This window comes from Pinus tabuliformis, chromosome 3_2, assembly GCF_031772625.1.
Source record: "Pinus tabuliformis cultivar Carrire ecotype Pingquan chromosome 3_2, CPIR1, whole genome shotgun sequence".
NCBI classification, from domain to species: Eukaryota; Viridiplantae; Streptophyta; class Pinopsida; order Pinales; family Pinaceae; genus Pinus; species Pinus tabuliformis.
The window spans coordinates 1,077,877,701-1,077,942,864 of NC_142302.1; the positions used below are offsets into that span (position 1 = coordinate 1,077,877,701).

Sequence of the window (65,164 nt, forward strand, 5' to 3'; positions counted from 1 at the left end):
ATCTCGGAAATTATGCTTAAGATTTTAGTACAATGGATGACGCCTATATGCTGCCCCATATAGGGCACAAATACCCTATGTAATTTTCAATATTCTGCATTTTCCAATGTAATCTCAAATAATTATTTTTAAAAATATAATAATAATTAAAAGAACAAAAGTACGATTCTTGCAAATGGATTTCAAACACTGAAATTCTAGAAGCAAAAAGGCAATTATGCACCGAGTCAGGAAGTGATAATAGGTATATGGAAATTAAATCGAAACCTTCACTTTTCGAGGTTCTTGATGTTTTTTCACTATTGAGCAATTCTGCGCCGAGTGAGGAAGTGATAGTATGTGAACCTTCACTTCAGCATGTATTTTTCTGTGGGATAAAAAAGTCGAAACCTTCAATTTTCGAGTTTCTCGATGTTTTTTCATTATTGATCACTGACCACTGCATTATTCATAGTGGTTGTATGGTAAAAAAAATTATTTGAATTGAAAAAAAATAAAAATAAAAATTAGAATGTTGTAATGTTTGAATCATTTTTTTATAGTGGAAATGGATTCAACATTGTGAAGAATTTTTAGGTGCCTAAGTTTGACAGCTATAACCTAATTTTTAAAATTTTCTGCCAAATTTATCTTAATCTTGTCAAAATTTCTATTATTTTCCCAACTACTTTGTGGATTTCTTTTAAACTACCCTTTATTCATAGATTCCTAAATTTGTAATCAATTCTCTCCCCCATAGATTCCTAAATTTGTAATCAATTCTTCCACTTTATTCATATATTCCTAAATTTGTAGTCAATTCTTTCAGCTTGGAGTTGTAAACTATGTACTTAGCTTTCCTAAGAAGTAACACAGACTCTGTCATTGTATCAGTCCATCCCAATTTCTCTGCACAAAATAAATTTGTCTAATATGTAACTATGTACCACATGGTATAATATGCAAGAATATCAACTCCCAACTTTGGGCCATATTAGTCTGGACTGTAATCATCTATTATCTACATCAAAAACATGCTATGTACAGGAAAAGAAAAACAAAAAGTGTCAGATGTGTGCTCTTCCAGAGCTTGGATATTATCTGGGAAGTGGAAGTACCCCGACCTCTACCATAGTATAGCCCATCTTAATTTCTATGTGCATCCCATCCAATTCATCCTGTAGCCCCCTCTTAGACAGACGGTCTGCGTTTTGATTGAATTTCCACCCAATATGCCTCATCATAGAGTTCCTGAATGTGGCCCAAAGATTCTCAATTTTCCTGAGCCATCCATGTAGCAATGGCTGATATAATTTTTTGCATCCCATTATATGTTCGATGATGATCTGAGAGTCTCCAAAATGTGAATGGAATGGATGTTTAGATAAATCGAGAACTAGAGAAGGCCCCATAGTGCCACCGCTTCATCCTTCATATTCCTGCCCCTGCTAGCACCCCAATGTACCCAAAATTTCTGCTCCTCTCATATAGCAATTCAAAATCCACATCCACAGTTATTCCTTTGAGCCGCACCATCAAAAAATATGGTTGGATACTCAGTCTCAGGGCCTGTCTTTTTGTTGTTATTCTTCTTAGTCCCTGTGTTATGTTGTTTACCAATTGTATACCACCGTATAAAACGGTCCTTTACCCGCACATCATTATCCTTGCAGTTATCATAAATTATTTTATTGCGCCATCTCCATATTTCTCAGAAAAAGCAAGTGGGATGTACCGCCATGAGGGATTTTGATTTCTCCACCATCTTAAGCATTCATAATTGTTGTCATATTGGTTGTATGTGAAACCAATGGAACTAGAAATGTAACTCCAAATCTGAACGGTTATAGGACACTTTAGAAAGAGGCAGCCATTATCCTCCTTCGCATTCCTGCACATAATACAAATCCCCGGCCCCTACAAATTCCTATTATGAAGGTTCTCCCATGTTAGATTTATATTTTTCCAGACCAACCAAAGAAAGAGTATGATCTTAATGGGAATTTTAGTTTTCCAGAATGTATAGAACCAACATACCTCATTGTTGTGTGCCTCTTCATAGCAGAGGGCATTGTACACATCAGCGACCATAACGACACCTTCCTTCATTTTCCTAATCCATGCAATCTGGTCCCCACCTGCCTCACGGCATACCCCAACTAATTTCATTTATGTTCGAATCTGATCCCACTCACGAGCCAATTGCCCATCCAGTCCCATTTCCCATGCCCGTTTCCAAATCGGAACATGACCCTGCCATTCGGATATGGCCTGGCTCCAAAAGAAAATCCCACGTCTGTTAATGTAATGGACAAGGCCTTCTGAGATATTATTGTCTATTTCTATGCCAAGTATATGATCAATCCCGATTATTATCCGATGTCCAGTCCCCAGTCTCCAACATAGTTCTGGAAGATCCATTTATTGATTTTTTGGAAACTAAGCCAAATGGTTGATCCCGATGCAATCCCAATACTTCCTTTGTGCATCCAAGTAGTAAACTCATGGTCCTTTTGATACTTGTGTCTCATGATCTTGCCCCATATTCCATCCCCAAATATACCCCTCCATAATGACTTCTGCAATAACACCCTTCTAAAACGCCGCAGATTCAATATCCCCCAGCCACCCAAGCATTTAGGAAGGGATATATGCTCCAATTTATCCAGGTGGAATTCGGTATGGTGTATCGCACCAAACCAGATGTATTTTGCCATAATATGATACAGAGACTGGGTAATGGTGTGGGGGAGATAATATAAATGTGCCCAGTATACTCCCAGTTGTGTGATCACCGATTGGGTCAGTGTGATATGACCACCCAAGGATAAACATCTTAATTCCCATCCAGTGATATTTTTATAGAAATGGTCCACAAGCCACATCCAATCATTTATCTTGTAACTACAGGGCTTAATATGATAACCAAGATATTTCATGCCCCCCATCAATGTGTCAGTTGCCACCCCAAAAATTCTATGGATGTATGCAATAACCTCCGCATCACACGTACTATGTAGGATGATAGACTTTTGAAGGTTCATGTATAGTCTGGTTGCACTCCCAAATTTTGAAAAAATATGAAATAAAGTGATCCATGCAAACCTATTGATCATCCCCATGATGAGCACATCGTCAACCAAAAAACTATGTGATATCCTGATATCTTTGCCCAAGGCCAGTGCCTCAAAGTGCCCTTCTGACATAGCTTTTTTGATGTGTAAGTTGAACTCGTCCATTGCTAATATGAATAATAATGGCAACAGTGAGCAACCTTGTCTAAGTCCCCGCCCTGCCCTGAAAAAGTCAATGGGATAACCATTAATAATAACAACATATCGAACATTTTTGACGCAAGCCATGATCCACTCAACGCACTTGACCTAGACTCCAATTTTGAGGAGAAACATCCTCAAGTATCCCCAGTCTAGGCAGTCATATCTCTTCTGGAGATCGACCTTCATGATAGCAGCATTTAATTTTTTTGTATGAATCGAATGTAAGCTATCCTGGGAAATAGCCATTGCATCATGAATTTGTCTGTTCTACAAGAACCAAAACTACTCAGGAGAAATATGCTTTGACAGTGTGTGCTTAATCCTGGTAACATTAGTTTTAGAGATGATCTTATAAATAAGATTACAGAGAGAAATGGGCCTAAAATCTGAAAAGGTAGTCGAGGATGTCCTTTTCGGAATGAGAGCAATATAGGTAGAATTTATATACGGATGAATGTAGCCCCTCGTTCTCGATTCCTCCGTCATATTGAGCAGATCATGTTGAAATATGTCAAAAAAGTGAGTAAACATTTCAACCGTCCACCCATCTGGACCGAGGCTCTTGTCTCCCTTTAAGGATTTGAGCACCCACGGGAGTTCCTCCAAGAATACTGCTTTGAAAAGGTCCGAGTTTTCCTCCTCGTCGAACATGGATGGATATAAATCCACCCCCCATATTTGGTACTCAGCATTGACATAATCTCTGCGACGATATGCCCTCTCAAAATGATGTACTGCAGCACTATTAATATCCTGCTACATCTGAAATTGAATCCCATCTGCATCAGTGATCTCCCATATAGAGTTGATCTTCCTTCTGTGATTAGCAAATCTGTGGAAGAATTTAGTGTTTCTATCACCTTCTCGGATCCATATAGCTCTACTCTTTAGGCGCCAGGTTGTCTCATTTATTTGTAGAATTTGTTTCCTTTTAAGTTCCAATGATTGAATATGATTCCTGAGTGCATCTGGGGGATCATGCATTAACATCTGAGGCCACATAGCATCCAACTCCGCCGAAATATCATTTAGCTCTTTTTTCAATTGACCTCGTTTCCTCCTCTCCCATGCTTTGACCTCCACCTTAAGGGCCCGAAGTTTCACCAAAATATGTGTCATGGGAGAGTTATTCCGAACCTTGTCCTGATTCCACACTTCTCGCACAAGATTGTTAAAATCTGGGTCTTCTAGCCACACACAGTTAAACTTAAAAGGCATCCCACTTCTAAGATCCCCTCGTCTCCAGAGAAGGATACTGGGATGATGGTTTGAGATATAACTATTCACAATATCCGATTGTACAGACCTGATCCGCTCAACTAACTTTTCAGGTAATAGGAAAAGATCAAGCCTTTTCGCCACATATCCGTCCCTCGACCTGCCATTGTCCCAAGTAGTAACAATCGAAGGAGGGCATATATCAACAAGGTTAAAGTCAATAATGATGTCTTTAATATATGCAACCAAAGCATCCACTTTTCTGGAACTCCCTCATACCTCGTCCATACCAATTGTACAGTTCAGGTCCCTAGCAATAATAAGGGAAGCCAATCCCAAAATCTCTAATGTAACAATTTTATTCCAAAAGGAGGTTTCGTTTATGTATGATGCATATACATTTAATATATATATGCGACCTGGTAAACCTCTGTTGTAACTAGCAAGGAGAATGCCCGCAAAACATGAGTATGCCTTCACCCTAACCCAACGTGGATCCCAAAGAGCCACTGACCCCCCGAGAGGCCTGTAGTGTCAGTGGATGCCATGTACCAATCAAGGAGCATCTTCCTGAAATATTCAATCACATGAAGTGAAAAATGCATGGTTTCTTGTAGAAGAATGATATAGGGACGAGATGAAAGAAAAAATTCCTTGAGAGCTAAATATTTTGGAGCAGCCCCCAAACCCCGAATGTTCATTGACAGGATGAAGTTCATGTTAGCTCAAGAACGGGCATCTGTGCTCTAAGGGCCTGAGGGGAGGTAGTAGATGCAATAGGAACGTCAATCAAGGCATGAGAATCGGATGAACCAAATGGAGGAGGCCGTGCGCGTCCTCGGAAGTGTCTACTTTCCCGATTTTGTTTCCGATAGACGGTGATATTGCCCGCCGAGGATGGACTGATGTGGGGGGTCGGTGTGCCCGGAGGCTTGTGTATGGTGAGGGTACCTAGGTCCAAGGTCTTCTTCTGGAGAAGGAAATCTATGTCACTATCCACTGAGTTGGTGGGAGAATATAAGGGCGAAATAGGCGATGTAGATCGAGTCCTATTCTCCGGGGTAGGTTGAGAGGTTCATGTAGGGGAGGTCGCAAGAATATACATAATATGTGATGTGGAGTGTAAGTCATATGACATCGGAGCGGGTGGTACAATATTCGGAAGAGCTGAGTCAACATGAGAGGGAAGGGGAATCCGGTCCAACAGGGGTGGTGAGGTGTCATCAGCCATAGGAATACCAGAACCTTTCGGGGTCCAGGGGGAGGAACGAACGAGTAAGGGGGCAGATTCTTCATGTTTCACAGAATGAAAATCAATGGAAGGGAAAGGGTGGGAACAGGGCGGAGTACTTGATAATCGTCGAGCATCGCTCGGGTAATAAGCCCCCCCTTGACTGTTCATAGGAATAGTATAATGAGCATCTGCCTTCTCCCTCGAAACAGAACCATGTCTCTTGTGTCGCATACGCCTGCCACCCAATCTACGTGGACACTGTGCCATAAGATGCCCAGTATGATGACAGATAAGACACCGGAATGGAACACCCCAAAAATCGAGCTGCTGCACCAGGTGGGTGTTCTCCCATTGTAGCTCAATGTGATCCATAAATCCACCTCTGTATTCCTTTTCGATCAGGATCCATGCAATTCTCTTATCATGTGCACCCAAACAGCGTGGGTCAACATATACAAACTTACCAATTGCATTGCTGATATCCATGAATACTTGGCGAGTCCAAAATTCAATGGGAAACCCTGGCTATTTGACCCAAATTAAATTTTTTGTGGTGTCTCCTTCAAAGGGTTAAACCCAACATACCAAGAATGCAGTGCCAGAAATCTCCTCCCCCTTATCCAAGGAATGACCTTGATCTTTAGTAAATCATCCTAGCTGAGGAAATGGAAGTTGTACCAGTCGTTCAACAACCGCACCAGCGTAGGCATGTAACCCAGTAGTGATTTCCATTTAGTTTCCACCCATCTCCTCATTTCGACTTCACTTAATTCAGCGAAATACCATTTGCCAACAAGTGCCCACTTCTGTAGACTATTAACCCGATCAATCAAAACATCATGGCCAAAACAGAGCATAGGCGTCAGGGTGGTAATTTTAATAGATCGTGTTTGTTTCCTGGTTCGACATCCTTTTACGTCGTGGAAAACTGCATGAGATCCAGACCTAGCATGTCCACCACCTGGTATGTACATCGAGGCACCCAACAAGCGTCATGTGTCCAGGTCATTGGGACCCCCCCCCTTCGACCCAGAAAATTGGCGATAGTTTGATTCAGCTTCTAGCGTGGCACAGATATAGGCCTCGTGCACTGATGTGTCTGACGCCAGCAGATCCATAGTGTCACAAGCATCCAAGATGTGATGGGAGCGAATATTGAGAGAAGAGAATTAAAAACAACCTTTAAACCCCCTCAGAGCGATAGGTCAGAAATAGGTGTATCCTGCAGAAAATCCCCGCCAGGAATGTCTTGGGATCCACAAACCTCCAGACCCGAAATCAGAACCCGTGGAACATAAACCCACATCCCGCCAAAAGAGATATGTCGTCGTCGAAACTCATCCTAAAAGGGAATGATACGAATGAATTGAAATATAAAATGGAATGCTCGATCCGGATTAACGCCAAGAAATCTCCAATATCCAGGATGTCAGTAGATGTGTGATAGAGAATAATGTGTGATGCAGACCCAAGTCATCTCAAAAGAGAGTGATCCGAACAACCATCGACAGAAAATTCAAAAACCGCCGAGAAAGTAAGATCCGACACCATATAAACCAATACCCCCCAGTGCACCAACGCCTGTAGCCGAGCCACCAAGAGATACAGAAACCAACCAGAGACAATGACCAAGTGACCAGATCTATACTCTTTCACAGCAATAGTAGCAACAACACCCCAAACAAGTCCACCACCTGTTACAAACCCAAAAACCAAATGCCTTGCAAGGCCTGGAAATGATGAAAGAATTAACCGAACGTTGCCAAAGTGGATAGAAAATTTTTGGACGTAGACAAGATCCCTCTTCTTGGTTATGTTGAGAACAGACAAGTGTGAGAATCTCAATCCAAATAGACATTAGGACATTGGAAGGGAGATGTCATGTGAGTCTGAAAAATATAGATAAAAATGTATATAACAATACAGATAATCATCAGAATGTGAAAGATTTCCAATATAAAAAGGAAGAGAATGTCATCCAGGAGTATGGGCATTCTAAAGGGAGAGTATGAATGGAAGCCAACAAAGAGAAACCCAAGTTTAAACCCCACGTCCAAGGACAGATATCAGAGGAGAGTGAGCCATCCAATCCAAAGGCAAATACCTTAAGTGATTTACCTGGGCTGTAGTAATATCGGTAGATTTGCCAGAATGCCTAACAATACATCCACCCTAGAAATGAAAGAATACCAGGAACTCAGGCAAATATACAATGACCTAAAGTTATGATAAATCAAAACCAAAATCACATAGTGAGGCCCTGTGAGAGCAAACTAGAGAGACCAAATGATTTCTACCTTAGAAATACTGCTATGAGGAGGGTCGATGCTTTGAGGCTGAGAGAGAGCCACCCTACCCCCATGTCATCTATAGTCCATTGAATCTACAAATCAACGCGGCCTCTGAGAAAACCTTTTCCTTGCTCAAAGCTGCCACCTCTTTACATGCATATTGTGTTCAGCTCAGCATTTCACATTCATTGCTTCTGCCACATTTTCGCCATTGGGAAATGTCGTTTCAAACCATACAAATCTAGTAAGAAATGGAGTCGTAAAGTCTCCTTCCTTTGTGTTGAAATCTACATAAGCCTTGAGATCATACTCACATTACACATAATTCAGTTCAAACTCATCAACCCTTTTCCCATAATTTGGGAAACGACATACAAATAGTTTTTCTATTAATTTTATCCAATAAAAAAATAAGAATTATTAATTTTATAACTTTCGAAATATATTTTTAATTTAAAAAAAATGTAAAATTAATAAAAAAACATTCGCATTTGAAATAGATTAATTACAATATTACCTAAATGCGAGTATAATAAGTTATAGAGTAATTACAATATTACCTGAATGCAAGTATGATAATTTATATTTCATATTTATACTTGTTTTTCTGAATGCAGTAAATTTGTTACTCAGGTCAAACCAGGGTTAGTACTTTGTAGACCCCAAAATGATTAAAGGTTTCTGCATTAAATGTTTTTACTAAGATCACATTAAAGCTTTCGGGATGGCTGTGGTGTAAAAAATAATGAGTTGAGATGTGCACAATTGTTGAATCGCTTTTGAGCTCGTTCCCTATTTTTTCGCAGGATCGCTTAGTGTTGGCGTTGTCCACAGATTTCACAGAAGTGTTTTGTTGTTTGAATTGGGTAAAAAAAATTAAAATATTAAATGGTTAGAGTGTGAATTATTTTTTATAATGGAAATAGTTTAATAATAATAAAAAATCTCTGGGTACAAAAAAAACTTAAAATTTAACTACTGTAAACTAAAATTTCTATTTTTTTTTTTTTTTTTTTATTTTTTTTTTTTTTTTTCTTTCACCTAGGTGGAAAAACCTATCAACTCAGGTGTCAAAACCAACAGTGAGGACAGCCATCTCTGGCTGCTATCCGCGAATGTCGGTTTGACTCATCACAGTTAGATAGGAAAACCACGCCACCTGAAATAACCCGCTGGTGGTCCGTAAGGGAGCAGGCTCATCACTCCTGCCAGATGCCTCTGGGTCTTGGGCCGTTAACCTGTTTCCTTACGTCCGAGGAAGACGAGCTCTTAGCCAAGCAGAAGCAGTTTTACGGCATACTCCAGGCCGAACTAAAATTTCTATTATTTTCCAAACTAATTTATAAGTTTTTTTAAACTAAATTTTTAGAAATAAATTAAAAAAAAAAAAAAAATTCAATGCCCAGTCAGAAACGCTCTAGAAAACTATTCGCGAGATTTTAACACGATGGATAAGGTCTATTCTGCACTGTTCAATAAAATTTCAAATAAATATTTATAAAAAATAAAATAAAATATATTATATGTAACTTTTTTTAGAAATCGGCGCAGAGAGCCTGTGATCTCGGAAATTATGCTTAGGATTTTAGCACAATGGATGACCCCTATATGCCGCCCCATATAGGGCACAAATACCCAATGTAATTTTCAATATTCAGCATTTTCCAGTGTAATTTCAAATAATTATTTACAAAAATATAATAATAATTAAAAGAACAAAAGTACGATTCTTGCAAATGGATTTCAACCACCGAAATTCCAGAAGCAAAAAAGCAATTCTTGACCAAGTGAGGAAGTGATAATAGGTATATGGAAATTAAATCGGAACATTCACTTTTCGAGGTTCTTGATGTTTTTTCACTATTGACAAATTCTGCGCCGAGTGAGGAAGTGATAGTATGTGAACCTTCACTTCACCATGTATTTTTCTGTGGGATAAAAATGTCGGAACCTTCACTTTTCGAGGTTCTCCATGTTTTTCACTTTTTAAGGTTCTCCATGTTTTTTCATTATTGATCCCTGGCCACAGCATTATTCATACCGGTTGTATGGTAAAAAGAATATTGTTGGAATTGAAAAAAAATAAAAGTAGAAAACAGAATGTTGTAATGTTTGAATTATTTTATTTTATATGCAGTGGTCTATAACACGACTGTTTGAAAGCTTTTCAGGCGGGTTTTTCGGTCGAAATCTGGCAGGAATTTATTGGAATCGCAAGTTTGATAGCTAGTTTCTGCACAATGAAAGCGGGGTTTTTCAGGGTGCTGAATCCAAATATGCAGTTAAAAAAACCATTTTAACTGCAACAAATCAAGATTTAACCTCAATTTCTTCTGTCGGATTCCGTCACCGAAATCTCCAAAAAGCTCCATTTTATATTAGAAATGGATTCCGTTTTTAGGTATTCAAAATTTTGAAGTTTAATAGGTATAACTTAAATTTTAAAATTTTTTATCAAATTTATTATAATCTTGTCAAAATTTCTATTATTTTCCCAACTGCTTTGTAAATTTCTTTTAAACATAGATTCCTAAATTTGTAATCAATTCTTTCCGCCGCTTTATTCCTAAATTTGTAGTCAATTCTTTCAGGTTGGAGCTGTAAACGGGCACGCTTGCCTTACAACTGTGTACTTAGCTTTCCTAGGAAGCAACACAGATTCTGTCATTGTACCCGGTCTCTCTTCCTTTATTACAACTTGTCTTCGAATCACGAATTGCCAGGTTCCTGCTCTGTTAAAAAATAAAGTAACTTATTCCAGTCGAACCTCAATTTCTCATCATCCATTAAAGCTCCCATTGCTTCAATTAGGAATTCCTCAGCCATTTCCCGATCAATGGCTGAGAGCGAAATGTCATCCGGGAGCAATTCTGGAACTTCGGATGAACATCGTTTCCCCAGGTTTGGATTTCGATCATCTTTATCAGAAATCGAGAGATGGCTGGACAATCAGCTAACGATTTCTACAACCCATCTCATTTCTTACCTCAGTTCGCCTGAGGGGCTTGATATACTGAGACAGATAGCAGACAACCGTTCTCTGTCGTCTCAGATTGTCATCAAATTGGCCAAACTTGTAACCCAGGATGGCATAAGATGTAGCGTGGAAAGGTTTGATACCAATAAAATATACGAAGCATTTCTGGGGTCTGTTTTTCTCACGCAGATTCAAGCCCATGTCGGAGCCATGATGGAGCCGAAGCCCAAGGATTTATGGCCCTTTCTTCATCTTTTCGAAGAGATGCAGAATCGAACAGAGGATGGATGGAGGTTCTTTCCAGCTGAGACTTTTGGAGAAGCAATTGATGAGATTCCCGAGGGCGCTGAAAAGATTGAAGTGTATCAACAATTTTGCAAGCTCATCGAATATCGAAATGAAATGAAAAGGCTTCAGCAACTTTCAAAGTCTGAAGAGCAATACCAGGTAAGGGTTATTCTAGCCATCAACGAATACTGTGTTCACTTCGTGGAATCAAAATACAGTACACTATCATGGATCTATCATCCTTCACCTCTATATTTAGTATCATATGAAAATCTATTCTTAAATCAATTTAAGCTTTAATGATATCTAAATACACTCCCACGGTTTTATGTTTCTTATTTTTAAGCGTATAGGATAGACTTGGCGTATTTTTGAACAGGCTTGTAGAATTAGAATTTTTGAAAAAATGCATAGATAATTTAGATTTACCAAGTTAAAAATATTCTTTGTCCAAAGCTTTTTATTCATATGATCTGTTTCAAAACTGCTTTTCATTCATATGATCTGTTTCAAAACTTTTTGTCTAGAGAAAGGCAACAAAAAAAAAAAAAAACTATTTTTAATTAATGATAAATATTAATACATTTAAAAAATAGATTATTTTTCATTGATTTTTTAGTTTCTCAATATTCAGAATGTAATAAAAATTTGGTGGAAAAAAAAATTGTTGGCAGTGATGTTTTTATGTTGTTGTGAGTTGTTATTGTAAGTTCCCAAGTGTTAATTTAGAAATTGTTGATTCCTATATTGTGAATGGGAGTCATAATCTAAATGTGTCAACTCTCTGCGTGTTATGTCTTTTATATTTGTATCCCTTGTGATCAATAAAACAGTGAAGTGTGATTGGTTATGTGTTTTAATTGCTCTATGCTCTATCTCAATTTTTTTAACATAGTATCAGAGTTGGTACTCTCTTGGTTCCCTCAAAGGAGAGCCAAGAAAATGTGAGAGATCATAAGTGTTATTGTTTCTATACAAATATTGCTATAAGTGTGTGAGAGTTGTTTTTTTTGTTTTTTGTGAATTTTGTTTTTGCAAGTGTGAGATTTCTATGTGTAAATTTGGAGGTTGTGATGTGTGGAGTGATTCTTATCGGCCAAACTTCAAAAAATAAATTCCTCTAACCACAAGTTTTGAGTGAAAATGGCCACTATGAGGGAGAAAATGTAGAAGAGATTGGAGGATTATTTCGGATCTCACATTGTGAAAAAAGGGATCGAGTGTCTTCATAGGAGACCTGTTAGACCAAACAATGCGCAGCAGAAATAAAAATAAACAAACATACACAGCACATTAAAAATCACAAAACCATAACACACAGATTTAACGTGGTTCACCCAACCAATCTGGGCTACATCCACCAGAACAGAGGCATCAGCAATCTTATTATTCAACAGGAGATTACAACAATTTTAATTCTTCACACATACTCTCAACTCACCCTATTTTCTCTACACTCTCTACACACACTCTCAATCCTCTACGAGATTACATTTCTTATAGCTGGAGTATAAAACTGAATCATAAATTCCCTCACAACAAATATAGGATGCATTAACTCCTCCTCAAAAAATACTGGAGCTAATATAGCAACTAATCCTATTGTTGTCACATACATGAGATTTTTTCCAAAAATTAATTAACAGAAAAATCTCAACAATCTCCACCTTGACAACAATTAGCCTGATACCCTGTTCATTTATTATTTTTATCTTTTCTGCAAGCCAAGAGAAGCCAGACACCAACGTAACTTCTCTAACAAAACTGGTTTCGTGAACATGTCTGCATAGTTTTCTTTTGTATGCACCTTTTCAAGAGAAACACCCCTTTCAGTGATAACCTGTCTTACAAAATGGTACTTGATAGGTATATGCTTTGATTTACTATGATAGGCCGGATTCTTAGCCAAATGAATTGCACTTTGACTATCACAAAATAACTTGATGTTGTCCTTTAACCTACCAAACTCACCAATCAAACCTTTCAACCAAACCGCTTCTTTGCAAGCATGCGAAGCAGCGATGTATTCTGCTTCAGTAGTGGATAAAGCAACAATATTTTGTAGCTTTGACATCCAGCTAATAGCTCCACCTGCAAGAGTAAAGACATACCCTGAAGTTGACCTTATCTTATCCAAATCACCTGCAAAATCAGAATCAACATATCCACAAACAAATTCACTACTTCTGTTATAAGTGATACAATAATCACTTGTGCCTCTCAAATACCGAAGCACCCATTTCACGACTGACCAGTGTTCTTTTCCTGGATTTGCCATATACCTACTGACAACCCCAACTGCATGTGAAATATCTGGTCGAGTACAAACCATCGCATACATTAAACAACCTACTACATTGGCATATGGAATTCGAGACATATATTCCTTTTCTTCATTTGTATTAGGACATAAACTTGAATAAAGCTTAAAATGGGAAGCTAAAGGGACTGAAACAGGCTTCACATTGTTCATACCAAACCTCAAGAGTATTTTCTCAATATACTTCTGTTGTGATAGCCACAGCTTACCATTACTCCTGTCTCTGAAAATCTCCATGCCCAAAATTTGTCTTGTTGCTCCTAGATCTTTCATATCAAATGTTCTAGCCATCTGAGCCTTTAACCTGTTGATCTCTGTTATGCTTTTGCTTGCAAAAAGCATATCGTCAAAATACAACAATAAGATAATGAACATGCCATTACTTAATTTCTTAAAGTAAACACAATGATCATATTCACTTCTTATATAATTTTGACTCAACATGAAAGAATCAAACTTCTTGTACCATTGTCGAGGCAACTGCTTCAGACCATGCAATGATTTTTTGAGCCTGCAGACAAATTTCTTGTTGCGATCTTGAACAAACCCTTCCGGTTGTTCCATGTAAATCTCCTCATCTAAATCTCCATGTAAAAATGCAGTTTTAACATCTAGTTGCTGTAATTCTAAATCAAGTAAGGCAACTAATGCTAATACAATTCGAATTGAAACAATTTTTACAACTGGTGAAAATATCTCATGAAAATCAATGCCTGCTTTCTGAGAAAAACCTTTCGCGACCAACCTTGCTTTGTACCTGTCCTTTGAACCATCAACACCCCTTTTCAATTTTTACACCCATTTACATCCAACAGTTTTTCTGTCTTTAGGAAGTTCTACCAGATCCCATGTGTCATTCTTGTCTAATGCCGTCATCTCGTCCTTCATAGCTTCTTTCCACTTTTCACTTTTAGAACCTTCTACAACGTCCTAATAGCACAAAGGTTCATCATCGTTAGCGGTTAAAGCAACTGAAGTAACATAATCATCATACCTTCTAGGAGGACGTTTAATTCTTGTGGACCTCCTTAAAGATGTTTCTGGTACTTCCACAATTTGCTGATTATTGCCTGTAGGAACTTCTTCATGATCTACTTTTGAAACTTGTTCATGACCTGCATCTGAAACTTGTTCATGACTTACATCTGAACCATGTTCATCTTGATCATCATCAATATTTGGACTGGTTTCAAACTGAATGTGTTGAAGCTTAGATACATTATCTTGTTTCAATTTATCATCTACATCTGAATTTTCAAATGAGGATTCATTAAATTTAACATCTCTGTTAATGATGATCTTGTGAGTAGTAGGATCCCACAATCTGTATCCCTTAGTCCCATCATCATATCCAACAAAGATATATCTTTTTGACTTAGGATCTAATTTAGAACGTTGATGTTTTGGAACTAGAGCATATGCATCACAACCAATAACTTTCAGTTTAGAATAATCACAAGGATGACCTTTCCATACCTCTTGAGGAATTTTGCATCCTATTGCAGTTGATGGTGATCGATTTATCAAATAGCAAGCTCTAGCAACCGCTTCTGTCCACAATTCCTTCTGCAAATTGGCGTTACTCAGCATACTTTTTGCTCTCTCTAAAAGAGTCGTGTTCATGCGTTTAGCAACTCCATTTTGTCGAGGAGTATATACAGTGGTTTTGTGTCTTTCGATCCCAGCTTCCTTGCAATAATTATCAAATTCCTTTGAAGTAAACTCACTACCATTGTTAGCTCTTAAACATTTAATAGTTCTTCCAGTGATGTTTTCAACTAATGCTCTAAACTGTTTGAAAACTGTAAACACATCAGACTTCTTCTTTAACATGTAGACCCATACTTTTCTAGAGAAATCATCAATAAAAGATACAAAATACGACGAACCTCCATATGAGGTTGTAGGAGACAGACCCCAAACATCAGAATGGATATAATCAAGGATTCCCTTACTAGTATGTTTTCCAGTTTTAAACTTCTGCTTGCTTTGTTTCCCCAACAGACAATGTTTGCAGAAATCTAACTTATCAGACTTTAAATTAGGAAGTAACTTACGATCAGATAAAATATTTAATCCTCTTTCGCTCATATGGCCCAACCTTTGATGCCATAAACGAATAGAATTACTGTCATTTTCAGACACTATAGAAACATGATCTGACTTTGTTCTTCCTTCTAACTGAAAAAGATTTCCAACCTTCTTTGCTTTCATTACTAGTAAAATTCCTTTATAAATTTTCATTACTCCACCTTGAATAAAGGTTTTATATCCATTTGTGTCCAGTACTCCTAATGAAATGAGGTTTTTCCTTAGTTCAGGTACATGTCTTACATCAGTTAAAATTTTATTTGTCCCATCAAACATTTTAAGCTGAATGCTTCCAATTCCCACAATGTTACATGTGACATCATTTCCCATGTAAACTACTCCATCATTGATTGGTTTATAAGTTTTAAACCATTCCCTATGAATACACATGTGATTTGATGCACCAGAATCTAACAGCCAATGTTGATCATGACTAGACAAATCAACTGATAACACTTCATCACTCATACTTGTCTTGGATGCCAAACCTGTATTTGTCATGTTTGCTTCTTTCTTCTCTATTGAAGAGTCTTCTTTGGATGCATGCTGTCTCTTCCAACAGTCCTTCTTCAAATGTCTCGATTTGCCACAAAACCAGCACTTTACCTTACTCTTCTTCCCTTTCAATTTTGAATGCGAGTCGTTGTGCTTACTGGAGCGTCTTTCTCTAGAACGACCTCTAGCCATCATTGCTTCTGATGTAGAGGTTTTTGAATTTGACCTCTTCCTTGTCTCTTCGGACAACAAAGCTCCAACAACATCATCAAATTCAAGGGTTTTTGATATACTAAGACTTATAGAAGTAACAAAATGATCCCATGACTCGGGCAACGAGCACAATAAAGTTACAGCTTTATCTTCTGATTCAAATTTTACTTCTATACTTTCCAATTGCAACAAAAGAGTATTAAAGACATTCAAATGAGCAGTAATAGATGTACCTTCCTTCATGCGCAGACTGTACAATTGTCGCTTCAGAAGAATCCTAATCTTGTCAAAATTTCTATTATTTTCCCAACTGCTTTGTAAATTTCTTTTCAACATAGATTCCTAAATTTGTAATCAATTCTTTCCGCCGCTTTATTCCTAAATTTGTAGTCAATTCTTTCAGGTTGGAGCTGTAAATGGGCACGCTTGCCTTACAACTGTGTACTAGCTTTCCTAAGAAGCAACACAGATTCTGTCATTGTACCCGGTCTCTCTTCCTTTATTACAACTTGTCTTCGAATCACGAATTGCCAGGTTCTTGCTCTGTTAAAAAATATAGTAACTGTATTCCAGTCGAACCTCAATTTCTCATCATCCATTGAAGCTCCCATTGCTTCAATTAGGAATTCCTCAGCCATTTCCCGATCAATGGCTGAGAGCAAAATGTCATCCGGGAGCAATTCTGGAACTTCGGATGAACATTGTTTCTCCAGGTTTGGATTTCGATCATCTTTATCAGAAATCGAGAGATGGCTGGACAATCACCTAACGATTTCTACAACCCATCTCATTTCTTTCCTCAGTTCGCCCGAGGGGCTTGATATACTGAGACAGATAGCAGACAACCGTTCTCTGTCGTCTCAGATTGTCATCAAATTGGCCAAACTTGTAACCCAGGATGGCATAAGATGTAGCGTGGAAAGGTTTGATACCAATAAAATATACGAAGCATTTCTGGGGTCTGTTTTTCTCACGCAGATTCAAGCCCATGTCGGAGCCATGGAGCCGAAGCCCAAGGATTTATGGCCCTTTCTTCATCTTTTCGAAGAGATGCAGAATCGAACAGAGGATGGATGGAGGTTCTTTCCAGCTGAGACTTTTGGAGAAGCAATTGATGAGATTCCCGAGGGCGCTGAAAAGATTGAAGTGTATCAACAATTTTGCAAGCTCATCGAATATTGAAATAAAATGAAAAGGCTTCAACAACTTTCAAAGTCTGAAGAGCAATACCAGGTAAGAGTCATTCTAGCCATCAACGAATACTGTGTTCACTTCGTGGAATCAAAATACAGTACACTATCATGGATCTATCATCCTTCACCTCTATATTTAGTATCATATGAAAATCTATTCTTAAATCAATTTAAGCTTTAATGATATCAAAATACACTCCCACGGTTTTATGTTTCTTATTTTTAAGCGTATAGGATAGACTTCGCGTATTTTTGAACAGGCTTGTAGAATTTTTATTTTTGAAAAAATTATAGATAATTTAGATTTACCAAGTTAAAAATATTCTTTGTCCAAAGCTTTTTATTCATATGATCTGTTTCAAAACTTTTTGTCTAGAGAAAGGAAAAAAAAAAAAACTATTTTTAATTAATGATAAACATTAGATACATTTAAAAAATAGATTATTTTTCATTGATTTTTTAGTTTCTCAATATTCAGAATGTAATAAAAATTTGGTGGAAAAAAAATTGTTGGCAGTGATGTTTTTATGTTGTTGTGAGTTGTTATTGTAAGTTCCCAAGTGTTAATTTAGAAATTGTTGATTCCTATATTGTGAATGGGAGTCATAATCTAAATGTGTTGAACTCTCTGCGTGTTATGTCTTTTATATTTGTATCCCTTGTGATCAATAAAACAGTGAAGTGTGATTGGTTATGTGTTTTAATTGCTCTATGCTCTATCTCAATTTTTTTAACATAGTATCCGAGTTGGTACTCTCTTGGTTCCCTCAAAGGAGAGCCAAGAAAATGTGAGAGATCACAAGTGTTATTGTTTCTATACAAATATTGCTATAAGTGTGTGAGAGTTGTTTTTTTTGTTTGTTGTGAATTTTGTTTTTGCAAGTGTGAGATTTCTATGTGTAAATTTGGAGGTTGTGGTGTGTGGAGTGATTCTTATCGGCCAAACTTCAAAAAATAAATTCCTCTGACCACAAGTTTTGAGTGAAAATGGCCACTATGAGGGAGAAAATGCAGAAGAGATTGGAGGATTATTTCGGATCTCACATTGTGAAAAAAGGGATCGAGTGTCTTCATAGGAGATCTGTTAGACCAAACAATGCGCAGCGGAAATAAAAATAAACAAACATACACAGCACATTAAAAATCACAAAACCATAACACACAGATTTAACGTGGTTCACCCAACCAATCTGGGCTACGTCCACCAGAACAGAGGCATCAGCAATCTTATTATTCAACAGGAGATTACAACAATTTTAATTCTTCACACATACTCTCAGCTCACCCTATTTTCTCTACACTCTCTACACACACTCTCAATCCTCTACGGGATTACATTTCTTATAGCTGGAGTATAAAACTGAATCATAAATTCCCTCACAACAAATATAGGATGCATTAACTCCTCCTCAAAAAATACTGGAGCTAATATAGCAACTAATCCTATTGTTGTCACATACATGAGATTTTTTCCAAAAATTAATTAACAGAAAAATCTCAACAATCTCCACCTTGACAACAATTAGCCTGATACCCTGTTCATTTATTATTTTTATCTTTTCTGCAAGCCAAGAGAAGCCAGACACCAACGTATCTTCTCTAACAAAACTGGTTTCGTGAACATGCCTACACAGTTTTCTTTTGTATGCACCATTTCAAGAGAAACACCCCTTTCAGTGATAACCTGTCTTACAAAATGGTACTTGATAGGTATATGCTTTGATTTACTATGATAGGCCGGATTCTTAGCCAAATGAATTGCACTTTGAATATTACAAAATAACTTGATGTTGTCCTTTAACCTACCAAACTCACCAATCAAACCTTTCAACCAAACCGCTTCTTTGCAAGCATGCGAAGCAGCGATGTATTCTGCTTTAGTAGTGGATAAAGCAACAATATTTTGTAGCTTTGACATCCAGCTAATAGCTCCACCTGCAAGAGTAAAGACATACCCTGAAGTTGACCTTATCTTATCCAAATCACCTGCAAAATCAGAATCAACATATCCGCAAACAAATTCACTACTTCTGTTATAAGTGATACAATAATCACTTGTGCCTCTCAAATACCGAAGCACCCATTTCACGACTGACCAGTGTTCTTTTCCTGGATTTTCCATATACCTACTGACAACCCCAACTGCATGTGAAATATCTGGTCGAGTACAAACCATCGCATACATTAAACAACCTACTACATTGGCATATGGAATTCGAGACATATATTCCTTTTCTTCATTTGTATTAGGACATAAACTTGAATAAAGCTTAAAATGGGAAGCTAAAGGGACTGAAACAGGCTTCACATTGTTCATACCAAACCTCAAGAGTATTTTCTCAATAGACTTCTGTTGTGATAGCCACAGCTTACCATTACTCCTGTCTCTGAAAATCTCCATGCCCAAAATTTGTCTTGTTGCTCCTAGATCTTTCATATCAAATGTTGATCTCTGTTATGCTTTTTCTTGCGAAAAGCATATCGTCAAAATACAACACTAAGATAATGAACATGCCATTACTTAATTTCTTAAAGTAAACACAATGATCATATTCACTTCTTATATAATTTTGACTCAACATGAAAGAATCAAACTTCTTGTACCATTGTCGAGGCAACTGCTTCAGACCATGCAATGATTTTTTGAGCCTGCAGATAAATTTCTTGTTGCGATCTTGAACAAACCCTTCCGGTTGTACCTTTCCTTTGAACCATCAACACCCCTTTTCAATTTTTACACCCATTTACATCCGACAGTTTTTCTGTCTTTAGGAAGTTCTACCAGATCCCATGTGTCATTCTTGTCTAATGCCATCATCTCGTCCTTCATAGCTTCTTTCCACTTTTCACTTTTAGAACCTTCTACAACGTCCTGATAGCACAAAGGTTCATCATCGTTAGCGGTTAAAGCAACTGAAGTAACATAATCATCATACCTTCTAGGAGGACGTTTAATTCTTGTGGACCTCCTTAAAGATGTTTCTGGTACTTCCACAATTTGCTGATTATTGCCTGTAGGAACTTCTTCATGATCAGCATCTGAATCATGTTCATGATCTACATCTGAAACTTGTTCATGACCTGCATCTGAAACTTTTTCATGACTTACATCTGAACCATGTTCATCTTGATCATCATCAATATTTGGATTGGTTTCAAACTGAATATGTTGAAGCTTAGATACATTATCCTGTTTCAATTTATCATCTACATCTGAATTTTCAAATGAGGATTCATTAAATTTAACATCTCTGTTAATGATGATCTTGTGAGTAGTAGGATCCCACAATCTGTATCCCTTAGTCCCATCATCATATCCAACAAAGATATATCTTTTTGACTTAGGATCTAATTTAGAACGTTGATGTTTTGGAACTAGAGCATATGCATCACAACCAAAAACTTTCAGTTTAGAATAATCACAAGGATGACCTTTCCATACCTCTTGAGGAATTTTGCATCCTATTGCAGTTGATGGTGATCGATTTATCAAATAGCAAGCTGTAGCAACCGCTTCTGTCCACAATTCCTTCTGCAAATTGGCGTTACTCAGCATACTTCTTGCTCTCTCTAAAAGAGTCATGTTCATGCGTTCAACAACTCCATTTTGTTGAGGAGTATATACAGTGGTTTTATGTCTTTCGATCCCAGCTTCCTTGCAATAATGATCAAATTCCTTTGAAGTAAACTCACCACCATTGTTAGTTCTTAAATATTTAATAGTTCTTCCAGTGATGTTTTCAACTAATGCTCTAAACTGTTTGAAAACCGTAAACACATCAGACTTCTTCTTTAACATGTAGACCCATACTTTTCTAGAGAAATCATCAATAAAAGATACAAAATACGATGAACCTCCATATGAGGTTGTAGGAGATAGACCCCAAACATCAGAATGGATATAATCAAGGATTCCCTTACTAGTATGTTTTCCAGTTTTAAACTTCTGCTTGCTTTGTTTCCCAAACAGACAATGTTTGCAGAAATCTAACTTATCAGACTTTAAATTAGGAAGTAACTTACGATCAGATAAAATATTTAATCCTCTTTCGCTCATATGGCCCAACCTTTGATGCCATAAACGAATACAATTACTGTCATTTTCAGACACTCTAGAAACATGATCTGACTTTGTTCTTCCTTCTAACTGAAAAAGATTTCCAACCTTCTTTGCTTTCATTACTAGTAAAATTCCTTTATAAATTTTCATTACTCCACCTTGAATAAAGGTTTTATATCCATTTGTGTCCAGTACTCCTAATGAAATGAGGTTTTTCCTTAGTTCAGGTACATGTCTTACATCAGTTAAAATTTTATTTGTCCCATCAAACATTTTAAGCTAAATGCTTCCAATTCCCACAATGTTACATGTGACATCGTTTCCCATGTAAACTACTCCATCATTGATTGGTTTATAAGTTTTAAACCATTCCCTATGAATACACATGTGATTTGATGCACCAGAATCTAACAGCCAATGTTGATCATGACTAGACAAATCAACTGATAACACTTCATCACTCATACTTGTCTTGGATGCCAAACCTGTATTTGTCATGTTTGCTTCTTTCTTCTCTATTGAAGAGTCTTCTTTGGATGCATGCTGTCTCTTCCAACAGTCCTTCTTCAAATGTCCCGATTTGCCACAAAACCAGCACTTTACCTTACTCTTCTTCCCTTTCAATTTTGAATGCGAGTCGATGTGCTTACTGGAGCGTCTTTCTCTAGAACGACCTCTAGCCATCATTGCTTCTGATGTAGAGGTTTCTGAATTTGACCTCTTCCTTGTCTCTTCGGACAACAAAGCTCCAACAACATCATCAAATTCAAGGGTTTTTGATATACTAAGACTTATAGAAGTAACAAAATGATCCCATGACTCGGGCAACGAGCACAATAAAGTTACAACTTTATCTTCTGATTCAAATTTTACTTCTATACTTTCCAATTGCACCAGAAGAGTATTAAAGACATTCAAATGAGCAGTTATAGCTGTACCTTCCTTCATGCGCAGACTGTACAATTGTCGCTTCAGAAGAATCCTATTGGTCAAGGATTTTTTCATGTACAGCTTCTCAAGCTTTGTCCACAAACCAGCAGCAGTTTCTCTGACACGATGTTAAACAAAACATCATCCGCCAAAAACAGTTGAATACCGTTCAGAGCTCTTCCATCCAATTCATTCCATTCATCATCTGTCATGGTGTAAGGTTGTTTGGATTTTCCCAACAGCGCCTTCGCCACGCCTTGTTGCACAAGCAGATCATGCATCTTCACTTTCCAGATTTCGAAGTTATTTTTGCCATTGAACTTCTCGATCTCAAAACGAGCACTTTGAGTTTTTTCCATGTTGTATCAAACAAAATCTCCAATTCCAACTTAATAAATAAAGTTAATATCTAACAAAAAATGCCTTTGCCTTCTACTGTGCTGCCTTTACCTTATCATACAATCCCTCTGTTGTACAAACTACAGATTACAAATAAAAAACAAATAACAAAATTGCAGTTTTACCAAAGCGATCCTCGCTTGGCGCGTTGGCGCTTCTTTGACAGCAGACGATCCGCGCCGGAACAAAAACGGTGTAAGTGACAAAATATTGGCGCACTTAAACCCGTCGATTCCGCGCCAATCGGGATACTGGCGCTCTGGCGCGAGTATTAAACTCGAATTCATGCCACTGGCGCATCTATTCCAAAACAAAACATGCCAATTTGATCACTGTCAGAAATTGGCACGACTATCTCTGCCGAAACCGCGCCAATCGCCAAAACTCCACCTTCAGCAGCTCTGTCACACGCACCAGCTCCACAACCAGAGACCTGTAGGTTATGGGCCCTCCACGCTTCCGCTGCGCCGCTCTGATACCACTTGTTAGACCAAACAATGCGCAACGGAAATAAAAATAAACAAACATACACAACACATTAAACAATCACAAAACCATAACACACAGATTTAACGTGGTTCACCCAACCAATCTGGGCTACGTCCACCAGAACAGAGGCATCGACAATCTTATTATTCAACAGGAGATTACAACAATTTTAATTCTTCACACATACTCTGAGCTCACCCTATTTTCTCTACATTCTCTACATACACACTCAATCCTCTACGGGATTACATTTCCTATAGCTGGAGTATAAAACTGAATCATAAATTCCCTCACAACAAATATAGGATGCATTAACTCCTCAAAAAATACTGGAGCTAATATAGAAAATAATCCTATTGTTGTCACATACATGAGATTTTTTCCAAAAATTAATTAACAGAAAAATCTCAACAAGATCAACCAATGACATCAATCGTTCACCCTAAAAGGGAGGCCATCGTGGAATTTCTAATGATAAGAGGTGGAGACAGAACCGAATTTCATGTGCCAGAGGTTGAGACCTGAGAGATTTATTTTAGAGCTAAGGAAGAAATCTCGTGTTTGGCTCAGCTCCTTACCCACAATAGAGATGGAAGATCGTGCACATGATGTGGTCGCTCTGTGTTTAAAATGCCACTTGGCCATTCGGTCATTTTGTGTCAAATTTCTAGCTTGGTCAACGTTATTTCTCCCTTATTGCTCGCTTCCTTATTATCGCTATCTACCTTTCAAATTACTACTTTGCCCATGAGTCGTGTATCACCTCTTTGAAATATTGGACGCGTGAATTTTCTCTATTTATCGTTTGTAATATTATTTTTTGTTGATGTGGTTAAAATGGATTAAATTTACTTATGGTTTGTAATATTCTTTTTTGTTGATGTGGTTAAAATGGATTAAATTTACTTATGGTATTTTCCCATGGGATCTATCCATAGTATTTGCTTCTGTTTTTTGAGAAAAAATAATAAAATAAAGTTTCTAGAGAGTCCTTCAAGCCTATTTAAGGGGTAAGAGCTAGGCATTTAAATCATCTTAAATTATTTGTCCATTTTACCTTTGTTGAAAACTTGTAAAGACCAGTTCTCGTTGATTTAGGAATGAAAACCCCGTAAATATCCAAACTCTGATCCATCAACTTGGTCAACATGCCTGCAGTCAAAGCCTTGTTGCCACATACAGGGTCGCTTGCCAACCTGGACCATTCATCATTGTATGGTCTAAGGTCCTGGTTTATTCATATGTCAAGCGATAGTCATTAGGGCTCGATTGTCGGAAGCCACGTGTTGGCTTGTTGGGGCTTGACCTAGGTTCGGAGGTGATTTAGCTAAGCAAATCCTGGTACTACTGGCCCTTTTGGCAACAGTCCACGGAGTGCGGACTGAGGTCTCACCTGAAGTAGTATGGGAAGGTGCTAGAACCAGGTTTCCACGCTCTGGGGATGTCTGATGGGTTCCAAGTGATCCGCGGTTTGCCCTGTGCACATGTCGATACGCTCATTTATCAGTACCCCGAAATCTGTGATGTTGTCTTCGTGCAATCCTACTTGGGGGCCGAACAATGTTATTACCAAGTCCTTATTAGTAACCCGATATTAGTATATTAACTTAGCTTATCTGCATGCTTTCAGTTATACTTAACAATATTCACCATTCATACAAATGCGCGCAGTAAATAAACAATATAATTGCAAACGATATCAAACAGGTAATAACACAAGAACAGATACACGGATTTCAGATAAAACTTCTCTTTATTATTCTTCTTCCTTGGTTACAGACTCGACTCTGCCCTGTGCACTCACCTGCGAACTCTACTATGCCTCTGAGCACTCAGCTGCAGAGCCTTTTCCTACTACTATGACCCAAGATACTTAGACTCTTACTCTATGCTCACTATCTTATTCTATTCATCAGATTCTATCCCTTCATTTGTTTCTTTACAACTTAGAGCCTCGCTCTATTTATACAATCCCATGGTTCGCGGACCATGGGTAGGCCAACACTACATTCAAAACTTAGGGTGAACAACCCTATGACCCTAACATACAATTCGCACTCAGCGCCCACAATTCGCGGAGTCTTTACAACAATATTACTAAAAACTTGGGCTTTGAGCCCCAAACCATGCTGTGGAGGGATTCCATGCCCAACAGGCTCCCAACACAAACATCGTGACTCGCCCTCGAGTCACTCTGTCGGTGCGGCGATCTTGGCGCGAAGTCCCTCCAACTATTCCTGTACGGTCCTGATGTCTGCAGCACACTGAGTTGCTGCTTGATAAACCTGTTGAATTCGTTCCTCTGTGTCTGAATTGTGTCCTTACATCTGTACCAATATCTGTTGCGTATTCTTATAGTCCCACTCCCTTGTCTGGCTCCTCGGGTCACAAAGATTGTGCTTCGGCCGGTTAGTCAGATAGTCGGCCCACCCGTGTAAGGCTTCAAGCGGCTACCGTTTATTTTTCCTGGGAAGGGTTCTCAATTTAGTTTGACTAGCTGGACCGCGCCTCCATCTGTGGCCTCCTTAACCATGTATGGTCCCAGCGAGTGCATTCTGAATTTTCCCAGAAAATTTTCAAACTTACTGTCATACAGCAGCACTAAGTCGTTTACCTTGAAGGTGCGCAACTTTATATGGCGGTCGTGCCAAGCATTTTCATGCTACTTTTGTACCTGCTGATGAAACCCAGCCAAAAACCATTCTTCCTCGAGTTCTTCTAATTGCGTGAGCCTTACATCCAGAGCTTTGTGGTCTGTCATGCCTATAAGCGCTGCTATTCGCAGACTAGGTACGATATATTCCATCGGCATGATAACTTCCACGCCATAAACTAACCGGAAAGGTGTCTGTCCCATCAGTTTCTTGCACGTTGTCCTGTAAGCCCATAGCATGGCAGGTATGCGCAGGTCCCAATTGTTTCGCTGTGCGTTGCACACTTTGGTCAGCGTAGTCTCCAGTATTTTGTTGAATGCCTCTACTATCCCATTAGCTTGTGGGTGCTACGGTGTACTTTTCTGATGATACACTAAAACTCTTCTATGAGCACGTTGATGGTTTCATTCAGGAAATGTGTTCCGTGATCACTCATTAAGATTTTCAGACAGCCAAATCGGGTCAACACATTTTTGAACAAAAACTTTGTAGCCATAGCGGTCATGAAGTCTTTGACCGGCTGCGCTTCCACCCATCGTGTCAGGTACTCCGTCGCGGTAATGATGTAGCATGCGCCCATCTTTCCCTGAGGTTTGATCGGTCCCACAAAGTCGATTGCCCATTTTTAAAACGGCTGCAGCGTCATTTGTGGATTTAACAACATCTCGTCCCTCCGCGATGGTTTTCCAGTCCTTTGACATATATCGCAGGCCTTACAGTGCGCTTTCGAATCCTGGTGCAGGGTTGGCCACCATAACCCTGCGCGAAGAATCTTCTGTGTGGTCATGCGTCCTGCATAGTGTCCTCCTACAGCACCCCATGTGCTTCCATGAGGATCTGATTTTTCTCGAGTTCAGGTACGTACTTTCGCAATATCTCATCATTTCCCATTTTGTATAGGCACCCCGCGATGACAGAAAAATCTGTCATGTGCACCACCAATTCCTTCTTCTATTAGACGGAGTATTCCTTCGACGCAGTCCCTGTTGTCAAAAAGTGGATTATATCCTTGAAGTGCTCGTCCGCGACGCGCACCACAAAGAGCTGCATCAGGTAGTCCCTCCTCCAAATTAGTAGAGCTACCTACATATGCCCCCCCTCGACACAGGCTTATTGACAAGATATTTCAGTGCGGAATGGTCAGTATACATCTTGAAATGTCCTCCGAGTAAATAGTGTCAGTATTTTTGGAGCGCATACACCATCGCCAACCCCTCACGCTCGGTGGTGGAATAGTTCTTCTCTGCTTTGGACAACCTCCGACTTGCAAATGCAATAGGGTGATCTAAACCTTCCCCGACCAACTATGTGAGCACTACTCCCAGCGCGACACACGACGCATCAACATGGACATGAAACTCCACATCCCATTTTTGGAAGACCAGGATTGGAGTGGAGGTCAATTACCCCTTCAAGACATCCAAACTTTTCATACAATCGTCATTCCAGCAAAATGTAATATCCTTTTTCAATCATTTTTCCATCAGTGCGGTGATTTGGGTGTAGATTTTGATAAAATTTCTGTAGTATCCGGTGTGTCCCAAGGTGGTGCGTAGTTGTTTAACACTTCGTGGTGCTTCCAAATTTAGAATAACGGCAATCTTCACAGGGTCCACCATTAGTCCTTGTTTGCAGACCACATGTCCCAGCAGGTTTCCAAAGGGAACGAGGAATGTGCACTTCTTAAGGTTCAGCGCAATCTGGTGTCGTCGACAAGTATCCAGCATCAAGCGTAAGCTTGCTACATGGTGCTTAACTAATCCAAAGACAGTCCAATCATCCAGATAGATCTCCAAGAACTTGTGGATGTATTCTTTGAACGCAACAACAATGATGCGCGAAAAGATGGTTGGCGCATTCTTCAATCCAAACAGCATAACGTGTATTGAAAGCAGCCCCATTCTATTTCGAAGGTTGTTTTGCTCCTGTCTTCCGGCACGATCTTGATCTGATGGTACCCTGAGAACCCATCTGTGAACGAGTATGCTTCCTGGCTGCCAACATTTTCCAGTACTTCATCTGTGAGTGGTGTCGGGAATGGATCGTGTATGCAGGCATCATTCAGCTTCTTGAGGTCCATGCATATTCTTATTTCGCCCTTTTTCTTTTTCTCCTGCACTACCATAGGACTCCCCTAGTCTGATTCTTCCACTAGCTCAATAATTCTGGCTGCAAGCATTTTGTCTAATTCTTCGCAGACCTTTTCCTTATACTTCGGATTCAAACAGTAAGGCCGCTGATTAACCGGCTTCGTGTCAGGTTTTAGGGTGATCTTGATCATCCCTAATTCGCCAACGATCCTTTTTAAGTCTGTAATTTTGGTTGGGAACAAGTCTTGGTATTTACGGAGTAACTCAACGACCTTATCCACTGTGGCATCATCCCAATAGTCCCCAAGCGTTGCATACTTTGGCTCTGCCTCTGTTCCAATGTTTACCTACTTTGTTTTTAGTGGCGTGGTGATGTCGGGATCCTCAATCGATGGTCCTTGAACCTCACGAAAACCTTTCGTTCTGGAATGTTAATATTTTGTGGGTCCTCATCATCCTCCTCAACATTTACATGGTAACACTCCAGCACATAGCTCAGTTGCGTCGCCCATTCTGGCTGAAGTACTGCCATTGGGTCCTGGGGTATTTTGAAGATAGTTGCTTTTACTGCCTGTCGCGCATCATCAATAGTATCCCACCAACAATCTTCAAACGTGAAAGTTAACAGAAATCCCTCGTGCAAGACATCCCATTCGCTCGTACCATGGCGGAGCTCCGTCTCAATATACCAATTCATGGGTATGACATCCAGGGTATGATAGAACAAATGTACCCATTCAGGTTGTGGATCTTCCCCGTAGACCTTGGTCCATTTCGCGAGGTTTGTACGTGGATCATCCCGTCCGTCATACTTGTCTGCTAGCCACATCTATGGTTCCCCAAATTGTAGGCACATCATCCTTCTACATCAACTCTAGTCCTCAAAGCTTCTCTGATGTGTACCCCACCACCTTGTAGACGTCGCGCGCAGTGCCCATTTCAAAGCATCGAACCGTTGTTGTTCTGGCACTTAGCTTTCAAATTTGTTCAAGAATTCATACACCACTATCAACCCATCATACATAGGCATATCCCTTACCTCTGTTGTCACACAGCGTAGTGATTTTACCATCATGTTGCAATTAAGTGTGGTTACCTCATGTAACTGCATCTACCATCATTCTATTTCCTCATCTGAATTTGATGTGCAGGAACTTTTGCCCTCCCACGAAATCCGGTCATCCGCTGTAGGATTCACCCAATCCTGTTCCCGAGCGGTTATCTTGTTGATACAGTCTAGCTCTTCGTCACTCTCGTTGTCACGCATTTGCTCTGTGTAGTGCGCTCCTTCTGCAGGGTTTAAAGGCACCACTACGCGTAGTGAACTTTTCTCAAAAATCATTTTGCGCTTATTTAGATTTATTACTCCATTTATATCAGTGGCCCAGTCTATTCCCAATAGCGTGGGATAGGGATTGTTGTCATCGACAATCTCTATCACCTCAAAATCTGCAAGCGCGCTCGCACCTTCGATGTCTACTATTATCCCCTGCAATCTTCCCATCGGCAGGATCTTCTGCTGGTTTTCCATCCGTAATTGAATAGGGGACCATTGCAACGCAGGCCTACCCATGTGCTCCCATGTTTGCTTTGGTAGCACATTCGCGTCCGATCCTAGATCTAGAATTACTTGATCCATTTCATACTCCCTGATTTGTGCAGTCAATCACATTTCCCTTCTTGTTCGCAATGTATGTTTCCCCAGCTACCGGACTACGCGAGGTTCTCCTGACCCAGTGCACTTAGTGATAAGTTCCCGCAACCCTTTCACAGCCTTGCTGTCGCGTAGAAATTTCATACATGTCTCAAGAAAGGTAGTGATGATTGAAGGATCCATCTTCAGCTCTAGTTGATCCTTACTACCTGAAGTGGAGGCCTCCGTGAAGCTCTTCTTAGCTTCCATAAATGTCTCCTTCGCATGCTCCAAATCAAATTCAGGTTCCTTTGTAGGAGCCTTGCGAACCCACGCACTTTCTTCAGGTTGCTTACCTTTGTCATCTCCTATCGTGATACCACTTCTGAGCACTATCTTTACATTCAGGTCCTCTTCGCGCAGCTCAGACCTCATCATTTGCAAATTCTAAGTCGAGGGAGGTTGGAGTATCCCTTTATCGCAGAGTCTCACTATCAGTGTAGGGCAGTCCTCCGTCTCATGATCAAACTGAGTACAACATAAACATGATGCTCGTCAGATTTGTACAATCGCGAGGCATAGTGCCCTAGCCCTCCGTAATTGTAACAAATTAGTTGTCTGTGACCCCTTCCTAGTCCCATTCCACCTCGACCTCATCCGCGCACCTGAAATCCAACGCACAGCATCCTTGCATTTGGATCGAGGGTTCGCATTTCGATATATACTCTATAGTCAGGAGTCTGATCCATCATCAGCTCGTAACTTCTGCAAGTGCTCTCATCATGGCCTATTGACTTGAAAAAATTACAAAACAATTTCTGGGATGTCTGCGTATACTTCTGTAATAGATGACAATTATCCATAGCGTGTTTTCCTCCTATCTAACAAATCGTGCACCATAATGCAGGCATCGCGCTTGATCCTGCTTGTGCCTCTGGTCTTAATGGCATTGGCCCTCCTCCTGCCAAGTAATTCACGAAGACTGGACAATGGTCCTTGTCATGCCCCTGGCTTTTGCACTTTATGCACCATACCTCCTCGCGCGCCTCTGGTCGAGTTGTCCTGTCCTGTTTCAAACTCTGCATTTCCAGACACAAATTTTGCAGTTGCGTGTGGATTTGTTGGACTCTGAAGCCAGGATCTTGTATTGGGGTCTCGTGTAGTCTCATTGCAATCTCCAAAGCTTCGGCCTAGGTGGATAACTTTTGTTGCGACAGCTCCGTCCTTAGATGTGGTGTTAGTGACATTACAAACCATGCATGGTGCTTCCCATTTGTCAAGGTCATGTTGGCTTCGCGAATCATCCTCTTCAGTCTCTGATCCAGATCCCATGGGGTTTCGCCTAGACGCATCGCGATCTCCTTAAACCCAATAATTGATTGTGTCTCCCACTTTGGCCTGCTAAATTCCCTATTTAGCACGGCCTAGATATCGATGTTCCTTGCGTTCAGATGGTCATTATGATGCTTAATGTACCACGTCAATGCGCGATCCTACAACGCGCTCATCAACATTTCCTTCTTTATATTGTCATCCACAACTCCTTGTGCTTCCCATACGACCCTTACCACAAACCAAAATTTGTCAGGATCTTCGTTCCCTACTCCCCTAAATACTGTCAATTTTATCACACTCGTCATTTTGAACTATGGTAGTGGCAGAGGTGGTGTGGGCGGAGATGGAGGTGAAGATGGTGAGATTGGTGGCGGTGTAGGTGGAGGTGGTAGGCCCGGAATTCGCTGCCTTATCAGACTGACCGCACTTCTCGGAGAAACTTTCACGAGCTCTTCCTCGCTTTCCCACCGAGGCAAAATCAAGGGGTTATTTTATATCTCTGCACTACTTTCGTTTCTATAGATCCTTCCACTTCGCGTAAACCCAAACATCAATTTATTCACATAACTCGCTTTTCACACAATAACATCTTAATGCAAGTGTTCAAAGATTTAATGTACTTACCTCGCAGTCCCTTGAGGAAGCGTCATTCCGCCTCGTTGTAGCTGACTATTGTGTCTACTATAAACTCAGTGATAAATCCCCTTGTAATTCGATCGAGCCAATGGTCCACAATGTGCGTGATCTTATCTTCCGATGCTTCTAGTCTGCGCACTAATTCTGGAGTCCACACAATCGGTTTGTCGAGCCTACACCTTCCCTGACTGTCTGCTAGCTTCGCGATCCACTCATACAACTCAGAGGGAAAGGATGCAAAGAAAATTTCGTGGATTTCCGTATATAAGTAGCGCTCCAACCACTATTCCTTTGATACTCGCGGATTCCTGTTTTCCTGCGCTGCGAACTCGTGAATCTTTCTGTCTAACCACCCTTCAATTTCTTTCTTCGTTGGATTCCAGTGACACGACATCAGACATCCTTTATGCAGATCCTGGTCCCGGCAATGGAACCATTTGTTGGCTTGTTGGGGCCTGACATAGGTTCAAAGGTGATTTAGCCAAACAAATCTCGGTACCACTAGCCCTTTCAGCAATAGTCCACGGAGCGCGGACTGAGGTCTCACCCGAAGTAGTATGGGAGGGTGCTAGAACCAGGTTTCCGCACCATGTGGATGTCTGATGGGTTCCAAGTGGTCCATGGTTTGACCCTGTGCGCACGTCGCTATGCACACTTATCAATACCCCGCAGTCTGTGATGTCGTCTTCGCGCAATCCTACTCGAGGGCTGAACAATGTTATTACCCAAGTCCTTATCAGTAACCTGATATTAGTATATTAACTTAGCTTATCTGTATGCTTTTAGTTATACTTAACAATATTCACCATTCATACAAATGTGCGTAGTAAATAAACAGTATAATTGCAAATGATATAAAACAGGTAATAACACAAGAACAGATACACAGATTTCAGATAAAACTTCTCTTTATTATTCTTCTTCCTTGGTTACAGACTCGACTCCGCCCTATACACTCAGCTGCAAGGGTCTGTGCACTCAGCTACAGACTCTACTAGGCCTTTGCGCACTCATCTGCAGAGCCTCTTCCTACTACTACGACCCAAGATACTTAAACTCTTACTCTAGGCTCGATATCTTATTATATTCATCAGATTCCATCCTTTCATTCATTTCTTTACAACTTAGAGCCTTGCTCTATTTATACAATCCCATGGTCCATGTACTATGGGTAGGCCGACACTACATTCAAAACTTAGGGTGGACAACCCTATGACTCTAACATACAATTCGCGCTCCGCGCCCTCAATTCGCGAAGTCTTTACAACAATATTACTCAAAACTTGTGCTTTGAGCCCCAAACCATGCTGTGGGGGGATTCCATGCCCAACACCATGCCCATAGTCACAGGTTGTTGACACAACTTGCATATGGGAATCACAACATAGAATTGAGACACTGAGATCGTGGGCGCCATCCGCCCATCTGGCCGTATTACAAGGTCGTAAGCCCATTTTTGACTACCAAGTGTACAGCTTCAAAGCCAGGGCCATCGATTTATCGCAAGAACTAAGCCAAGCACTCACTTTGAAGTCGCTCAGACAGTGGTAAGGGCCAAGGAACAATGTATCATCCTCTATCATGTGGAGTATACAAGCTACAGTCTTAATCGATCCATAAATATTTGGTGGCTAGGCACATAGTAAAGTTGGCGGGCCACACGATGACATTATGGAAGAAATCAAGGTTGAAAGGCTTGTAGTTTACGAAGGGAAGTTCTAAGGGCCGTGAAGTGAAATCATGAAATCAACCAGTTAAAGAAAAGTTCACTTCCAGGGAATCGACTTAAGAAGAGGAGAAGTCAATGGTTGGAGGAAATCATCATGAACAGAGGAGTGAGGAGTGTTGGAATAATGTAGAAATGATATGTCTAGATAGATTTGATGAGTTATGTTCTCCTAGTTAGTGTTTGAGTCTATTTTTCATGAGTTGTGTCTTTGTAGTTTGTGTTGCGAGTTGGTGATCCTAATTATTTGGATCTAGATTGTTCTAGAAGTTATCTATGTGTGCCTATATAATGTACTGGTTGTCCAAGCAGTTTGATCAATGAGATTTGATTTCATTCTTATGCATCTTTTTTTTTTCTAATATGGTATTAGAGTCAGATAGGGAGATCTGGTAAGGCTTCAGATCTGAGAGCAAGAGGGCCCAGATCTGTGAGGGTTGTCAAATAGAGAGCTGTGAGATCCTATTGTTATGGTGTTTCTCCCAAAAATTTTATGTTATTTGGTTGAGGAATATTGTTGAACGGTGTTGTTTGAAGTCGTTTTGTTTGTATGTAACTACAGTCTCCGTAAGTGAGAAGCCCGTGGAAGTATATAGCCTTCACAACCATCATAACTGTACGAAGTCTATTGGCCAGAGTCACAATGTGTAATTCATTGTGCTGGAGGGTGTGGATTACATTCACTGGAAACTGAATATTTTATTTACCATCATTCGTACTACGGTGTTGCCTAAGTTGAAAGGTATGGGTTGATTTTTTAAATCAAGCCAAGCCATAAGTTTAAGGTTAATTTCTCATGGAAGGGAAAATTGGAGTAATAAGGAGACCTACCAAAGACCTAATTTCTTATCAGGTATTCACTTATTTCAATTTTTATTTTTCTTTTTGAGAGAAAATTATGGATGAAGTATGGAGGCATAAGGAGTTAAAAATTTGGTGAAAAAAAAATATGGTGAAAATTTTGCTTTTATGTATTGGTGAAAATTATTTTAATAGTTATTTTTGGTGAAGAGAATTAAAAAGGTGTTGGGTGTTTTCTTGTTGGGGTGAAAGAATTTATTTAAAAAAAAATTTGGGAGTGTAAATTGTGTTGGGTGAAATGGAGAAATAAGGAGTATTTTTGGCTTTGTTTTTTATTTGAAGAAAGATAGAGTCATGTGTTTTTTAGATCCTGTGCATTTGGTTTTGGATCTGGTGAATTTGAATGTAGCTCTAGTGAATTTGGGTGTAGATCTGGTGGATTTGGGTGCATTTTGTTGAGTGGGGACAAATTTTTTGTCATTATGTCGCTGAAACTTATGTGAATGAGTCCACAAGGCTTGATGGAGGAAATTATGCAAATTGGAAATTGCAAGTATTAATAGTTTTAGAGGCAAATAATTTTTGGCGCATGGTGAGTGGGGTGGAGCCCAAACCCACTACCGCTACAACTATTCTAGATTGGGAAAAAAGGGAAGCAAAAGCGAAGTTATTTCTATGAATGTCAGTTAAGGACAACATCATTCCTTATATTAGGGACTGCAAAACATCCAAAGAAACATGGGATGTTCTCAAAAGCTTGTATGAAACATCTAATACCAACCGAATTTTGTTCTTTAAGACCAAGCTTTTGTCAATTAAAATGGAGGCCAATGAAAGGCTAAGAAATTTCATTTCCCGTATCAAAGAGCTAAGTGATAAGTTAGGAGACATTGGTGAAAAGATGTCCAATACTGACTTAGTCACCATCACATTAAATGGCTTAGTGCAAGATTATCAAATTTTTGTTTCAAGTCTTTCAGCTAGAGAGAAGCCTCCTACTTTTGATGAATTGATAGGTATTCTTCTACAAGAGGAAGAGAGGATGAAGAATTTCAATTTGGGCTCAAACAATTCAGATTTGGAATTGGTAGCCAAGGGTAAGCAACCACACAAAGGCAAGCCATGGGACAAAAAGAAAGGACTAAAGTTTCAAGCAAAGCAAAAAGGTATGGCGCAATCTAAATTTCCAGTTCATGATAAGAGAGATGATGATTTTTATTATTGTGGCAAACATGTACATCATGCTAAAGATTTTTATAAAATAAAATATAATGAGTCTAAACAGAGAAATAGAAGCCATAATGGGAAATTTGTGGATGAAGACATCTCAATCAATGACAGATTTAAAAATCTCAAATTGGTTGTTTCTGATGCTGCATTGTCTGCTGAGACTGATGATGTGAATGCTTGGTTCATTGATTTTGGTGCATCACTCCATATGCCTTGTAAAAAAGATTGGTTTGATGAATATCTTGAGAACATTGATGGAACATGTGTTTATCTAGGAGATAACAGATTCCTTCAAGTTCAAGGTTATGGAATAATAGGTGTGATGTTACCTAGTGGAAAAGAGAGACAGATCCATGATGTGATGTATGTTCCTGGTATCAAAACGAATTTAATTTTTGCTTCTACTATTGTTGATCAAGATCTAAAGGTGGATTTTTTCAAATGACAGTGTGTTGTTAAAGATATCCAGGATCGCTACAAGGTTATTGCCATAGGTCCTAGAGTCGAAGGCTTGTATAAGCTGAATGTGACGAGGACAGGGCATCAAGCATTGGCATCTACAACAATGTCAACAGAAAAGTTATGGCATCAAAGGTATGGGCTTTTAAATCATAATGATTTAATGTTGCTTCAAAGAAAAACAATGGTCGAAGGTCTTCCTATTATGATGAATAATCATGTTGAATGTGAAGGATGTGCACTTGGAAAACAACATACAAAGGAATTTCCTGTACATGAAGAAAACAAGGCAAAGAGAAATACTTGAATTAATTCGTACTGATATATGTGGACCTCTGCAAACTAGATCTCTTGGAGGAGCATTGTACTTTCTTATTTTTGTTGTTGATAGATCTAAATACACTTGGGTCTAATTCATAAGAAATAAAAATGATGTTTTTGAGTACTTTAAGGAATTCAAAAACATGGTGGAAAAACGAACTGGGAAATACATCAAAATTCTCAGATCTGATCAAGGGGAGGGGGGGCGAATACAAATCAAGACCTTTTAATCAATATTGAAAAATTCATGGGATTCTACAAAAGTATATAATGTCTCATACACCTCAGCAAAATGGAGTTGCTGAGAGAAAAAATAGAACACTAGTGGAATGTGCACGAAGCATGCTTCAAGGTAAAAATATCTCTAATGGTTTTTGGGCTGAAGCCATTAATATTGTTGTTTATTTGAAAAATAGGAGTCCAACCAAAATTTTAGATCTAAAAACACCTTTTGAAGCATTTTATGGATATAAACCAAAAGTGAATCATTTAAGAGTTTTTGGATGCAAGGCATTTGCACATATTCCAAAAGATGAAAGAAGAAAACTTGATGCAAAATCAATTAAGTGCACATTCATTGGTTATTGTGATGATCAAAAGGCATACAAGTTGTTTGATCCTAGTTCACATAGATTGCTTGCAAGTAGGGATGTGGTGTTTCATGAAAATGTAGATGAAGGTGATAAAATGAATAACACGGGTGTATGGCATGATATTGATGATTATGTCAAAATAGAAGCAAGTTTTGAATAGGGATCGGAATAGGTACAGGAACACATACAGGTTCAAGAGCAGGAAGCATCCAACAATCATGACACTCCAAGAAGAGAATAAGAGACTCCACAAAGCAAAAAGAAGGATGAAAGCAATAAAACTCTAAGGAGGTCATCACATCAAAGTCAATGTGTTATGTCTTTTATATTTGTATCTCTTGTGATCAATAAAACAACGAAGTGTGATTGGTTATGTGTTTTAATTTCTCTATGCTCTCTCTCAATTTTTCTAACAAAAACTAAAAGATCAGTGTGAAAATTTTGATACCAATAAAATATACGAAGCATTTCTGGGATCGGCTTTTCTCACACAGTTTCAATCCCATGTTAGAGCCATGATGGCGCTGAAGCCCAAGGATTTATGGCCCTTTCTTCATCTTTTGGAAGAGATGCAAAATCAAACAGAGGACGGATGGAGATTCCTTCCAGCTAAGACTCTTAGAGAAGCAATTAATGAGATTCCAGAGGGTGCTGAAAAGTTTAACTGTGTCAAAAATTTTGCAAGCTCATTGAATATCGAAATAAAATGAAAAGACTTCAGCGACTTTCGAAGTCTGAGGAGCAATACCAGGTAAGAGTCATTCTAGCAATCAATGAATATTGTGTTCACTTCATGGAATCAAAATACAGTACATTATCATGGATATATCATCCTTCACCTCTATATTTAGTATCATGTAAAATATATATTTTTAAATCAATTTATTTGATGACATCAAAACACACTCACACGGTTTTATGCTTTTTATTTTTAAGCAGATAAGATAAGTTTGGTGTATTTTTTTTATTTTTGTTAAGTTTGGCAGGACTTTTTATTTTCTATTCAAACGTAGGAAAATTTACACCATATAGATTGGCTAGGTGACCTCAACTTGTCCCAGAGAAAAACCAAGTCGGTTGGCCACCTATCCACATTGTAAGTTGGCCTGGTGTATTTAGGCTTGTAGAATTTTTATTTTTGAAAAAATATATAGATAATTTAGATTTACCAAGTTAAAAATGCTCTTTCTCCAAAGCATTTTATTCGTATATGTTTCAAAAAATTTTGTCAAGAGAAAAAAAACATACTATCTTTTATTAAGCATTTTCTTTAGTCTCTCAATATTAATGCAACAAAAATTCGGTGGAAAGAAAACTATTGGAAGTAATGCTTTCGTATGTTGTTGTGAGTTGTTATTGTAAGTTTGTGTGTTGTTGTGAGTTGTTATTGTAAGTTCCCAAACGTCAATTTACAAGTTGTTGAATCCTATGTTATGAGTTGGAGTCATAATCTAAATGTGTCGAAGTGAGTGTGTTATGTCTTTTATATTTGTATATCTTGTGATCAATAAAACAATGAAGTGTAATTGGTTATGTGTTTTAATTGCTCTATGCTCTCTCTCAAATTTTCTAACATGGTATTAGAGTTGGTACTGGCGTGGCTCTCTCAAGGGAGAGCCAAAAATATGTAAGGGATCCTAAGTGTTATTGTTTCTGTACATATATTGCTATAAGTGTGTGGGAGTTGTTTTTTGTTTGTTGTGAATTTTTCTTTTGCAAGTGAGAAATTTCTATGTATGTGTAAATTTGGAGATTGTGTTGTGTGGAGTAATTGTTGTGAGCCAACCTTCAAAAGATTCCTCTGACTACAAGTTTTGAGTGAAAATGGCCACTGTAGGGGAAAAAATGCAGAAGAGAGAGGAGGATTATTTCAGATCTCGCGATGTAAAAAAGGGGATCGAGTGTATGGATAAGAGATCGACCATCATGGAATTTGTAATGATAAGAGGCGGAGACAGAAGCAAAAGACGAAAGCGAATTTTATGTGTTAGAGGTTGAGATTTGAGAGATCTATTTTAGAGCTAAGGAAGAAATCTCGTGTCTCGCTCAGCTTCTTCCCCACAACAAATATGGAAACTCATGTCAATGATGTGGTCACTTTGTGTTTAAAATGCCATTCAGCCATTCTGTGTTAAATTTATAACTTGGTCAACGTTATTTCTCCCTTATTTTTGGCTTCCTTAATATTGCTCCATGCCCTTAAAATACCTACTTTTCCCACTAATGGTGTATCACCTCTTTGAAATATTGGACCCACGACTTTCCTCTGCTAGTCAGTTGACAACATGAGCTAAAGCCTTCGAATCAAAGCATCCACAAAGTTTATTAAAAAGTTCACGAAAGAAGAGAGGTTAAACACCAATGAATGCGACCGAACAATTGCCAGGAAATCAAATTAGAGAGAGATGCGTTGATTCCCTCCTGATCCATGTGAGAGGTAGATCTGATCGACGTAGGTAGCTGACGGTATTCCCCTGTGACATCGATAGTGAAGGCAAAAGTAAATTAATTTGAATGAAAGGCCGACTGATCAAACCTAAGGTGAAATCGACCTGCGCATCATGAAACCGTTGATCAAGATCTAGTAATTGGTTGCTAGATCTGAGATCTAGTTTTTCTCATTCTAGATATGAAGTCATAAAATATTTGTTTATCTAGTTTGTATGTTTGTGGTGTGAGTTGTAGTAGTTTTCTATTTTTTCAGTTTTGGTTATAAAATAATTGGTGGTTTTTAAATTGGAAGCCCCGGTGCTGATCCGAATTGGATCCTCAAACAATTCCATGATCATTAAGTATGAATGACAGACTTCAAGAAATCTTATAGCTATCAGAAATAACCTCTGAATAATGGCAATTTACAGCCAGCATGGAGAAATGAGGACCTTCAGTCAAAACGCACTGACTGTTGGCCCATGGAGGCCGGGCATGGCCCAAAAATGGCAATTGGGAAGCTCAGATCCAGAAATGGAGGTTGTTTCTGATACGCGATTAGTGCAAAGTGCTAATCGCGTATCTTTGGGCAAAACTCGTCGAGAAGGAAAGGCCCCGAGTGCTCAGTCACAAGGGAAAACCAAAAAATCGTGGGAAAGCGCTAAAACCAACAAGGTGGGTGCCACGCTCAAAACCGGCGGAATATCGGAGGCATTTCGGGCGGTAAGTGGGTTTGGCCGAGGACCCAATGATTCCATACACCAAGTGACGCATGTTTGACGGGGAGAGAGAGAGAAACCGCTTACATCGCAGATTAACGATCGAGCAACTCAACCATGCGATATAAGCGAAGACCGTGGGATCTAGGGGCTCCAGATCAACGGCAGAGGTTCGGCCCGATGGATGACCGGACCCGATGGAGAAATAAACTGTGGTGCATAAGATTTGAAGTCCGATTTGACCAATGAATCAACAGAAGGATCCGTTTCACAAGCATCTAGGAAATAACGGAAAAAAACGACTGTTCAGGAAGCACTGACACTCAGTTGGCAAGGAGACAAGTGGCCACCTCTCTGCGAAGCATTGCACAGCAATGATGATGCAGGGCAGAGGAGTCCTAGCGGACAACGACAAGCGATCTAGAGAGCTAGGAAGCTGAAATGAACAGTCGAAGGAACGAACTAGCTTTAAATCCATGAGCTGACAGAGACAGGACAGACAGTGAGGTAGAGAAGCAGTGAAGAAGCCGAAGCCGAGAGACATAGAAAGAGAGGCAAAGTTGCAGAGGACAGAGAAGCTGAGCTGACCATCAGAGTAAGGGAAGCATCGAGCAGACAGAGACCAACTAAGGTTGAAATGCGGTAAGAGGAGTCTGTGAACTCTAAGGACTTGGGTTCATCCTACTGATCATCCTCTATCAAGTGAGACTCAAATTGAGCTCCTTATTGTAAGACTCTGCTTTAAAAACATAATAAAAAGGCCACCACTAAAGGCTAGACCAGGAGATGTAGCCCAAGAGGATTGGGTGAACTCCTTATTAAATTTTGTTGTGTTTATGTTTGCTTACTGTGATCTCTTAGTGTTTCAAGTGTCTGTGTATTTCGCAATCTTATCGATCCGTTGCACAAGATAACATAGACACACACACACCAGCACATGAGTCTGTAGTACCTTCATTAATTTCCTAAGGTCACCGAGGGGTGATTTCAGATCAAGTGGTATCATAACTATAGGTTGTTAAGGTTAGACAAGCTTGTGTTGGATTTAGCTGTTGAATGTTAACTAGATCAAAGCTCAAATTAGGAGAAGGAGAGTTGGTCGAAGCTAATCCTGAAATTGGAAGAGTCTACCCTCAGAAGAAAATGTCAAAGAAAGGTTCTGTGGGCCCAGACCCACAATTTATAGATAGTTTCTTGGCCATGAGATCCATGGTAGAGGAAATGTATAAGGACTTTAGAAAACATAAAGGTGAGGAATCATCAGGCTCCAAACAAGATAAAGGAGAAGAAGAGTCTCTCCTCCATGACCGCTCAAAAGGCAAAGGGAAAGAAGAAAACTTTCTCACACCTCCTAATAGCCCTGAACATAAAAAGAAGACATCTTTGATTAAACTAGATGTTAAATTTGATTTACCAATATATGATGGAGAGTTGAATGCAGAAAAGCTGGACAATTGGATCAGACAAATTGATGTTTATTGCAGAGTGTAGAGTATCGACTCAGACAAGAGCAAGATTCAGCTGACTAGCCTACGCCTTGGGGGCACTGCCTTGGTTTGATGGGAAGGCAGGACCCAAGTTGACATGAAGAGACATGGCAAGACTCTTTCTGTCTGGAGTGAATTTGTTTCTGCAATCAAAAAACAGTTATATCCATTGGCCTACATGCAGCAAGCCATGATGAGTTGGCAAACTCTTGGCCAATTAAAAGGGCAAAGTGTACAAGGTTACACCCAAGAATTTAGGAAGAGAGCTTTGATTCTAGGAATCTCATTAGACTCACCTGAGACTCTGTTGAAGTACATTGGTGGTCTACACAGCTACATGAGGCACACTATCCTCATGTTTAATCCCACTAGTATATATGAGGTATATGTTCAAGTTACGCATCTAGAAGCAAGAGGAAAGAATGGGAACCCTAAGGTTGGAGGACCATCCAAGCCCATTGCAAGCAAGAATAAGGAGAAAAGAAAACATAAATGGAAAGAGAGGAAGGCCAACACTGCACAGAAAAGCAAGTCTTCATGCACTCACTGTAAGAAGGATGGGCATGATGATGAGCAATGTTGGATTCTGCATTCGGAGCTGAGACCTAAGAAGTTCGAGGGCAAGAAGAAGAAGACTACTGCAGCTATTCAGAAAGATTTTGGGTCGGACTCAGAAGATGAAACAACCATTGCAACCACAGGTATAAAAGGTTGTCCGCTTTAGAGAATGCAGAAATCAAGAAGCAGGTGCAGGAGTTGCTCGAGAAGGGGTTCATCGGACCTAGCACATCACCATGTGGGTCACTAATTGTTTTGGTGAGAAAGAAAGATGGCTCGTGGAGAATGTGCATTGATTACCGAGCACTGAATAAAATAACAATAAAAATTGTTATCCCCTTCCTCGCATAGATGATCTATTATATCAGTTAAAGGAAGCTGTTTATTTTTCCAAGTTAGACTTGAATAGTGGATATCATCAAGTCAGAGTTGCAGAACAAGATGCATGGAACAGTGCTTTCAAAACAAAGTAGGGATTGTATGAGTGGCTGGTTATGCCTTTTGGCTTAATTAATGCTCCTGCTACTTTCATGAGAATAATGAATGATGTGCTCAGACCTTTTCTTGATGATTTTGTTATTGTATATCTGGATGACATTATTATATTTAGCAAAACATGGGAAGAACATTTAAAGCATGTTAAGCACACACTAGATGTTTTGAAAAGAGAGAAACTTTATGTTAAACTCTCAAAATGTGAATTTCGCAAAACATCTTTGAATTATTTGGGACATATAGTAGAGTGTGGTGAATTGAAGATAGATCCCTCTAAGGTGGCAGTCATTGTAAACTGGCCTAAACCCAAATCTGCTATAGAAGTTAGAGGCTTCTTAGGAGCAGCACAATATTGGAGAAAGTTCATTTCTAGCTTTTCCTTAATTGCAGCTCCCTTACATGCTTTAACAGGATTGAACAAGGTGTTTCATTGGGGAGGCAAACAGCAGAAAGCCTTCGACACCTTGAAAGAAAAGATTAGTACAACACCAGTACTAGCACTGCCAGATCTTCAAAGACCGTTTGAGACCCAAACAGATGCCAATGACTATGCCATGGGAGCAGTGTTGATACAACACGGTAAACCCATATGTTATCATTCTAAGACGTTTAACTTTGCAGTAGTTAACTATCCCACATATGATAAGGAATTGTATGCATTAATACAGTGTGTGAAAAAGTGGAAACATTACTTAATGGGCAAAGAAACGGTTATCCATACTGATCATCAACCACTTCAATATCTACACTCCCAAACTAAGTTGTAGCAATCAAGACACTACAGGTGGATGAGGTTCCTACAACAGTTTCATTTAGTCATCAGATATAAAAAGGGCATACATAATAAAGTTGCAGATATGTTATCTAGACCCATTATAAATGCATCTACTATACTTAAGAATAATTTTGTATTACATGAAAGTTACATTGAACAATATGCTCAAGATATAGACTTTAAAGATGTATATGTAACTTTAAGTCAAGGAAAACGAGTAAAAGAATTGGATTATCATATTAAGGACCAACTCTTGTATCATTGTGGGAAGCTATGCATTCCACAAACTGAAAGAGTAAAGATAATTCGAGAAACACACACTTCTCTAATATCAAGTCACTTTGGGGTAAGGAAAATAGTTGCACAGTTGCAAAGATTTTGTTATTGGCCAAACTTACATTTCTAAATATGTAGGAAACTAGGCTTGTACACTCTATTGCCAGTTCCTTCTCATCCTTGGGAAAGTGTTTCCATAGACTTTGTTGGAGGACTTCCTAAATTTAGGAAGGGTCATGATTATCTGTATGTTGTTGTGGATAGATTCAGCAAAATGTGTATCTTGATCCTTTGTAATAAATAGATTACAACTGAACAAACTGCAAAATTGTTCTTTCAACATGTATGGGTTCATTTTGGATTACCCACTTCCATTACATCTGATCGAGACACTAGATTTGTGGGGAATTTTTGGTCAAGTTTGTGGGAACTGATGGACACCAGACTGAAGAAAAGCACAACTTTCCATCCACAAACCGATGGCCAGACAGAAGTAGTCAACAAAACAGTGATCCTGTTGCTAAGGGGATATTGCAACAAACATCCCAAGCTTTGGGATGAACATTTGTGTTATGTGCAGCATGCTTACAACCAAGCCAAACATTCTTCCACATAGAGATCTCCTTTAGAGACCTATTTTGGTTTCACACCAAGGTCTCCCTTGGATTTTGTCTTTGGTAAGGACACAACAGTTGAGGGACACAGTGATGTGGATAAGGCAACTAGGTTCATTGAACAAATTGAAGAGATCCATCAGGCAGTACAGGAACAACTGGAAAAGAGCTAGGCCAAATACAAGGCAAGGCATGACAAGCATCGGATGAAGCATAGTTTTCAAGTTGGTGATCAAGTCTAGCTGTATATAAGCAAGGAAAGGATGCAAGGTGAAGGTAAAAAGCTAAAACCAATAAGGTATGGACCTTTCAAGATCCTTGAAAAAATTGGTGAGAATGCTTTTCGCCTTGATTTTCCAGCGTATATGCACATCTACTCAGTCATCAATGCAGACAGCTTGAGACTATTTGAACCTTCGTTAATTGAAGATCTTGAAGAGCAGAGTCAATTGCCTTCTATTGATGACCTGTTACCTGAATATCTTAATGAATTGCAGGAAGACACGGTTCTGGACAAGAAGATGAGAACGACACACAGGGGAGATGTTGAGTACCTCAGAATTGAGCTCAAAGGTTCAAATCCAAGCAGTGCAAAATGGATAGAGATTGGATAGGTGAGAAAGTTGTATCCTTACTTAGTTGATGCTTGAAAACCAACTTTTGGTGGTCCAAAATCTTTTTCAGTGGGAAGGTCGTGATCCAAATTGGATCCTCAAACAATTCCATGATTGTTAAGAATGAATGACAGAATTCAAGAAATCTTATAGCTATAAAAAATAACCTCTGAATAATGACAATTTGCAGCCAGCACGGAGCAACGACGACCTTCGGTCAAAGCGCGCTGACCGTCGACCCATGGAGACCGCGCATGGCATAAAAATGGTAATTGGGAAGCTCAGATCCAGAAATGGAGGTTGTTTCTGATAGGCGATTAGCGCAAAGGCAAAACCCCTCAAGAAGGAAAGGCCCAAAGCGCTCGGTCACAAGAGAAAACCAGAAAACCATGGGAAAGCGCTAAAATCGACAAGGCAGGTCCCACGCTCTAAATAGGCGGAATATCGGAGGCATTTCGGGCAGTAAGTGGGTTTGGCTGAGGACCCAGCGATTCCATACACCGAGTGACGTGTGTCCGGCGGGGAGAGAGAGAAACTTCTGACATTGCAAATTAACGGTCAAGCAACTCAACCGCGTGATATAGGCGAAGACCGTGGGATCTAGGGGCTTCAGATCAACGGTGGAGGTTCAACCAGATGGATGACCGGACCCAAGGGAGAAATAAATTGTAGCACATAAGATTTGAAGTCCGATTTGACCAATGAATCGACAGAAGGATCCATTTCACAGGCATCTGGGAAATAATGGAAAAACAAACGACCGTTCAGGAAGAACTGACACTCAGTTCGCAAGGAGACAGGTGGCCACCTCTCTGCGAAGCGTTACGCAACAATGATGATGCAGGGCAGAGGAGTCCCAGCGGACAGCGGCAGGCAATCTAGAGAGCCGAGAAGCCGAAACAAATAGTCGAAGGAACAAACTATCTTTAAAGCCACGAGATGACAGAGACAGGAGAAACAATGAGGCAGAGAAGCAGTGAAGAAGCCGAAGGCCGAGAGACACAGAAAGAGAGGCAAAGTTGTAGAGGACAGAGAAGTCAAGCTGACCATCAGAGTAAGGGCAACATCGAGTAGACAGAGACCAATTGAGGTCGAAATTCGGTAAGGGGAGTCTGTGAACTCTAAGGATTTGGGAATTCCAAGTGCCATCCTACTGATCATCCTCTGTCAAGTAAGACTCAAATTGAGCTCCTTATTGTAAGACTCTGCTTTAAAAACATAATAAAAAGGCCACCACTGAAGGTTGGACCAGGAGACGTAGCCCAGGAGGATTGGGTGAACTCCTTATTAAATTTTGTTGTGTTTATGTTTGCTTACGGTGATCTCTTACTGTTTCAAGTGTCTGTGTATTTCACAATATTATTGATCCGTTGCACAAGATAACATAGACACACACACCAGCACATGAGTCTGTAATACCTTCATTAATTTTCTGAGGTCACCAAGGAGTGATTTCAGATCATGTGCCCGAAACATTAATTCTTGTGTGTTTTTATTGTTTATAAAAAGGGTTGGTGGTTCTTAAACTGGAAGCCTCGGTGTCCGAAACATCAATTCTTGTGTGTTAGTAATGTCAAGTTGTTTGATCAAGACCTCCCATCCTAGCAATTGACAAATAGACAAAAGCGAAATATCTAACGGATGGTGGTTGGTCCATAGGATGGTTCATTACTTGACAGCTCTTATCGCGAAAGCCTTGACAAGCCAAATTGTCAATATTGTTGATCTTGCAAAGTTCATCAACAATGGTTAGAGGCAGTTACATTTTAAATGGAGATCAAGTAACAGCTCGAAGATGTGGTGGTGAAAGAATGGTGTTTGCGAGATTCCAGAGTGGATGTGAGTGTTGATGAAGACCAGTGAGACATATTTTCCTTGTTGTTGTAATATGTGTTTTTCATGTAAGCATTAAGGGAGGGTGTTGGAAGTAATGCTTCCATGTGTTGTTGTGAGTTGTCATTGTAAGTTCCAAAGTGTCAGTCTAGAAGTTGTTGATTACTATGTTATGAGTTGGAGTCATAATCTAGATGTGTCAAAGTCAATGTGTTATGTTTTTTTATATTTGTATCTCTTGTGATCAATAAAACAATGAAGTGTGATTGGTTATGTGTTTTAATTTCTCTATGCCCTCTCTCAATTTTTCTAACAAAAACTGAAAGCAAGAGGAACATGCGAATCACACATAACTACTATGTGACCTCAATCTCTATGTCTGCCCAATGCATAAACCTTCTTCTATGTGCTAATGAACTGATACAAAAATAACTGCCACTGTGGTAGTAAAGGCCTATAAATGCAAAAAATAAAAACAGAAAACATGACTAATTCCTAAAAGACCAAAGCATAGAATGCACTAGTGCTGTGATTAGAGAAAGGACCGACTCTGCGACCTCTATAAAGAGAAACTCCCAACCCTGCAGAGTGAGCCTTCAACATAGTGTTGGAACCTGATTACGCCTGGTTGGGAAGATAAACAACGTTTGGAGAGGGAATCAGCCACCATGTTCGATTCTCTGAAAACATGGGTGAATGTGATGTGATTGAATTGCGCCTACAAACTTATGATATGTTGCATCCAGTGGAAAATAGAAGGACTCCCAAATCTGGAATGTCCCTAAGCCCACTCAATCACCGATTTGGAATCACTAGCAATCACAATCTCTTTAATTTCCAGCCAGCTAACCCATCATAAAACTCCCAAAGAGAAAACATCTTTGTCATGTTGTTTGAACCTATACAACAATACCAGCAAAACTGATAAGATTAGCCCTACTTCAGAACTATATAAGCCTCGCATCTGCATTGCCCACCAGATGATGCCCCATCAAAATACCCCACCGACCATGACAACACAATTACCCAAAATGAACAAATATTCCCATTAGGCTTCAGTGTGCAGGCCCAATTCCCTGAAAGGAAGCCAAAATCTTCGAACATGTATATCGCACATCAGGGACTATTTGTTCCAAAATTTTAGCATTCCTACTCTTCTATATACCCCAAAAAGATGAAAAAATGAAGCATCAAATATTCTTTTTGGCCCTCAATCCACTGAGAGAGACATCACCATAGCATGAACAGAGTCATGATTATTATGATTATTATTCTGACACCTCTCCTTAATCACGACCTATATGTTAACTCGTCCACTGGTCTAAGTCTGAGCTAGACTTACAAACATTACTCAAATATATTATTGACCTATACGTTAATTCGTTTTGACTTTCTTTGCTATGGATTAAACTAATATTCTTACATGAATTTTGAGAAACACTAATACCTCTTGCCCATATAGAAACAACAAATAGGCAAGCAAGAAAAAAGCCTGTCTATATGACCATGATACAGCTAATATTCTTACATGAATTTTGAGAAACACTAATACCTCTTGCCCATATAAAAACAACAAATGGGCAAGCAAGAAAAAGGTGTGTCTGTATGGCCATGACACAACTAATATTCTTACATGAATTTTGAGAAATACTAATACCTCTGGCCCATATAGAAACAACAAATGGGCAAGCAAGAAAAAAGTGTCTGTATGGCCATGACACATCTTTTGTCTGCCTGGCCTGTTAGTTATCTCTGGACTATCCATTTTCATTAGATGTATATACTGGTCTTTTTACTAATATAAAAAAACAGGGTTTTTTCTTCTTGAAAAAAAACCAGAAAAAAAAGTGTCACCTCTTCATTCGCCCAGCCACACAGATAGCAAATACCCACCCCTAAAAACCCCCACGAGCAAGGTGATCATCATATGGAACAAGAGCCACATGAAACATTTAAGTTTCAAAGGCAACTCCCACCGTCACATTCGAATTATCCAGGAATCAGTCTTTGGAATTCTTCGCCTCTGTAATATATGAATATGCTTCTTTTACAGAGATTTGGCCCTCTGTCACACGCCCTTTCAAAACTAATTCAGCGTTTAAGTTACAAATTCTCGGGTTACCGATTGGGTTTGATTTATTCAACAAATCCCTCATATTTATGTCAATCATGTGTCTCGCGGCCTTCAATTTTTCTGAGACTCCCTTCTTCGAACATCCCTCAAATTGCTTAAATTCAGCGATTTTTTTCCAATACCTGGAAAATCTGGATGAAGGCCCGCAGATTCCATTGTTAGACGCTTGAGTGAAGGGAGGAATGGGGTTCTGCTGATCTGAATTGCCGTTGAAGTGGTCCTGTTACTGAGAAACGTGCACATCAAAGAATGCACAAAATAACTGGTTTTTCAAAGTTACTGGTTTAAATAGTAGATAAATTATGTGGCATATAACTGACCGTATTTATTAATCATTTAATTTATTTTATTGATTACAATAAAATCGTTTTTTAGTTAAAATATATTTGGTTGCAATTTTGGAAATGGTTTTTATTCTGAGTTAATTTGGAAATTACTCTAAATTAAATTGTTTTATTTTCTTGTAACACTAAAAAAATTATTTTAAATAAATGTTATGCAGCGCTTGCGCTTAATTAAATTGATTACAAATTTTAGAAATATTTATAATGATTGTAAATTTTAGAAATATTGATTATTATTTTTCATTAAATTTTGGAATGGTCATTTTACAGTGTAACGTAAAAAAATTGGAGCAATTCATATTAAATCTAATATCAAAATTTAAAATAGATCTATAATTCATATTAAAATTATCTTTATTTAAAATAGATCTATAATTCATACTAAATCTAATTTTTTTTAGATCTATAATTCATACTAAATCTAATATCTGTATTTAAATAGATCTATAATTCATAATAATTCAAAGATTAGCCATCAAATTCTAAAATTTCACGAAGATTGGTTATAAATTTGCTTTACATTGTATCCAAGATAATTTTAAGAAAACACTCATCGCTAGATGGTTATGCACAGGGATCGACAGACGTGGCGAGTTTCCCAATTTTACCCACTGAAGATGAAATATCTTCCCAGAGTCCAGAACCATTGCCTATCAACCGAATATGCCACACTTACAACAGTATTGACGAATACTTGTCCACGCAATTTCATCTGCTTCGTGAGGATTGCTTCGCCTCACTTAGACGTGCTATTCAAGGTCTCCGCAAGAACACAGTTCCAGATAATATCACTATATACAAGAAAGTAAAATTTACCGGAATCCAATGTGGGAATCAAGGGCTGGAGCACTGCATGCTTTTAAAAACGAGAAAGGAGAAGGCAGCAGATTCAAGCTCATCCAAAGAAATGATGTCTGGCTCGCTGCTGTGCATTTCCTCCGATGGCTTTCGGAACTTTGTATGGGGAATTGTCAAGGACGCAGACAGCAAAAGCCTCGAGAAGGGAAGCGTTGCTTTGAAGCTGATAGAAGGTAACATTGAGAGTTTGGAAAAGAACAAAACCTATGAAATTATCCAGTCAACTGCATACTATGAAGCCTATTTTCATTTTTTTGAAATGCCTTCAACGGCCAGAAATGAAAGAGCTTCCTTTTTGGGAGCACTTTCTATCATTAGAATCCCAACCTAAAGAGCCAGGTTACCTGAAGAAAGGGCAATTCAAGGATGCATATAACTTAGAATGTGCATTTCCAAGGATGCGAGATTATTTGGGCAGAAGCACAATCCACATCTTGCAGAAATGGCCTCAGTGGAAGTCCAATCTAGATGAAAGCCAGATGGAAGCCGTGAAGCTGGGCCTGACAAAGAGGCTGGCCATTATTCAGGGCCCTCCTGGAACTGGTAAAACCTTCGTCGGCTTAAAAATTGCCAGAATCCTCCTATCTAACATCCAGTGCGGTCCTATTCTGGTCATCTGTTATACCAACCATGCACTGGATCAGTTCCTTGAATCCATTTATTCCGTAGAAAATAATATTGTTCGAGTCGGTGGTGGATCAAAAAATCAAATTATGTCGAACCTAAACTTGAATGTGCTCAAACGTGGTACAAGTACTTCTGGAGCACTTTCTGATAGACACGGAGAACTAATGAGTACTAAAAGGAATGTGGAAGAGCAGATCAAAAGGTGTACAATTTGTCTGAGCGCAACGCAAATCTCCAGGGGGATGCTATTGGGTATAGCTTCACAACAGCAAATTGTATCCCTCTATAGCAGGGATTCAGTTAATGATGAGACAATAGAAGAGGAATGGTTGCAAGGGACGGGAGATGAACTAGTAGCTGATAAAGACGGTGGGAAACGTAAAGGGAAGCAGAAAGTGTCGAATGAATCTTCTTCAGCAGATGCATCTCTGGACAACATACTTAGTTCCCAGGATTTATGGCTGTTGCCCCTAAAATCAAGGATCAAGCTGCATAATCACTGGTTGCAGAAAGCTAAGGAAAGGGCTGAGGAGGAACTGCGTTCTCTATCTGAGAAATACAGAGAAGTATGTGATGGGCTACTCCAACATGATCATAAGACCAGCCTCAAAATTTTAAGAAAGGCAAAAGTTGTTGGAATGACAACCACATGGGCTGCTAAAAATTATGACCTTCTCCAGGCATTGCGAGCAGAAATAGTGGTGATAGAAGAGGCTGCCGAGGTTTTGGAGGCCCATGTTCTGCCCTGCATCAGCTCCTTCACCCAACATCTCATTCTCCTTGGCGATCACTTGCAGTTGCGTCCTTCTCTTACCGAATATGAATTAGGCACCAAATACAAATTGGACGTCTCCCTGTTTGAGAGATTGATAAGCGGAGGGATCGAGCATGTGACCCTAAGATGCCAAAGAAGAATGAGGCCCGAAATTTCAAGATTAATATCTGATATCTATCCTTCATTGCAGGACCACTGTAGCGTGAGCAAGTATGAAAACATCAAAGGAATTAAAAGTGATGTGTTTTTCTTAGATCATCAAGCCATGGAATCCCAGGTCCCAGATACCACCAGCAAGATTAACGTAAGCGAAGCGCGGCTTGCAGTGGAACTTTGTATTTATCTTCTGAGACAAGGATATAAGAACACCGACATTACAATTCTGACAATGTATAAAGGCCAGATGACTGAAATTCAAACACATCTCAGTGACCGCCTGTGCCCCAGGAAAAGCCAAAACGAGAAGTTAGATGATGTCACTTCACCTACTCCTCGAGTTTGTTCTGTGGATAGTTATCAGGGAGAAGAATCCAATATTATAATATTGTCTCTGGTGAGGAGCAATAAAATGCTCGGGATAGGAGGGTCCAGAGGAAATATTGGGTTTCTCAGGACAGTGAACAGGGTCTGCGTGGCACTGTCGAGAGCCAAGGCAGGGCTTTACATCTTTGGCAATGCAGAGCTTCTAGCATCTAAAAGTACTCTGTGGGAGTCAATAATTCAGAAATTAGAGAATTCCAATTCGATTGGACCGGCATTAACACTGACTTGCCAAAGGCATCCACAAACAGAAATAGAAGTCTCTGTAGCCGAAGATTTCAGACGAATGGAGGACGGAGCTTGCAGAAGACCATGTGAATATCAGTTAAAATGCGGCCATGCTTGTCCTAGGCAGTGTCATCCATCTGACCTTAGGCAGTGTCATCCATCTGACCATGACTCAATCGAATGCCCCAAGCCTTGTCCGAAGAAATTCGGGATATGTGGTCATCAGTGCCCGAAGATATGCCATTTCCCCACATGTTGTCCTCCTTGCCAGATCCCTGCCTCGAAGAGTCTTCAACCTAGATGTTGCCACCGCATAACTCTTCCTTGCTCCACTCCTCTCAGGGGAATCATCTGCAACGAATTCTGTTCAATTCGACTTCATTGCGGTCATCCATGTAAAGAAAAGTGTGGAAGACCTTGCGGACCCTGTAAAGTGAATGTCATCAAAGCCTTGCCATGTGGACATCAGGCAGAGTTGCTATGCTATGAAGACCCCTGTAAATTCATTTGTGACCAGCCCTGTGGTAAGGTCCTGAGGCCAGGATGTGAACATATTTGCAGAGGAACATGCAAGTCATGCAAGCAAGGTACTTCACACATTCCCTGCATGGAACGGTGCTTCAGATCTCTTCCATGTGGCCACAGATGCATGGCCGATTGCTCTGAGATCTGTCCTCCCTGCAAAAATATTTGCCAAAAAAGTTGCCTTCATAGTAACTGTGGTCTTATATGCGGAAGCTTATGCACGCCTTGCATGGCAAAATGCGAATGGCAGTGCGAGCATCATACTTGTGATCTCCCCTGCCATGAAACATGCACCAGGCCTCGTTGCAACCAACCCTGCCCAAAAACTCTAAAGTGTGGGCATCCTTGCTTAGGTCTATGCGGGGAGCCCTGCCCCAGGTTTTGCAGGGTTTGCGCTCACAAGAGTTCACATCACAGTACGCTAGACAAGTGTGATCCATCTGCCAGGTTTGTGGAGCTCGTAGAATGTGGACATATATTTGAAGTTAGCGTGCTCGATGCTCATATGGACATGGACAATGCAGATGCTACTGCAGTGAAGCTAAAGCAGTGGTAAGTTCTGCTATTTGTAATATAAATATGACAATTAAATATTTCTTTTGTGCAATGGCTTTCTATTCTAATTAATATATGAACCTTCTGAATTTCTTTGCTACGCAGTCCTGAATGTAGTTCGCCTATCAGAAGAACGCTGCGATATTCAAACATTGTGAAGACAAAGTTGCAACAGATTGAAGAAGTGAAGAAGCGAGTTATTGGATTCCAAAAAGTGAAGCAAGGGAACGATATGCTAAAGGTGAAAAAATATTTGGCAGCGAAACAAGAGTTCATGGAAGGTCTGAGCAGCAATCCAGGGCTTCTTGAAGCTCATCTTGGACAGGCGTGTGCTCTCTGTGGGTTGCGTGCCGATACGGAAGCAATACCACATCTCAGATTTATCATAGAGCAGAGCACCTATAAGAAAATCATGATGGCAAAGCTTCCAAAACTTGGTCTGAAATCTGATTCAACCAACAAAAACGTTGATTCTAAAATAGCAGATAATGAGTTAGCCATTGATGCACTTCTCCAATGGGTATTGGTCTGTTCTGTTCAGAATGACTTGGCTACTGGGTTGGCGATTTGCGACATTGTTCTGCGGGGAAACCCTGGTCATGAAAAGACTGCGGAAATCAAAAGGGAGCTGATATCCCCACATCATGCTAAACGACATGTAATTGATGTTAAGAGCAAGGAGATGGGAGAAAGAGGGCAATGGTATAAATGTCAGAATGACCATTTTTACGTGGTGGGTGAATGTGGAGGAGCAATGCAAACATCTGAATGCCCAGATTGCAAGGCCATACGGGAAAGAATGTCTCACAGTTCGGAAAACAGTGATGCAGATGCTACAGGCAATCGGTGGTGCTCTGTAATGTAAACCGTTACTATTTAATTCCCAGCAGTTTTGCTGTGGTGGTCTGATGTACTGTACCCCTTTAGTGTCCTGCAGTCGTTTGTGATTCGGTATTTTGGTTAAAGTACATATATTTTCTACAGACACATGTGCAGATGTAAAAACCCAGTCCTTTTGACGGTAATTTAACTTCTCATTTGCAGGGTTTTGGTTTTTTAATTGCCCTACTTTTGGTGAGGGAGAGCTTTCTATTATTGTTGTGGTAATATTTATAATATTGTTTCCATTTATTCATTAAAAAATATTCATAAATTATAAAAAGATGTACATAAATAGTTTATATTAAATTATATAACTTAGTCTAAAATAAGTTTATATATTAATTGGGTCAACAAGTGTCAAACACCAAACTTTAACATTACAAGTTGACAAGACAATGTCTCAAGTACTTCGAGCTGAATTCCTAAATAAGTCAAAATGCACTAAAAACACTCCATTCAATTCTATTTAGGAGTACACCTATCCCATTAAACAGTGACCAATTGATTTCCACTCTAGCAACACATCCCATTGCTCAGGTATTAGTAATACTTGCACAAGAATATGTAAAATGTGTGTGAGCCAAATGTACATGTGTGTTTAACCATTTAACCTATTGAAGACAATAAATGACAACATTCAATTAAGGAATTAGTTCGAAAATGCAATAAATGACACCAACCATTTCAATTCAAGTATTAAACAAACCAGCGTTTTCAATTCAGGGATTAAATATAGGAAAGCACAAGAATCAACCATGAAATATTATCAACCATTTAATCATATATAAATCAATCCAGTCCACACATTTGAATTTGGGAAATGGCAATCCATGCCAATCTTCTCTACCAATTAAATTCTATATCAAAAAACTATAAAACATCAGCTCTTATTGATTTTCTTTTCAAACATTTATTCTAGTCATCAACGCTTGGAGACATGATTTTTATTTCAAACATTCATTCTAGTCATCAATTGTTGGAGACATAGAATCAGAGTGTTCAGACATGTTACATTCATTCTATTCATCAGTCACGGGAGACACACAAATTGTTATTATTTAATTCCCAACAGTTTTACTATTATGCTAAGAGGGTGGACATAGAAATTGTTACTATTATGCTAAGACGGTTTTGGTCTAATGTACTGTACTCCTTAGTCGGTGGTCTAATGTATTGTACTCCTTAAGTGTCATGCAGTGGAATTTTGGTTAAAGTACATATATTTTCTTACCGACCCATGTGCACATGTACAAAACCCAGTCCTTTTTACGTTAATTTAACTATTGGATTTTGGCAGGTCAGTTACTGCATGTATATACAACCCCATGCATTTATGGCTCATGGGCAGTGATTTGTTACCCTCATTTGCATGGTTATGGTTTTTTAAGTGCTATGTTTTTTTGTTAATGACTTTGGTTTTTGTATTGATATAGTTTTGGTGAGTGGTTTTAATTCCAACAAATATATATAATTTTATTTAAAAAATTACCATTACTCTTTTTTCCAAAGAAAAAAACGAACTTCTTATATTAATAAAAAGTTTCATGTACATACACAGTTCTATTGCTGTTGTAACTGTTTGATTATACAAAAAAAATCTCATAAGAGAGTATTTCTTCTCTTCCCGAGAAGAGATCATTTCACCACCAATTTTGTCCCTTGACTTTTCCATGTGTCCATCTTGTTCCGGTTTTTTCTGACAGTTTCATAAAGCAGAGCAAAAAGAGAAAGATATATATGCCTTGCTTTCACTTTCCACTATAACGCCAAAAAAAATTGTTTCAGCAGTATTTTTTAGTAGACAAAACAACAGAAAATTTGCTGATCAACTGGTTTTATTGGAGAATTCCTGCATATGGAGGCTGGTCCGAGGCAAAGCTTTCCCCGTTTACTTCCTCCCTTATTCTCCAACTGCCCACAGATTGTTCAATACCGTCTTTTGAAAGTTTGTCTGCCAAAAAATTACCATTACTCAACAAATGTAACATCAACATTTTTTAAATACTTAGAATATATATATAATAAATCTATGTTTTATATATATTAATTAATATTTAAATTAAAACATATAAAAAAATGTAAATGAATATTCAAAAACTATATATATATATATATATTCAAATTAAAACATAAACACATATATATAAAATAATGTAAATGAATGTCAAATCATTTTACCTAATAATGATTATTCCCTTAATCTTAATTTATAAAAGAAAATTTAACAAACAAAAATTAATAAATTGAGTAAATATAAAGTACAAAACTATTGGAAAAAATAATAGATTAAATAAATATAAAGTACAAAACCATGGACTATAACCAAATCATGCATTGTTGGACACCTATTCCACTAAGAGTCAGCATGTAAGAACTCCAATAGTCACGTAAGTCTAAGAGACTTCTTGGAATATGAAACTAGGGGTCAAACTTTGTATTGATATGTACATCCTTGTGAATAAAATTGCATTCTAAGTTTATCTACATTTTGTCTATTATTCTTGTATTGTTTAACACAATATCAGATCATAGATATTCTTGCCCTGCTTAAATTTGACACACTAATTTTGTGGCCTTTCCTTGCATGCATGTTCTGCATTTTAGTTCAGCCATGTTGAGCTTGCCATATCACAGTTTAGAGACCTCCTCATTTTAGTCCATCCACTCATAAATTGTTAGCCACATTTGACAACTCCTGCATTTTGGCATGTAAGCCTTGGCGCTCATGAAAGCATGTTGTTCTCAAAACTAAGCACATTTTTTTATTAAATCCATGATACTCGGGTGATATTTTTTCCACGATTTACTACCTTTTCTAACGCTTGGTTGTTTTCTCATGACCATCGCTTCAGAGACTTGTGAGGCATTACTTTAAGCATCTCTCACATTTTTCCGCACTTCCTGATACCTTTGTCAAATTCCCTGGCTTTGTAAAAGGCATAGTCTAACGAGTCGATGAATTGGACTTCAACGATTTATCAAAAGAATTTTTATTGAAAACTCTCCCAGGTTGGTTTGATCATTTCTCAAATTAATTACTTCCTCGTCTTCATTACATTACTTTTCTTGACTCATTTATGGTTGTTGACATGTGTATTATGTATAGGAAGTAGGTCCTTGTGGATATCTTTGAAGGGATATGTGCACAAGATCCAAGGTATTGGCTCTTCCTCGGCCAAACTTAAAGAGACAAGGGAAAGGGTTTCCATGTTGTACAACTAAAATTCAAGTTTGAAAGAGATCCAAAGAAACTATGACATGCCTGGGGTCATGTGCAGACGTTTTATCAAAATATCTTTTATTGAAAATTGTTCCAAAGAAACTACGACATGCCTCGTGGTCATGTGTAGAGGATTTATCAAAAAACAATTATTGAAATTTGTCCCCGGTTGGTTTAATTAATTGTTTCTCAAATTAATTTCTTCCTTGTCTTCATTACATTACTTTTCTTGACTCATTTATGGGTATTTACATGTGTGTTATGTATAGGAAGTAGGTGCTTACGGAGATATTTGAAGGGATATGTGCACAAGATTCAAGGTATTGGCTCCTCCTCGGCCAAACTCAAAGAGACAAGGGAAAGGGTTTCCAAGTTGGACAACTAAAATTCAAGTTTGAAAGAGATAAGGGAAAGGATTTCCCTTTTTCAATGTGAAAATGTGAAGAAGCAGAAAACAAACTTGCAACAAAGGTGCATAATGTTGGTGGCTCCAATGTTTGCATTGGCTACATAAGCAAAGATGATTCGGATTTAAATAGGAATGCAAAAAAATACAGAGATAACCATATACACAAAGATGCAGCAGAAATAATACTTCATTTCATTAATGTAAAATACTAAAATATGCTTACAAACATAAATGGAAATAAACCAACTAGGGCGATGGTAGCTTATCTCTGAGAAGAGATGTGGCGACTACTTGCCTCTGAACTGTGTCACAATGAGGCTCGAAGGCCTATTTATTGTTGAGAAACAATGGAAAACCCTTAACATCCCAAAACCTAACCCTAGAATATGAAACACCAAATTGTGGGCCCCGTTTTGGGTAAATTGGTACATCAACTTCTCGGGGTCATAACTTTGGCACCCGATCTTTGTTTGATGCGTACAATAGCTCGTTAGAAAGATCTATCCAAGCACTACAACTTTGGGAAGATCAACATGAGTCCCCATGGACCCCATATTGCTCTCAGATTTCCCAAAAAACATCGTTTAGGGCCTCAAAACGACTCCGGAAGTTCAGGATCTGAAAAACTGCTAAAAATAGTAAATTGTGCTACAATTAAGGAAACTGAAAAACTAAAAGAGACAGTTGTGGGGGTCCAAATGGGATAGGTGGGTGGCCACCAACATCCACCTGGATCATTCCTCCCCCCTTAGGAAGCAATGGTCCCCATTGTGTTGAGTTCTTCCATCTGCTGAACTTGTTCCCAGGTGAGCTGTTCTACATTCTCAGATGTGTCCAATAATGGTGGGAAGCATGGTCGAGGGCGGTACACATTGAACACTTGGTGCAGGCGAAGGAATGGAGGAATGTTGTGCTCCAAAGCATTATTTTCCACAGCCTTGGTAATGGTGTAAGGACCATGTCGGCATGGTCAGAGCTTCTGATGGGCTCTTGTAAGGTGTTCTTTCTATAGATGCAACCAGACTTTGTTGCCCACCTGAAGTTTATGTGGTACCCTTGTGGGTGAGGAGAAGTTGCTCATGTGTTTTGTCATGACCATATCCCTTTGTTGTTGCTTCTGCGTGGGGGAACCCATCGCGGGGCACATGGATGTGGTGATGATCTTCCCCTTACTTTGGAAGAGAACCAGATAGAAAATGAATTTCCTAGTCTCGGAGATGAGCTTGTTGCCTTTCTTGGCAGTGATCAAAGAGGTGGCGTTAGGTGGGGCTACCTCCGGTATCCTGTATAATGAATTACCCAAAGAAATAATGCCAGTGCGAGGTCTTGACTCATACACAGCATGTCGCCTCCACAAGTATGGCTGGCCTAATAGTACATCACAAACATCCTGAGGTGTAACATCACACAATACCTCATCTGTGAAGGGCTTGATGCTGTAGGGAAGGCGGCACTGCTGGCGAACTTTGAGATCTCGTCCTTCATGAAGCCACCCGATACTATATGGCTACGGGTGTGGTGTAGTCGGTAGGCCCAACCGCTTCACGACCTCTGCTGAAATGAGGTTGTTTTGGCTGCCACTGTCGATAATGAATTGCAGCGGCGAACCCTTCACCCACATCTGTGAGTGGAAAAGACTCTTCCCCTCCTCTGGGTCTTCGAGCTCATTCTTTTAGATCTTGGTGGTGGCAACAGTGACGTTGGGCCCCGCATCAATGATCTACTTCCCTTTGCCATTCCCCTTGTCGGGTTTTGACTCAAGGTTGGAACATGCATCTGATTCTGAAGCCTTCAACTCAGCCACCAGTGACTGCTTGGTCCGACACTCACTTGTGTTATGAGTGGGACTCTTATGGAACTCACACCACTTTCCTGTGTCCTTCTTCGACTTCGTGGTGTTGTTTTTTTCTTGCGGCTTCGACGGGTTGTCTTGGGTCACCCTATCTTGGCTTTGTCCTTTGGTCTTCGGATTTGCAAACCCAAAGTCTCGCTTCTTAAGTTTGGACTTTTGCTCGATTTTGACAGCGTATCGGTACGCCATGCCGAGCGAGGAGATGTTCAGGAACTCCATCTCTTCCTGGATGTATCTGTGCAGGCAATCGCGATATTTGAGTACCAAATGCAGCTCAGAGTCCTTGATACCCAACTGTGTGTGAAGTGTATGAAAAATGTTTGTGAACTCCGGCACATCTTGGTCCCTTCCCTACTACAATGTGATCCATTTGATGTATTTGTCCTCATAGCTTTTGACAGGGGAGTACTACTCCTTGACAGCATCCCGGAATGAATCCCAAGTGGGTGCGGTTGAAAATAGTGAGCCCGTACTTTCATTCTTCTGCTCGCAGTAGGTTTCCCACCAGTCCTTGACATGGGGGGCTACTTTGAGAAGAGTGAAAACAATCTTTTCCCGACTCGAAAATTCATGAACAGAAAAATACCCATCTAGCATATTTAACCATTTATCTACGACATCTACATCTTTTTGACCCTCGAAGATGGGGATTTCAAAATTAACTTGTACCTTAAACGGTGTGGCCTTTCCAGAATAGTTGTTGGAAGCCGATGCGTCGCCTCTGGGTAGCTGCTGAAGGATTTGCACAAAGCTATCCACCATCGCATTCCTTTGCCGCTCAAGGGCTTCTTTGAGCAAGATTTTGATTGGATCTTTTGCCCCCTCGTCTTTCTTTTCATTCGCCATGGGAGTCCATTAGGGTTTGCGAGGTTGGTCTTGCAAGGGTTCGACCAGTTTAAGCCCTAACTCCTTATATCCCGACCTTGTTGGTGACATGCAAAGAAAAACAGGGAAAAGGTAGACCGCTCTGATACCACTGATCCAGATTTAAACAAGAACGCAACAAAATACAGAGATAACCATATACACAAAGATGCAGCGGAAATGATACTTCATTTCATTAATGTAAAATACTGAAATATGCTTACAAATAGAAATGGAAATAAACCAGCTAGGGTGATGGTAGCTTATCTCTGAGAAGAGATGTGGCGGCTACATGCCTTTGAACTGTGTTACAATGAGGCTCGAAGGCCTATTTATTGTTGAGAAACAATGGAAAACCCTTAACATCCCAAAACCTAAACCTAGAAGATGAAACGCCAAATTGTGGGCCCCATTTTGGGTAAGTTGGTACATCAACTTCCCGGGGTCGTAACTTTGGCACCCGATCTTTGTTTGACGCGTACAATAGCTTGTTAAAAAGATCTATCCAAGCACTACAACTTTGGGAAGAGTAACATGGGTCCATCTATATGCAGATGGACCCATGTTGCTCCCAGATTTCCCAAAAAACGTCATTTAGGGCCTCAAAACGGCTCCGAAAGTTGAGGACCCGAAAAACTGCTAAAAATAGTAAATTGTGCTACAATTAAGGAAACTGAAAAACTGAAAGAGACAGTTGTGGGGGTACAAATGGGATAGGTGGGTGGCCACCAACATCCACCTAGATCAAGAGATGAAGTCGTGGAAAACTTGAGCCCTCCTCCTTGCAATTAGTGATCAACTTCTTCTCTCAGATCAGGCAATCCCAAATGGTGCTCTCATCACAATTGAAGCAAATCCAAAGGACTGCATTCAACCTTGAGAACTCCAAGCCTCTCAGAGCTTGGTATAGTCCAAATCGTAGATTTAGTAGGGTATGGCATAACAAAGTATTTAGACAACCCAACTTTGTATTTTCATAAAGTATTTTCTGAGATCCCATTTTTTTGTCAGAGATCCTCTTTTGAGTACTTGATGTCAGTGTTGTCATCCATGAGTAGTTTATTCCATTAGATTGCCATGTAAGAATTTTGGGAAATTTTCGACGGATGATATCCCTTATTCTTTTATTGGCAATAACTAAGAAGAAAAATAAACCATACTAGCGATATTATCACACAAGATATCGTGAACAAGGAAAAAAGGACAAGAAATAAAAGAAAAAACATGATAGGTTATCAACTGGTTATTGTGTTGACCACCCACAACCAAATATATATATATATATATATATATATATCTAAGAAAATTGTTGGACATGTGGACCCTTCTCATTTGTTGGCAAGATTATGGTAGGTTGAGGTCACTGCCAGCAAAGTAGGCAAGGAGTGAGGAAAAATGGAAAAGGTTGTGTGAAAACAAAGGATTCAAATGGTAAGAGAAGGCACATGGAGAGAAAGAGAGGATAAAAATAGTTGAGAAGAAACCAACAACAAGCGACGAAAAAATTATTTCTTGAGGGATAACAAAATAACAAGGAAGAGGCAACGAGGAAATTGACTTTATGGGAACACACTAGAAATAACAAAGTGCAAGGTAGAGCAAATCTGGAAAGAAAAAGGAATATAGTTGAAAGATCAAGGAAGACGAGATTTGTTAAGGTAGCACCGAGAACAAACTCAAGCTGCAGCAGTCAAGGAAGAAAATTGAACAGAGGAACAACATTGTAGAAGAGAGTTCGTTGAACTCCAAAGGGTGGAGATGACTGGTCCTGGACTCCCCGAGTACCTTGTTGACTGAAGCTTAGTTGATGGGTGGAGGTGGAGGAACCTCTAGAGTCCCTAGTTCAACTAGTGATTGTCACTATGTTTTCAATAATAGTAAGTATATATTTATACTTATGGTTTGAAATGGAATTATTAATGTATGGTGCGGATCTGTGGATTTTTATTGTCTTCGTTATTGCCTAATATGTGGTGGTCATTATTTCACGGTGTTGGAACAGTGGATGTGGTTGTATTGATTATGACTCGGTATTCGAACACCCTCTTATTGTGGTGACATGACCTTGTTTGATTACAAGTTTTCGCTAACCTTGTTCATCCTTCTAAATGGTGAAATTGAAGATTTCTCCCCCTTTGGCTTATTGGCTTGTCTATTTTACGTAGATGTTGTTCCAAGTCTTGTAACAAAGCATGCTCAGACATTGGGTTTTCAACTCCACCTTGTCAAGCTCAAACCTAATTAAGGCTTGTGATTTTGTGTTGTATATGGAGTTATCTCATAGGCTTGGATGGCTTGCTTTTGTGTTCCTAAATTACGCATGATTGATACCTATGCTCTCTCTCTCTCTCTCTCTCTCTCGCTATATATATATATATATATATATATGACGAGATTTATTTCCTCATTTTCAAGTTCTCAACTCCACAGGTTTCTTGATATTGTGGTAGTGAGGGAGTTTGGGTTGCTAACCTTGACAGGATGTATGTTCAGGAAGATGGGTCTGGAATGAATATATATACATATATATATTCCTCACTTTGAGTAGAGTCAATTGTGGTCTCTGAGCTATGTTGACGATACTAAAAATTTGAACTGGGGAGGAGGCTCAGTTGCCATGATTAAAATAAAACTATAGTGGTGTAGGTACCTGCGCTATGTTAATAGTAGCTCCTATTGGTGTTACTCAACTAGTTATTCTATATTGTTAAGAAGATTCCTTTAAAAGGAATTATAATGTATTCCTAATATAAAAGGAATACTAAGATCCTATATGTATATGTATGCATATATTGTCGTGTCAAACATGCATATGGGTGTGATACTATAGGCCTAAAATTAATGTAGTAATTAGTAGCATCTAAATGTTATGGTAGGGCTTAACTGCCCATTCATTCAAACTGTTATACCCTGGTATATACACCTGAGTCTATGAACACACACACACACACATATATATACTCTTGTGTGTGTGGAAACAAACAACCCACAGGTTGCATTATTGTTTTATAATAAGGCGAGTTGAAGGCTATATGCACGTGTAAACAGTCTCATTGGCTACTCTTAATATTCTCTTTAACATGAATTTAGGAAATGGTCGAACGCGGTGAGGCTATCAATTGTCTCATCCCTTATGTTGCTCATCCAATATTTCACTGGGCTAGGTGCACACCATGAAAGGAATGTCATATAATACAATGCAAACATTGTTGTTATTAACTCATATAACTATTACGTGTCATCTTACAGTTACTTTTCCAATAAAGTGCGGTAAGTACAATGGATGTGTATATATATAATATCATAAATGAATTATATGTAACACATGACGAGTTATGTGATAGTAATGTGTTACATATATGTCTAGATATACAGCGTGTGTGAAATGATGCACATCATGACAATGATAGGGGAGCTTCGCTGGAGTCGCATAGTTCGTAGATTCTATCACACCTCATATATTAGCCCCACAACCTCCCATCTTGACCGTGAGTGGAGATCAACATAATGGACAACGAGGAAGTAACAAAAGGATCGATGGATGGGATTGTTGCGGGACATTCCCTTGTGTGATATCAGCCAAGGGAGGGGAGCCCCCACTTAAATATGGATCGTCCATTAGCTTTTGAGAAATCAATGGCCTATGTCACTGTGGGGACCTTCCCTCATGATGTCGGCAGAGGTAATTTGAACCCCTACCTATCGTCGAATGAGAAGGATCTTGGTGGATCATCGGATCGACTGTCAGATCCCCAAGCGGAACTGTGAGCACCTGCACGGGGGTGGTGTTGTGGTGTTTTTATCATTGATCTACAATGGGTGTGGCCCATTGGATAATGTTGGAGGCTATACTTAGTGTATGGGTTGTGACAGAGGTCGAAGCCAATGTGTGTGTGTGCGTGTGTGTTGCATGTATACATGTCGCACGAGGTAGCCAACGAATGACATGTGGAGGCCATATAATCATGGTCTTAACCATGGTGGAAGTAACCCTTATATTTGTGTCAGAATGGAGGTTTAAGCCTTGTGGTCTACAACATAAAGTTCATATAATTAAGCCCTGTGGGCTACGACATAACATCCACTTAACCATACACAGTGACAAAGGATGGAGTTGTAACGCATTGGACTTCGGTGATTTGATTGGTAAATAAATGGTCAAGGGAATCACAGAGCCTTCCCCTTGCGATGTCAGCAAGGAGGAGGGGGACCTCTGCCTTGATCTCAGCCATAGATAGGGTAGGGGGAAACCAATAGCCAAGATGCTAACAAGACTTCTACCCCGTGATGTCAGTAAGGAGGGATCGAGGGTCCTCCTACTGTCGATTGAGTCGATGCATTTATGTCCATCAGATGAGGATGGATAGTAGTGGGTCCCTAATCATTGTTGGCATTGTGGTGATAGGGTGTGGTATGAATTATTTGCATATGGCGCACATTAACTATGTATGCATCATGGCCAACACATATGGTAATGTGTAAGTGTATATATAAAAAAATGTGTTTAACAAACTCTTTTAATGTATCTTTAATTTTTATCAATGTGGGTCTTCTCAAAAGTTTGCATAATGAGTACTCGTTAGATGTGGAATTTAACTCTGCATCCAACGAGTATCT

The 65,164-nt window shown here is 39.3% G+C and overlaps 1 pseudogene across 1 annotated transcript; it reads left to right on the forward strand.

Annotated features, from left to right (window-relative positions):
• Positions 1 to 10,660: 10,660 nt before the first annotated feature.
• LOC149184418 (uncharacterized) lies at positions 10,661 to 54,380 on the forward strand (annotated as a pseudogene). The gene is made up of 3 exons (XR_016257259.1): positions 10,661 to 11,424; positions 49,787 to 53,317; positions 53,426 to 54,380. The product of XR_016257259.1 is annotated as an uncharacterized LOC149184418 (transcript).
• The last annotated feature ends 10,784 nt before the right edge of the window (positions 54,381 to 65,164 follow it).